We start from the raw sequence: 71,450 nt of genomic DNA, 5'->3' as shown, positions 1-71,450 counted from the left end.
AAAGTGGCTTTTCTCGCATCATTGTAAAATTATATTCGTATATAGTTAAATTATTTGAAGCATCACGGGAAGCTGCCACTACAGCCTGAGACTCCACACACTGCACACCAGGACAGCGGTGCCTCCAGAATCTCCTACTGAAGCATCCTCTGCTCGTCACACCTACCATGGTGTTTTGTTGGGAATTATCCCCGTTGTAAAAACAGTAACTAATTTCGCATCAGGAGATTGTATCCCACCTTTACAGCAGACACTCAGAGAGGCCATGGTGGCTCCCAACCCCCTGTGCACAGCTGACTCTTGGTAAAGATCCAGCTGGTGTCCTTACACTCAGGGAGCAAGTCTCCCCACAGGTGCCACAGAGGATCCCGGAACAGTGGCCTCTGTGCCACCTCTGTCGTCTCCACCAGGACACACACCTGTCGGGCAGCTACAGCGTCTCACCAGCCTTACACACAAGGGACCCTGACCCAGGACATGGTTCAGTGTCCAGTAACTGAGACACCTTCCCCCTGTGCTGTGACCCAGCTGATGGGGGTCCCTGTATGACCCTGTTCAAGCCAAGGTGATTCAAGCATGATGATACTGACCTATGTGTTTATAAGTAAAGAAAGAAGGTAACAGGTAAAAGCTTAGAAAAAATAGTGATGATGAGATCATTAGGAGAAGATTGAACTTCCTGGTAAGAGGATTGTTTTAGTCAGGGTTCTCTAGGGAAACAAAACAAAGGAAATATATACATATAGATAACAAAGAATTTTATGTAAGTAATATATATATATATATACTGAGAGAGAGAGAGATTATTATTGATTATTGAGCACGGAACTCCCAGGAGCCGATGTCTTCAGCCTGAAAGCTGGGAACGCTGGTGATGTAATTCAGTCTGTGTCCAAAGATTTGGGAACCAGGGGAGCCAGTGATGTAAATTCCAGTCTGAGGGCTGGAGAAGTTGAGGTGAAATGTCCCAGCTCTTACAGTGAGAAGAGAACACAGACGTGAAATCCTCCTGCCTTTTCCTTTTGCTCTGCACAGACCCTCAACAGATTGGGCGTTGCCCATCCACACTGGGGAGGACAATGTATTTACGAGTCCCCAGATTCAAATGCTCATCTCATACAGGAACACCTGCCCGGACCCATGCAGAAATGCTGCTTCATCTGAGTCCCCTGTGACCAGTCAAATTGACACATAAACTTAACCATCTCAGCGACGATCCACGCTGATTTGACCCACAATGAGGTCCCAGTCAGGACAGGGCAGTTTCAGTGGTAAAACTGGAAAATTTCTGGCAATCAGGAGACTTGGTCATGGCCCAGTTCTGGTGCTTATGCTTGGGTCCACCCAGATGTTCAAACCAGGAGGTCGATGCTGACGATGCAGTATTATTCGGCCATAAGAAGGAATCAAGTACTCATATGTGCTTCAATGGGAAAGAACATTGAAAACATTTTAAAGAATGAGAGAAGCCAGACACAAAGGGCCACATAGGGTATCATGGCATTTGTGTGAAAAATCTGGAACAGGCAAGAAGTACATTAATGCTTGGAGGGCTGGAGTGACAGGGAAAGGGGATTGCCTGGTGACAGATGAGGTGTTCCTTTTCCGGGGATGAAAATATCCTGGAAGACTGAGTGTTAGTGGATGTTCAAACTTGTGAATACATTAAAAACCACTGGATCAATCACCTTAAAATGATGTATGTTATGGATTGTGAAGCCTATGGTAGAAAGAATATGAAGGCTTGGTTACTGATAGATACAAATTACACTCAAATGACTCAGAAAATGAATGTTTTGTGTTCCTGAGTGTGTGCTGTGTGTGCATATGGATGTGTGTGCGTATAGACATACAAAGGCAGAGAGGGAATGAGAGAAAACGGGATATGAGAAAGGCGAATCTTGCAAAGTATTAAACAATAGTGAATCTGGGGAAAGGTTCTGCAAGACTTCCTTACAGACCTTTAAATTTTTATTTAAGTTTGTAATTACTACAAAATAATAACAAAAACAAATGAAAGCCTCAGTTTAGGAGTGAAGGGCTGAATGAGCTCAGAGGACCTTTTAGTCTCGCTTCCCCATGAACTGGGACCACCGAGCACAGTGCTACTACTTGTATATGAGCTGCAGTAAGAATCAGCCTCGTCCTCAACCTGGAGCCCAGGGATGGTCAGGGAGGCCGTGTTCCCAGACTTGGAGCCACAGAAGCGATCAGGGATCCCTGAGGGCCGTTTATTCACCTCATAAATCAGGGTTCTGGAGGCCGTGCCTGGGAGCAGTTGGTACCAGCCAACAGCGTCATATTTCCCTATGTCACTGCTGGTTCCAGCACAGGAGATGGTGACCGTCTGTCCCGGATTCCCGGACAATGAGGGAGGCTGAGTCAGGCCAGACTGGGCCCAGGACCCTGGAAAGAGGAGAAACACACTCTGGTAAATCCTGTTCTGGAGTCCAGGTCACCTTGAGGACAAAGACGCAAAGGATCAGCCAGATGTCTCTGGGGTCCCTTCCCTGGAGGCCTCACCTGTGCCCTGAGTGAGGAGGGTGACAAAGAGCAGAGCCTAGGCCATGGTGGAGACAACCCACATGCTGCCTTCTGAGCCCCAGCCCTGGGTCTGGGCCCCCAGACCTCTCTTATCCTCTCCCCTCACAGAGGAGGGAGGGGCCTCCATGCAGATCAGCTTCCTGCACCTGATGCTCCTCACCCCCTCTGACCTGGCCCTGGAGACTAGATTTTCTGCATCCCTGGGGGAGAATATAGCTCAGGGATTTAAACATTTTGACACATAGATGACATATATATACAGGAGCATGAATTGTTTGTAGCTGGTTTGCAGGGAGAGAAAGACCAGCTGAAGTCCCTCAGGCAATGAGCTCCTGGACCTTCAGGGTCTCTGCTGGGACAGGACTGTGTCTCTGGGAACCACAGTGCAGGGGACATTCCGCAGCGCCCTCTGCTGGATGCCTATCTCCAAGGTCTCTATGTTTGGGAAAGAGACAGGCCCACCAGGGGAAACACCTGCTGTTTGTTGGGTGGCTGGGTGGAGCCCCAGCTGCAGCCTTGTCCCATCCCCGCCCCCACCTCTTTGTTCTGAAGCATCTGCACATCGAATCCACGAGCAGGTCCTTGACCCCCAGCCCCCCACCCCAGGTCCCAGACTGGCCCTGGACCCTAGAGTCTCTGCATCCCTGTACAGCAGGGCTCTTCTGAGAAGATGAAAACTCTGTGACACATTGTCCTTAGTCAGGACACTGACCATTACAGGGCCCAGGAAATGGGGCCATCCTGGGATGTCCCCGTCATCCACTATTTGAGTCAAGATGTCATTGGCCAATAATTCCGATAATCACTCTTTGGGTTTTGCGGGTAGAAGGTGAGGACAGGGGTCCGAGGGGCTGGGGGGACTTAGAGATTCCATCCCGTCTCCTCCCGGCCCCACAGGAGAGCTGGGGGTGTGCATCCCTCTCCCTCACCTGTCCCCTCAGCAGGATAGGCCCCCTGGCCCCCTGTCTCCTGCCTCTGCAGGGCTCAGAGGAGGAGCCCTGGTACCCCCACCACCACCACTTCTTCCTCCTCCTCCTCCCCCCAGCTCAGCACCAGCCACCCTGTCCCTCCTCGTCCCCTCCATGCCCCTGTCCTTTGTCCTGCAGCCTCATCGGGATGGAATTGTCACCTGCCTCCCCAAGTGACTCAGACCCACCCCTGCAAGGTCTCTAATCTTGTCTCAGCATGACCTTGTCTCAGGGTGAGTGACCTTGAGGAGATCTCAGCTCAGGGCAGGGGAACCTACACAGATAAATGACTCCACCCCCATAGGTACACTGATGTGAAATATGGGCCCATGAGATGAAGCTGAATTCTCAAAAGCATTCCAAAAAAGGAATAATGTAAGGACTTAGAGCACATCAGGATGGAGGGAGCCCTAATGGAAATGAGGGAAGATGCCAGGGTTTCAGGGGCTGGGAGGAGGGGCTGGGTCAGAGTTCACCTCAGGGCCTAGCTGCAGGGACCTCTCCTCAGGCAGGTCTATCTGCCACGTGGTGCAAGTGAGGATTCTCCTCTGTCCTCAGCGGGAGGTCCTCACTCCACAGCTGGTGTCTCGCTGAGGTCAGGCTCCTCTGTCCACAGAGACGCTGGACCCAGTGTGTTTTGTGTGTTTCCTAGACAGAGAATCAGGGCAGACTGACTGGTCTTTCCCAACATTATCACTGTCTCAGTACCTGAAATGTCTAGTTCCTGATTATGAGGAAAGCTGACAACTGGTGTAATTTCCTTTTGCATTCCAGGGTTTATGCTCCTGCCTCTGGGTACAGGGCCCCGCGGGTGATGCAGATGGAGTACCCGGTCCCCATAGAGCAAACCCCGCATCCTTCCCAGGTACAATGGGGCAGGGGGACCCAGGAGTGATGGTGCTGTGTGTGTGTGTGTGTGTGTGTGTGTAACCGAACGAGACCCCTATGGAGCCTTCCAGGGACAGGCCATCCCCAATATCCTCTGCTTTAGCTCTTCTCTCAAGTACCTGGATAATAGTATTTGATGCAAATTTCCTGAGTTGTTTTGCAGATGTGAAATGCCCGCAAGGACCACCAGACGGAAGAACTACTTGGTGACCATGAGCACATAGCCCCAGGCCCCCAGGAGCCTAAGGACTGATAATGTTAAGCCCTGTGACTCCACCGTGCTGCTTCACCGTCAGCCAATCAGAGAACTGTGCACAAGCTGATCATGTACCCTGCGACCACCTCTCTCCTGGCCTTTAAAAATGCTTTGCTAAGGGGCTTCCCTGGTGGCGCAGTGGTTGAGAGTCCGCCTGCCGACGCAGGGCACACGGGTTCGTGCCCTGGTCCGGAAGAATCCCACATGTCACGGAGCGGCTGGGCCCGTGAGCCATGGCCGCTGAGCCTGCGCATCCGGAGCCTGTGCTCCACAACGGGAGAGGCTACAACAGTGAGAGGCCCGCGGCCCGCAAAAAAAAAAAAAAAAAAAAAAAAAAAAAAAAAAAAAATGCTTTGCTAAAACCCTCAAGAGTCTGGAATGTCGGCAGATGCCAGACAGGAGATGCCTAGGAAACCAGCCTCTGGTAAGAGCCTTTTTGGTCTGATGAGTCTCCCTGTGATACAATTCTTCACACACATTGTCACCATTTGACGCTGGGGATGAAGCCCGTCCCTCGGAAAGGCGTCTGGGAAGGTTCTCCTGGTTTCCTCGGACTTGACCTCATCCACCATTGCCCTTTGCTCATTTTCCATTGTCTACTCTCACTGAAGGAAATCACAGCCATGAGCTTGACTCCCTACTGAGTCCTGAGAGTCTTCTCAGTGGGCCCAAAATGGGAGTTTGGGGGAAATTTTTATAATTTGAAAAAATTTTTATAATTTTTTTACTTGACCTAGAATTTTTATTGACCAAGTAGGAATTTAGCAGGCTTCTACATTTTTCAGTTCCAGAAATACCACAAATAACAAGCCAATGACAGAGATCTGCACACGTCAGACTCTTCTCATTGCTGCTTTGACTCCACTGGCCATGACGGTAGCCTTGCCCTTGGTAGGGGACGGCCACCCCTTGGCCCCAGCCACCCAGGATCCAGCTCCTCCCGTTGCGTTTAGGATTTGCAGCTGAGGGGCTGCAGTTCCCACTAGAACTTCTGGCTTGGAGAAGAGTGAGCACAGAGCCATTCAAGGCTTCTCCAATCTCATTACCTTTTGAATCCCTTTGTCTCCAGGCAGGGCTGGCTTCTCTAGTTCACTCACTAGGGGCCATCTTGGATTTTGCTTCCGCCAACCAACCCCCAAACTGCTGAGGCTCTTTCTACCTCCCCAAGCTGCAGGGAACATGAAACGCAGAGTCTCTGTGGACGAGCCCAGATCACAAATCCAGCTGATCCAGCTTGATGTTCCTCCCTCCACTGCCCCCGACCCTCGAATCCCTTCCCAACGTGTTCTGGGGATTTCTGTCTGTGTGAATTAGGAGAACCAAGCAGTTCGTGGAGTGCAGTGCCCCTCTCGAGGCTCACACTCTATTCTCATCCTAGGAAACTGCTGGGACCCGAGTCTAATTGTTGGTCCAGAAGCAAAGAGGGGCAATGGGGGCGGGGGTTCCTGAGGAGAATCAGCACAGCCTCACGTGGCAGCTTCCCCAGGGTGGCCGTGACCTTTTCCTTAGGCAATGCAAGGTCAATCGCCCCAGACAGAGGTGGAAAGACCTGTACCGCTGGGGGTGGGGAGGCGTCTTCCACGGGCAAAGAAGACACATGAGAATTGAGGGGCTCAATGTCCCCAGGTCCCTCAGGTCCTCCCACACATCCCCACCCAACCTGCAGCATCCAGTTCTTTCCCAACCACCTTCTTCACTACAAGGCTGGGACTCAACTTTCCTGGAATTTAGCCAATTGAAGGAGGAGGGTCTGGGTTGGATTTTCAGCTATTTCAGTCCAGGTGCTGCAGGAGATGAGGCTCTCCTCCAGGGCACTCCGGGAAGCTCGCAGGTCACTTGTGCGGCCCTTAGGAGGGGATCTTGAATCGCTAAGCTCATCTTTTTCTCTCCCTACTCTATCCAGCAACATTCCGAGCAGATACCAACGTCACGATATTCTGCAGGATTCCCAAAACGTTCCAAAATATCATATACGGGGTCACTTAGCTCCTCAGTTCTTACAAGCGGTTGCTTAGAAGAATCCAAGGCAGGCGTTTTTCTCACTCCAATGAACAGTTCATGACATACACTAGCTGTGCTCTCTGTACTAACGGAAATAGCCATTAGCACCATTCGGTAGAACCAGATTAGACAGCCAATTCCAGAACCTCAGAATCAATTGAGAAAAATCATCCTTAAAAGTCTATTCTTCTTGAAGCACTCCGGGTACCGAAATCGGGACTAGTCACATGGCTCCAGAGAAACAGGAAAATATGTATATAATTTATTATAGGAATTGATTCACACCATTATGGAAGTTGAAGGTGTCTCACAATCTCTCAGCAAGCTGAGGAACCAGGAAAGCCAGTGATATAATTCAGTCTGAGTCCAGAGGCCTGTGAATCAGGGTCAAGGATGTAAGTCCTGGTCCGAGATTGAAAGCTGAAGAAGCAGCAGTGCCAATGTTCTGGGTCAGGAGAAGGTGAAGCCTCTGATGACGAGGAGAGAGCACACGTCCCCTTCCTCCCCCTTTTTGTTCTATTCAGGCCCTCAACTCAAGGACAGTGCCCACTGCACCACACCAGTGATCTTCTCTACTCAGTCTGTGGACTCAAATGCCAATATCCTCCTCCTGAGACATCCTCACAGACACCAAGAAATAATGTTTTAACCGCTGTATGGGCATCTCTTATCTCAGGCAAATAGACACATAAAATTAACCATCACACTGCTGTGGAAGAGCTGGAAAGAGTGGCACATCACACAGGTTGAGGAAGCGGATACCATCCCAAGACAATAACCCCAAGAGCATATTTCCCACCACCTTCACCGTAGGCAGAGGGAGGAGCTCAGAGACCACTGACCTCTCACGGCCGAGCTGCATGAGGCTGGCACCTCAGGGAGGAGGAGCATCTCTAGAGCAATAGGGAGCCTGTGAGCTCAGGGACGTTTTGGTTTCACTTCCCCATGAACTTGGACCACTGTGCACATTGTTACTACTTGTATCTGAGCTACAGTAATAATCAGCCTCGTCCTCAGCCTGGGGCCCAGAGATGGTCAGGGAGGCCGTGTTGCCAGACTTGGAGCCAGAGAAACGGTCAGGGATCCCTGAGGGCCGTTTATTGACCTCATAAATCAGGGTTTTGGGGCCGTGCCCGGGCGCTGTTGGTACCAGCTGACAACATTATATTTCCCTATGTCACTGCTGGTTCCAGCACAGGAGATGGTGACCGTCTGTCCCGGATTCCCGGACAATGAGGGAGGCTGAGTCAGGCCAGACTGGGCCCAGGACCCTGGAAAGAGGAGAAAGCACTCTGGTCAGTTCCGTGTGGGGCCCAGGTCACCCTGAGGACAAAGGATCAGCCAGATGTCCCTGGGGTCCCTTCCCTGGAGGCCTCACCTGTGCCCTGAGTGAGGAGAGTGACAAGGAGCAGAGCCCAGGCCATGGTGGAGACGCCCCAGACACTGCCTTCTGAGTGCCCAGCCCTGGGCCTGCACCCCCCGACCTCTCTTATCCCCTAAACCCTCAGAGGAGGGAGGGGCCTCCATGCAAATCTGCTTCCTGCACCTGACCCTCCTCACCCCTTCTGCTCACCCCCTCTGACATGGTTTGTTCTAGATTCTTCTGCATCCCTGGACAGCAGAGATTGCTGGAGACTTAACTCCTTCACATGGTGTGTGAGGACAGACGGAGTCCATGACAGGATGTGGGAAAGGAATCCAGCCCGGGATTTCCTGTCTCTCCTGGTGTGAGAGTCATCATGGTTCCTGGGGGAGGAATCCCAGGTCTCCTCTGTGCTCTTGGGACAAAGGAGAGGCCCTGAGCCCAGGTGGCTGAAAGATCCAACTGCCCCGCTTTCCGGGAGTAAGAGGCAGAGCTGGGGACCAGTATCCCCTCAACTCCCTCTTTTTAAAAAACATTTTATTGAAGGGACTTCTATGGCAGTCCAGTGGTCAACACTCTGCACTTCCACTGCAGGGGGTGCAGGTTTGATCCCTGGTCAGGGAACTCCAATCCTGCATGCAGCATAGCGCTGTGAAAAAAGAAAAAAAGAAAAAAGAGAAAGAAAAGAACAAAGAAACTGAAAATTTTTATTGAAGTGTGCTTGATTTACAATGCTGTGTGAATTTCTGCTGTTCAATAAAGTGATTCAGTTATACTCTATATACATTTTTTCATATTCTTTTCCATTATGGTTTATCAGAGGATATTGAATACAGTTCCCTGTGCTATACCATACATAGGTCCTTGATGTTTATCCATCTTATATATAATAGTTTGCATCTGCTGGTCCCAAGCTCCCAACCCATCCCTCCCCCACCCCCCAACTCCTTATCCCTCTCAGTTTGGAGGGTCCTCACGTTCCCCCCAGCCTCTGTCTCTGCATTGCTCTGAGTCTGAGCCCTGGGCCATTTATTAGCACTTTTGAAGATGATTTGTTGGCGTACAAATGCTTTGGGACATAAGAAGTGGTCCGTGGGGAGCCCCTCTTGAAACTTCATACAGGACAGTGTAAGCCTCAAGTACCTTCCCCAAATCCTGGCCCTTGCTGCCCCCTGGTGGCTGCAGACGGTGTCAACCAAGCCCCTGGGAGGCATCTGAGTGGGGGCTGGAAATCCCTCTTGCGTTGCCCTCCCCTCCTCTCTCCTTCCCCAGCAAGTTCAGCACCAGGCCCCCGATCCCTTCCATCCCCCCTAACCTCATTTCCCTTTGTCCATTAACTCCCTCCACGATGGGATGTGTCACCTGCCACACCAGGTGTCCTGGACCCTCACCCCAGGACTATTTAGCCCACCCCACCGCAGCCTTGGTACCAGGTTATGCCTGTGAGGCAGCTCTTCATACCAAGTGACAGACATTTCAGGAGCCCAAGAGAGGTGACTCTATGGCCAATGGTGGGAAAAGCTAAAGGCTTGCCTTGGGGATTGAGGGAAAAGGAGAAAGATGTTTGGGGGAAGCAATCATTTTTGATTCATGACTATTGCTTAAGTGTGTTTTGAACATGTTTGTGCATTTTTATTTTACACACTGGTTAAAATAATAATGTCTGTTATTAAAGATAAGACTAAGTCCCACAGTCTGCAAGTTGCAGACCCAGGAAAGCTGTTGGTGTGATTCAGACCAAGTCCTAAGACCTGATACCGGAGTTGCTGAGGACAGAGGAAGATGAGATGAGATGTCCCAGCTCAACAGCGAGACACGAAAGGGGCAAACTCCTCCTTCCTCTGCTCTTGTTCTATCCAGACCCTCAAAGGACTGGATGCTTCTCAGTTCCTCCTTTGCTCCAAGCCCTGAGGCTTGGCACGCAGGGGAGCGGGCAGATGCCCTGGCCCAGCCAGGAAGGGGCGGGGGGGAAGATGTCTTCTTCCCCAGAAGTTGTTCTGAAGCTGGTTCTGAGGGACATGGAGCACCTGGCCTTCTGATGAGTTCCCTCCCCACACACCTGATCTCCCCCTTCCACCACACACACACACCTGGGGAGGAGCTTCCTGCCCTCTGCATCTGCAAGGCCATTGCCTGCAGGAGGCCTGAGTTTGAGTCTGGGATGGAAGGATGCTGCCCTCTACCTGAAGGCTCCTGCCTTTCCCTCTGAGCTCATTCATAGCTACCCCAAAAGGATTTTCTTTCTCTCTCTTTTTTTTTTTTTTTTTTTTGATGTAGACCATTTTTAAAGTCTTTATTGAATTTGTTGCAATACTGCTTCCGTTTTATGTTTTGGTTTTTTGGCCACGAGGCATGTGGGATCTTAGCTCCCCAACCAGGGATCAAACCCATACCCCCTGCATTGGAAGGCGAAGTCTTAACCACTATACCACCAGGAGAGTCCCCCAAAAGGATTTTCAAAAGTGGTGGTTCCCCCAAATCAGGACATACGGCCTTAGGAACTCAGACCAGCCATCCTGGATTCTCTCCAAGACCTTCCTTGTTAGCTTAATCTTGCAGCAGACTAGATGCAAGATTAGGGGACTAGAGGCTGTGTGGGGTGACTGAATTTCTTCATATCTTCATATGAAGATATGAAGAAATTTCTGCATATTTGAAGAATATTGAAGAATATTCATATTCTTCATATTTCTTCAAATATGAAGAAATTTCTTCAATATTCTTCATATCTCCAAAATAAATCACTGGTCAAAGAAAACATTTATGATGGAAAAGTTTACTCCCAAATATAGAAAAGTTGGGAATTCCATGGCGGTCTAGTGGTTAGAACTCCATGCTTCCACTGCAGGGGCTGTGGTTCGATCCCTGGTTGGCGGGGAACTAAGATCCCATGTGCCGTGCGGCGAGGCCAAAAAACAAAACAAAACAAAAACACAAAAAACAAGCAAAAAAAAAAAAACCCCAAATAAAGAAAATTATTTTACCATGGCCAGTGTTATCATTTTAGTGACCATCTTCTGGACATCTTGACATGCTTATCTACAATGTTCAGGAAAAAGAATTACATGTATTCCAGGAGGTGGGGGGGGGGTCCCTGTAACTTTCACTGCTTCTTCTACTCCAGGCCTAGTCTAGCCCCAGGAACATGGTAAACATTGTGAGCATTGCTTGAAGCAATGAAATGAATGAATGTTACTTTCATGTTTACTTGTACATGAATAGGACTATATCATACAATATAAGCAATCCTGTGACCTTTGCTTTCAAATATCTCCGATGTCATCTTTTCAGTGTGTCAACCTGAAATCAGGCCTTAAATCAGCCATCGAATCATGAAAATAATGATCGGCAATCTTCAAAGGGATCCCCTTTCCATTTCAAGTCCCACCGATGCATCCTTTGCCCTCTCAGAGAATTAGTTACAACCTGCCACTTTAAAACAATGGTCTTCTTGTTTTGGTTTTGTTTTGGTTTTTTTCTGGTTCCACCCTAAAACTTATGAGCACTATCTCCTTGAATGTTGCATCAGCAGCCTCTCAAGGACAAATGTTTGTTGAATGAGTCTGGACAAGAGGAAGGAGGGGGAGGCTGAGTCTCCAGTTCCAAAGTGAAAAAATTGAGTTTTTACCAGCCCTGTTCCAGGTAACAATCCCAGGTCCAGGAAGATCAACACAGTGCCCTCATTTGTATGTACCTATGTATTCATTCATCCATCCATCCATCTATGGGTGTAGCTGGACACCTTAAACTCTGTTAGCTCACAGGCACGGGGGATGTCTGGGGGAATGGCAGGGTTGAGCCACGAAAGATAGCCATCACTACTGCCCTGCCTGTTATTGGTGTTCTTGGCCACCACTACCTTCTGGTGGCCTGTGGTTAAAGATTTAGGGTCACCTGGATGACAAGGACACAGCCTCACAGTCTGAGGAGACCAAGTACTTACTGGGCTTGAGTGAGGAAGCTGAATTCAAAGGACCCAAAGGAGGTCCCCCAGGCCAGCGTGAGTGACAGGGCTGGAGTTCCGCTTTGCTCTTAACCCCTCCAGGCAAGAATCCTCACCTAACTGTCTCTCACCATCTCTCCAGAAGCCCGACTTTCTCCCCTAGAGGGGCTGGGAGGAAGGAGGTGCCAAAACCGTCCTGGATTCCATGTCTCCAGTGCCCCCTGGTGGCCCGGTCGCGACATCCCCAGGGTTGAGGGGCACCGCTTGGGAGCGTCCCGCACACACTTTCCTTTTCCAGGCCCCTTCCTGACTTTGTCCGAAGGGGTCCGTTGGTGAAAAGAGGAGAACCCTGCACTCAGGACCAGCACAAGCTGAGGCCATCGGAGGGGCTGCGGAGGTCAGACGGAGGTGAAGAGACCAGACGCAGCGACTGTTTGGCTTCTGAAAAAAACTGGAAAATCAAATGGGGGGGGTGGCTGGGAAGCACGATCTGGAGAGAGGACGATCAAGTCAAACCCTGGTTGGGGTCTCCGCTGCCCCAGGGGTCACATAAGTGGTAAAGTCGAGAGAGTAGGGGGCACTGGACTGGCCAAGGGCAGGGACATCTTATCTACAAGAGGAAGGTGGGAGTGGGGCGAGAACCCTCGCCCACGGGGCCCCGGAGCCGGCCCTGGCACCCCACGCCCCGCAGAGAGGAAGGGGTTGCAAAAGAACAGGCCCAGAGGTGGAGGTGGGGGGTTCTAAGCCTCGAACCCTCCCTCCGGATCTCAAGGGCCCCTTCACCCCAGCCCACGCCCACCCCTCCCCACACCCCCACCTACCCCCACCCCATCCCCACCTCACCCCGTTCTCCATCCTACCCCATTCCCCCATTCCCATCCCCCATTCCACGATTCCTCCCTCCCCCACCTCACTTCCATTCCATCCCATCTCCTACCCCCACTTCACCCGTCCCCCCATCTCCTCCCCATCCCCCCAACCCTACCTTTCCCCCATCCCACCCCTCACCCACCCCATCCCCACTCTCACCACCCCCCCCCCCGCCATCCAGTAGGCATGGCCACAGACGCCACCCCTCCCCCTCTCCCCACTCCCTCACCGCCTATTAAAATGAACCCCTTCTAGACTCCCTGGGAGACCCCATTCGCGATCCCAGGATCTCGTGAGATTTGCCCCAGGAGGAAACAGAAACCAGGATTGGTCGGGCCGCGTGGTTGCCAGGCGGGGCGCTGCTGAGTTTGCGGTTATTTGTCCGTGGAGTCCAAGCTGGGGACCGTGTGGCGTGGCGCTGCAGCACTAAACGTAAGTTCCCATCCTGGTACCCCCCACGTTCCCGCGGGGTGACCTTGAGCTAATCCCCGGGGCCCCATGCGGGACCCCGCTCCTGTTCTCCACCCGAAAACGAGCCATCACGACCTGGGGCTGGAGCGGAGGCCACATGGGGTGTGGCGGCCGCCTTAGGCCTCCCCGGGCCCCGGGCCCCGTGAAGAGGCCGCAGCGCTGCGTGGGGGACGTCATAATCCAGGGAACCCCGGGTCTGCGGGGATGGCCAGAGCTCATCGGCCGCCAGTTTGTGCTGGAAATGGGGTCCCCTCGGGAGGTGCCAGGGTGTGGGGTCCAGAGAAAGGGGCAGAACTGGGGCTGCAGGACGGCGGTCAGTGCCCTTAGAGGAAGGTCCCTTTGACCCGAGCATCAGGTCTTTCCTTCGATCATCTGCTGCTTCAGCCGATGAGAAATTTCTCGGGTTTGGAGATACGAAGAGATTCTCACTGAAACGGCAGGGTCGGGCCTCCGGTTTTCAGTTCACCCAGCAGAGTTCTCACTGTGGCTTCGTAAATACACGTGTTAACACACCGTGTCCTTGCTTTTTGGAGAATTTGGTTTCTTATTCTCAGACTTGGGTGGAGACGGGTGACTTGAGACGGTAGGAAACCAGGGAGACCAGGTGTCGGAGGACCTCAGGTCACTGTGAGCTGGACCAGCGCGGCGGAAGACATCTTAAGGTAAACTGGTCCCCTGCACCTCCTCATGCCCCAGGAAGTCCTGTTGCCCCCTCAGTGCTGGTAATCGTGGAGCTGCATGCGATCTGCATCCTGAAGCCCTCACAGCGGGAGGAGGATAAGCAGCCTTTATTTTTCCAAGTCATTTTCCCAAGAGAGTTTTCATCCTGCTGCCTTCTTAGAAGAAGCAGCTGCAGTGTGTTGGGGTCCCATTCCCAAAGCCACAGTTACATTCAGAACCTGTGCTTGGGGTGAAGGAGCAGGGCTGGCATCAGCCCCCAGAGACTTGACTCCTTTGTGGTGTTGGGCAGGGGCAGGGTGGGTGAGCCCAGGGAGGTTTTGGTCTCTCTAAGCAGTGGGCTGGGACCCCTGGGCCTAGGGGCGGTCCTGGAAAGAAAGCACCCAGAGGGCACAACGAGTCCTCCAGCTGCAGCCCAAGGAGGCCAGGGAGGCGGACCTGGAGCTGGAGGATGGAGAGAGACCCCAGGGGCGAGGACGAACCCGTGCACTGGGGGTGCTGGGCAGCATATGGGTGCTGTTGATACCAGCACACCGGGCTGTAACCCCCAGTATCACTGCTGCCTCCAGAGCAGGAAATGTGGCCTCTCTGTCCCAGAGCCACAGACACTGAGTGGCTGTGTCAGGACAGACTGGGCTCAGGACCCTGAGAGGAGCAGGATGTGCAAAGGGGAAAGGTCAAGGTCATCACTCCAGAGATGTTCAGGGTGGAGGGAGAAAAGGGGGTAAGCCCTGGGCTGCCAGACGGTCCCCTCCTTAGTGCCTCTCACCTGTGCAGACAGACCATGAGCAGAGCCCAGGCCATGGCGGAGACCCCCCACAAGCTCTTCTCCTGCAGCTATGGCGCCAGGCTGGGCCCCCCACACCTTTCTTAGCCCCTGCCTCACGTGTGGGAGGGGCCTCTGTGCACAGCTGCTTCCCAAATCCTTCAGGTGACACCCTATCAGCGAATCTGCTTACTTCCTCCTGCCGAGGCCAAGCAGTGCTGGGAGGTTTCCTGGAGCCTGAGCTCCCAGGGTACGGCTGCTGAGCCAAGGTACCAGTGAGTGCAGGCCTTTCTGGATTTCTCCCTGATGTATCGCCCCTCCCCCCATCTTCCTGGAAGACCTGGCAGGACCCACAGGCCTGCTGAGTTCCTGGACTGTGGTGGGTGATGTCCCCTGAATGGAGGCTTCTGTCCTCAGCTCTCGTCCCTGACCTTGTCCACTGTCCACGAACAGAGCGGGCTGTTTCCATCCACAGGCGACTTCCCGGGGCACACTCCCACTGGGTTGGCATGGTGATGGCTTAGCGAGCCCTGGACCAGGAGCCAGGGGCCTCGTTCCCGTGTCACCCTCTCGTGGCTGGCTCTGTGACACAGGTGCAAGGGACTCACCCTTTTGAGCCTCAGCCACTGCACAGGGAAAGGAAAAAGCAATCTAAGGCCCCTGCCGACATTTCAGATCTTGAGGGAGAACCCAAGACTAGGAGAGTGAAACGCTTTGGTGATTTAAGCTCTACCAAACACGAGGAATTGTTGACTGACTCGTCATTCGGATTCAGAATCCAGCTTCAGGCTCCCGGTCCCCATCTCCCAGAGAAGCTTCAATGAAGAGCATAGTTGTGACAAAAAAATGAAGATGTCCCAGAGGCAGTGATGCCAGCAAACATCTTCACAGTAAAGGAACTCGGAGATAATGTCAGGCCCTGAAAACACAAAGGGTGAAATGTTGGAAGCAGATCCAGGCTTAGAAAGCAGAGTGACACCGTAATGAGAAGCCCGCGCACCACAACGAAAAGTAGCCCCCACTCGATGCAACTAGAGAAAGCCCGCGTGCAGCAACGAAAACCCAATGCAGCCAAAAATAAATAAATTAATTAATTTAAAAAAATTAGGCAGAGTGACAGGTTGCCCGGGCGTAGGAAGGACGCTCAGCCCCGATTGAAAGTTATGTGATGGGAAGCAGGAAAGCAGTGTTGAGAGGATTCTTGATGGGTTTTTCTCAAAGAAGCAAAACACTTTTTCTCACTGCTTAAAATCACAGTGTACTAAAAAAAATAGCTTTACTATTTTTACTTTCTAAACATTACAATGGATCGTGTTAAGAGGGTTCTTAACGTTTTGAAAAAATATGTAATGGCTGCAGGAAAAGTCATATTTTGCCTTAGATTATGAAGGTTGGCTTTGCGGTTTCAGCATGCATGGTCGCCTTGGTGACCCTGCCCCACTGTGCAGACCAGGTCCGCCTGTCATTATTTTTTTGACTTGCTTGTTTTTCATTTGTCTGCTCCGTCGAATGCAAGGTCCGTGCCTCAGAGACACCCTGAGTGGAAGACCATGACATTTTATTTCTTCCAGTCTTACTGAGATAGAATTGACATACAGCCCTGTACAAGTTTAAAGGGTGCAGCGTCATGAGTTGACTTACATCCATCATGCAGTGATGACCGCAGTAAGTCTAGTGAACATCCATCATCTCATATGGATACAAAATTATATAGAAAACACGTTTTTCCCCTGTGATGAGAACTCTTAAGATTTACTCTCTCAGTGACTTTCATACGTAACCTACAGCAGTGTCAGTTATACTTACCATATTGTACATCATCTCTCTAGTATGTACATCTAACTAGAAGAAGACCATGACGTTTTCACTGGGCTGTCCCTCCCCGTCACCCAGAACAGCAGTGGATGGTCTGCCCCAGGCATTCTGTAAACGTTATGAGTAAATCAAGGGTTGCCGATAGAGGGGGAGTCTGGGTATGGGGGCGAGGGGACCAGCTGGGCGGGAGACCTCCCTGTGAGCGTGTCCCCTCTGCCTGGTGCCTCCTGCCAGCCCTCGGCACAGGGTGGGCTGTCCCCTCAAAGGTGGAGCCAGTGCTCCCCGAGTCCTGAGGCTCACTGACCCTCCTACAGTGGAAAAAAGTCCAGTGCAAAGGGCTGGACAGCCCAACGCACCTGGTGTCACTCTGAGCCGCAGTGACCTTGTGGCTTGGTGTTGGAGATTTGGGGTCAGTTGGATGACAGGGATGCAACACCGGACCCCTCTTCTCTCCTCTTTCCAAAAGCACAGTTCCCATCATCTCAGGCAATAACGAGGTTGACCATGCAAAGTCCTGAGAAGCATCCTCTCCAGGGCCAGATGCCAAGACTGGGGCCTCCCCTTCTCTCTGAACCTCTCTCATCTTTGTGTCTAGGGTCAGTGTTCCCTCTCTGTCCCTTGGAGTTGGCGGTGGGGACAGCCACTGGCACCTCCCCCAGGCCAAGGCAAACAGAGCCAGATCCTGGGGACACTCCCAGTCCCCAAGTGCCCTTAGTGGTCCTAGACATGGCTTCAGCATATAAGGGACACAGCTCTTAAAGCCAGGAAACCAGGCCCCCGGCTCTGCTGCCATTTCCCTCCTCCCCCCTGGTCCTGGGCCATCCCCCACCCAACCAGCCTCGAGTGGGCCCTCAGCCTACTGCACCCCTACTTGCCTCTAGAAGCACCTCCCTCAGGATTAACTGGCTGGACCCGGGTGACCTGGATGTCAGACATGTCCTCACCGGGGAGGAAGAAGTGGGGAGACTTGCTTCTTTCGGTCTAGATGTCATTGGATCTGAAGTGGAACCACATCTTGCCAAGTGCAGGAAGAGGCAGAGAGGGCTGACAGAGACCTTCGATTTTTCAAAAGGCCCAGAGGGCAAAATATTCCAGGGCAAGAAGAGATCTGACTGCAGAGGGAAAGGAGATGTACCAGATCCTGGGTAGGATCTTGTCTGCTCGAGTCTGGGTCAAGAGAGCCGAAGGAGGAGAAGCCACCATCGGCCTGGCACCCAGGGCCTCTGTCAGCCTGGCGCCTCTAAAGACCAGCAAGGTTGGGGTCTTCCTCTGGAAGCCAGGAAGGGTCATCTTCCAGCATTTCTGGTGCTTCTTTGCATCCAGAAAAGTAGCTGGGCTTTTCTTTACCTTCTTCTACACTTGTTATGTCAGAAGAACTGGGGAGAAATCCGTGATTTCTGTTGATGCCAGTGGCAGGATGTCTGGTCCCCCACCCTCCCCGCATCGTGGCCACACCCCAGGCTCTGGGAGAGGTGGGCTGACTTGCCAGGGATGCAGAAAGAGGGGGCTGCCTCGTCAGCACAGGCCAGGAGCAGGAACCTGGGGACACAGATGCATTCTAAAGACCCCAGGAAGGCCCTGGGGGCAGATGCCTTGCGATCCCAGTAGAAATTGTGTGACTGGAGACGGGAAGGGGGACAGGACACCCCCCCACACCAGGAGCTTAGAGGCTGCTCTGGCCTGTGCAGCATGAGAACAGGTGACCAGGACGTGGTAGAAACGTCCCCCGAATTGACTCATGCCTGGGCCTTGGGAGTCGTCCTGGGCCAGTCCTGACACTGGGCAGGAAGGACAGGTCTTCCTGCAGATGTGCCCCTGGTCCTTCTGCCTCCGGACAAACAGGCTCTGCATGGAGGTGGAGGTGGACAGAGGAGTGTCCCCTGCCTCGCTGGGGAAGAATGTTCGGCTTATACTTCCCATTTTTACATCATTCGAAGGCAGTGGTTGCTCCTGCCTCCTTAGATCTCCTGGATGCTGTGTTCCCATGGAAACATCCCAGGCTTGGACGTCTGCCTTTTCCTGTTTCCCCGAGGTCCACGCGAAATCAGTCATCTCTTCCTAACGCTCTGTGGGGCAGATCCATCCACACGCCTCCCTCGAGCGGGTCTTCTGTTTACTCCCTGCGTGGAGCATGGCAGTGTCCACCCCTGGCCAAGTCCCCGGCTCACCAGGCTGAAGAGGAAACAAACTGAATTTCAGCTTTTCTCTGAAGGTTATTTGAGGTGCTAGGTGAAAAGTGCGAGCACCACGCAGTGGTTGCTCCAGAATCAGGAACATTCTGCTTAACTTACTAATCTCGACTTCCTGCAGCTGATCAGTCAAGGTGATGGTCTGGGAGTTGAATGTCCATAGAACACATTCCAGCTTAACCCTGTTTTAGGCAAACTGCTGATAGGGACGGTAGAAATTTGGAGAAAGCAGTCTCTGGGAAATTACCAAACCAGAGAGCATCCTTCAGAGAATGCTGCTGCCTTGCCCACAGAATAGAATTGTCGGGGCGTCACAATGCACGGGGTGGAGAGGTTCCATCAGCCTGTATTCTGAAACCTCAACAGAACCAACGTGTGAGCCAGCCCAGCAGGGTTATCGCCCCCAAACCCTTCAATACCGAACAGAGCTTCACATCCCCTGAGGAGAAGTTCGGTGTTAGCATAGCTATGCTTAACGCAGAGCAAGAGAAAAGCTGAATTTTGTTTGTGGGCCTAATGGTGCTCTCCCATCAGAAGCCCTGTAAGTGAAAGCCTTAGGGGAGGGGTCGGGGGGCTTTTTGAAGCTGCTTTGAATTACTTGTTTCCTAGGATTGAGGAAATGTTAAGTTATCTGCAAACACTGGGAAGGGGCCTTTGAAGGTCATGATGAGGGTTGAAGCTGCTGGACAGAGCCTGGGCTGGGATGTGGAAGAGGATGCCTGAGCCTCAGGGCAAGTCCTCTACTGGTTGCAGCCCTTTGCTGACACCGATATGTGTGCTTGGCCCACGTTTATTTCCCTCCCTGCCTCCAAGAGCCCAAAGAGCCCACAGCCCTGACCCCCTCAGTGGCTTTCAGGCTGAATAAGGTGTGTCCCAGGTTTGGCCACCAGCATGGTTCCGGGCTCTCCCAGCCCACATGCCTACATTTCATCTTCTCAAGCCAATTTGCATATCCCGCTTCTGGGAGGAAACACCCTTTGCCTCCAGGGACAGAGGGAGGAAGATTGAGTCTTGGGTTTGCCTTGGGTTTAAGGGATCCACCAGGTCCCCCCATAGCCACTCCTGCTGGCAATTTCTCAAGCCCATCCTGACAAAAGTCTCTGAATTCCTCCAAACAAAACACACTTTACCTCGTCTTGGGTAATTTCCTTGGTCTCATTACAAACGCCCAGCCCCTCCCTCTTCCCAGCCAGCTCCTAGTTGTAATTTTGACCTGACCTCCTTTGGGGAAGCCTCAACCCTCAAAATCTGGAGGACCCACCATCCCTCAGTGTTACCTCTGTTCCCCCATGAACGGGCACACATTTTGCGGTTTTAGGTTACGTATAAGTGACTGTGTGATTCTCAGGAATTTTGTTATATTTCTTTTTCTTTTGTGGTGACACCACTAGGTCTGCACAAAGCTGTCTTAACTCAGACATTTGGGTAATTTTGATGTGGCCCATACTCCCCCAAAAAGTATACTTTCAGGTTGGTTTTCTTCTTTTATCTTGTGCTTTCATGAGTGGACAGAGGATCCTATCACTTGTGTGTAACGAGAAAGTCAGATCAGCGTTAGCTGGATGGATTTCCAGTAATAAGTTTCCACTTTCTATTGGAAATGGAAATTTCAGCTGGCATCTGAAAAGTGTGACCAGGAAGGCCTATCATGGCTTCTCAGGAGCCAGAGGAGGGACTCAGAGGCCTGAGCATATTGCCCCTTGCACCATACCCGCCCTGGCGTCTGGGGCCTCGGGCCCTGACCACTGCCCCAGCCAGGGTCTCCACAGGACAGGCCATGCAGGCCAAGGTCCTGTAGAGAATTTTTCTTAGCCTTCTGTACACATTTGCAGTAGCAGGCTTTGCTTTTGCTTCTACGTGAAGTTTTGCCTTAATCCCAAACGTTTTGATTTCTGCTCTGGTTTGTGCCACTCTTATAGACAGTTACAGTATTTCTTAACCAAATAGATTTTTTTTCTTTTTTTGATGTAAGACATATAATTAGTTGGAATTTTTGGATGACATTTTACATATTTGTTTTGTGACCAGTAATTATAGTTCATATCATTTATGGTTTTGTGATTTTTACTAGTTTAAAGGGCTTTTTTGGTGTGTTTCCGTTTTAGAAATGAAAAGGTTTTTTTTTAATTCCATGGAATAAAAAAAATTCCATAGAATATTTTAAAGAGTGGAGGCTTTGTTCTAAATGTGAGCCCTTTGCTCCTCTGAACTAAATCGTAATAATAATACTTGTAGGTACATCTTGGAATCAGTTTGTTTTTTTCTTTTCTTAATCTCTAACATCACATGCTATCAGATACTTTCATGCTGCTTTATGGTTTCTGATTTAAAATTTTTTTTTTTTTTTTGCGGTACGTGGGCCTCTCACTGTTGTTGCCTCTCCCGCTGCGGAGCACGGGCTCCGGACACGCAGGCCCAGCAGCCATGGCTCACGGGCCCAGCCGCTCTGCGGCACGTGGGACCTTCCCGGACCGGGGCACGAACCCATGTCCCCTGCGTCGGCAGGCAGACTCTCAACCACTGCGCCACCCAGGAAGCCCTGATTTAAAGATTTTTAAATGGGGTAACAGTACCCACTGTGTGGTGCTCCTCCATCTTTCCCATCTGGATTATTTGTTGGAGTTTAGGAAGAGGCCATGTTGGGCTAAACTCCTTATTCCTGTTGATTTCAGTCCTTGAGTGATAATCAGAAGCTTTTCTCCCGAGAGGGTGGGGTCAGCTGTCAGGCTTCTAGGTACCCACCTGTCAGAGGGGCTGGGATTAAATGCAGCAGTGGGTGGATATGGGATGGGGCGAGAGGTCACCTTGTCCCCTCATTGGGGCCTGGCGCCGGCAGGGCCAGAGCTGTGGCTTTGTGGCCAGAGGGGTGTCTTTGGCCCTGCATTGGGTCCCCTAGAGGGTGGAGGGACGGTAGGGTCGCCGGTCCTTGGCCCGAGAAGGACCCACTCCTTGCTCTCTGGTGTCCCTCCAGTACTCATTCTGGAGAAGACTCTTTAGGATGGACATCCAGTCCCCGCCGAAACTCCTGGAACTGGCCAGCCAGAGCCTGCTGAGGGATGAGGCCTTGGCCATCGCCGCTCTGGAGGAGCTGCCCGCTGAGCTCTTCCCACCCCTGTTCTCCGCGGCCTTTGCTGGGATGCGCAGCCAGGCCCTGAAGGCGATGGTGCAGGCCTGGCCCTTCCCCTGCCTCCCACTGGGGGCCCTGATGAAGGAGCACAAGCCTCACCTGGAGACCTTCAAAGCTGCCATCGATGGCCTGGACGTCCTGCTTGCCCAGGAGGTCCGCCCCAGGTGAGGGCAACCTGGCAGGCGGGTGGGGCCTGGGGGTCTGAGCAAGACGCAGCTGGCATCAGGGGCAGTGCGGGGCCACGGGGAGGCCTTGGGGCCGTGTCTGGGCCACTCTGGGAATAGGCTTTCGGGTGTGCAGGGCTACTTAAGGTGCAGAAGTGACAAAAGGTACATGGGCCCACCCCCTCCTCATGGCACTTAAAAGTGGGGACCAGGAGGGGCCCCGGAAGCTCGGGGAGCAGCTGGTGTCTGGGGTGTAGCACCCTTGCCTGGGTTCTGAGCCGTGCGGTCCTGGTCCCTGTGGGTCTCCGCACAGCTCAGCGTGTCTCCCATTGTTCCACAGGCGGTGGAAGCTGCAGGTGCTGGATTTGCGCCTGAATGCCCACCAGGACTTCTGGACCGTGTGGTCCGGCACCAGGGCTGGTGTGTGCTCGCTGTTGGAGCCTGAGGTGGCCCAGCCCGTGAGGAAGAGGTGCCAGGTGGAAGGTGCAAGGGCGTGGCCGAAGCAGACCTGGGCCCCCGTGGAGGTGCTTATAGACCTGTACCTCAAGGAGGGCACCCCCGACGCGTCCCTCAGCTACCTCCTGAAGAAGGTCGAGCAGAGGAGGGGCTCACTCCTCCTGTGCTGTCAGAAGCTGAGGGTCTTCACCATGTCGATGCAGAACATCAGGAAGATCCTGAAGTTGGTGCAGCTCGACTCTGTCCAGGGCCTGGAGGTGAACTGCACCTGGAAGCTGGCCACCCTGGGCAGGTTCGCGCCGTACCTGGGCCAGATGGTCAACCTACACCGGCTGCTCCTCTCCCACATCCACATGACGCCGCATGCCGCCCCCGACAAGGAGAAGTACTGCGTCAGCCAGCTCAGCGCCCAGTTTCCCAGCCTGCAGCACCTGCAGGAACTCTACCTGGACTCCATCTCCTTCCTTGAGGGCCGCCTGGACCAGGTGCTCAGGTGAGGCGTGGCACTGTCTCTCTGCAGACCAGGGCAGGCCTCTCTCGTTTCGTTACCCGTGGGGTGTCTGTCTACTGTCTGCCTGCCATGGATGGTGCCAGGGTGCACAGGCCACTCAGAGGTCCACACGATGCCACCACTCCATCCCCCAGCATCTTGTCACATACCCTCCCAGGTTAGGATCAGAGGTGTGGCTTCAGTTAGATGCCTGTCAAAGTGGGCTTTTTGCTGGGAATCTGCATCATGGGGGCTTTGGGCCAGGTGAGTGTGCTTTGGGAATTCTTCCTGAAAGAGTGATGTCTAAGCTGAGATGATGGAAAATAACTAAGCAGGAGGACATTAACCAGGGGAAAGCCCATCCAACGTGAGGTTTCAAATCAGAAGCTCTGTGCTGAGCAGCTGGTCCACGTGAGCCTGTCCCTCCCACCTATCCCACTTTCCTGTCTGTCCCTGGTTGCTTTAGGCTCCAGGTGAGGTGTGATGTGGGAAATGGGTTATTCTGGAGATGACAGGGAGGGAGCAGGAGTGAAGAATTGTGGAGTCCATCAGGACATTAAGCAGTTATTGCTCCTAAATAGTCCAAAGAAGAGAAACAAAAAATCAAATGAATATCATTATTGAAGTGGCTCCAATCTCGAGTCCAAATTACAATTATTATTTGCTTCTAAGGCTTCTGATTATATAGGAATTCTTCAAATTATTTCTTCTAGAAATTTGTTCTTCATTCTTAAAATAGAATCATAGCTTTACCTGGAACACAATGATGAAAGATGAGAGAATGCAGCCCGATTTATTTGTGTGAAAGAGTTGGATTGAGTTCCTTTCTGGCAACTGCAAACTCAAAGCACTAGGAATAAACGTGTTCATGCAACAAGGACAACAACAAAAAAAGAGCTGTGGAAAGTGAGGGATGGTTTGTGGCTGATACAGTGACCAGGGTTAGCATGGGGTCAGGCTCCCCGGTGGGCACCTGCCATTGTTACCTTACCTGTGCTCACAACACCTGGCAGGAGTATGTCGTCCCCTACTTGACGGGTGAGCACAGGGAGCACTTGAGGATTCCTTCCCTTGACCCCGTCGCACGGCAGATAAGGGATGGGGAAGGACCCCGCTCAACCTTGGGCTGACCTGACACCTCTCCTTTGACCATGCAGCATCCTCCGGAAGACTGGGATCTGGTGAAATGGGCCTCTCTTCCCTTGAGGCCTGGGCCACCCCACATTCCTCCACCCACCACCTCCATCCTCCCAGGACTGACTGCTCTGTCTCTCTCCAGGTGTCTGAAGAACCCCCTGGAGACCTTGTCGATTACCAACTGCGTGATTTTGGAGGCAGACCTGATGCATCTGTCGCAGTGCCCGAGTGTCAGCCAGCTGAAGTATCTGGACCTTAGCGGGGTCAACCTGACCAGCATAAGCTCCGAGCCCCTTCGGGTCCTGATCGAGAAGGCCTCGGCCACCCTCCAGGACCTGGACCTGGATGAGTGTGGCATCATGGACTCCCAGTTCAGCGCCCTCCTGCCCGCCCTGAGCCACTGCTCCCAGCTCATCACCTTCAGCTTCTGCGGCAACCCCATCTCGATGGCTGTGCTGGAGAGCCTGCTGCGCCACACCGCGGGGCTGAGCAAGCTGAACCACGTGCTGTACCCTGCGCCCTTGGAGAGCTATGAGAACATGCGCGGCACCCCCAACCTGGGCCTCCTGGCGCACCTGCATGCCCGGCTCAAGCAGGTGCTGCAGGAGTTGGAGCGGCCCAATGTGGTCTGGTTCAGCGTCAACCCCTGTCCGCACTGTGGCGACGGGGCCATCTACAACCCAGAGCCCATCCTGTGCCCCTGTTACATGGCCGCCTAGCCCAGTGAACGAGCCGCAGGCTTTGTCCCGGGCACGCGGACACTGCTGCTCAGACGTCAGCGCATCTCGAAGAGACACAAGCTATAGTTTCAGACAGTTGTTCATTGTTAGCGGGAAAAGGAAAGGTGATTCAGAGCGGGCTGGGGGGATGGTGACTTGGGGGGTTGATGGGATCTTCAGGGAGATGCATCTTGTAGAGTTAGAAATGTGAATCTGAATTTCTAGAGGGGGATTCAGGCTTGAGAAGTAGATGGCGTTATCCCTACGTGGATGGTTATAAAGAAATGGTCAGAAATAAAGGGAACCTCAGTGTCAATCACCTGGTGTTCGCTGTGATCTGTGACTGTAATTCTCCCATTTAAACCTCAGTAATCTCCTGTTAGTGATTAAATAAGAAGTCAGCATGTGTGAGGCCCAGGCACCCTAGGTTGGACGAGGTTCGGCCCCAAGAGTTAACAGCACCATTTCTCCCTCCCTTTGGTCTTGTTTCTGGATCATCTGTTAGCTCCTCACTTACTTCTGCGGCTGTTCAGTCTATCATTGCACACAAGGTGCATCCTCAGGGCCTGGAGTGAACTAAGTGTCCAACAGTAAGCACCACTGGAGGGAACATTCTTCCAAGGGACACTCGCTGCCAGCTCCACCCAGGCCCTGGACTCTAGCACCCTCCCCAGTGGATCCAGCAGATACAGAGCCTCCATCCCTGGCCCTGGATGGTGCCAGGATAGGGCTTCAATGTGCAAAGTCAGGCCCTGAGCCCTGGGGGGAAAATCCACCCACAGACCATCTGGAGCCTCTGGGACTCACCAGCCCATACCCGCCTTCCCACTGCATCCAGCCCCTTGAATCCAATTAGTTGTGTCCTGTAAAAACATCTTAATTCCTGCTAGCAAAATACTAGTAAGCTCTCGTAGACAAATAACATTTGTTTACTATTCGTTTCCCACATTGAAAAGAGTTCATCGTTCTGTGCGGAGGTAGGTCACACCAGGGTGAGAATGCCCTTCTTCCGGGAAGACCCCCCCTTCTTCCCTGTCAAGGAGGTGATAAGCCAGCTCTGAGCCAGTGAGATGCCCTGGATTCTGGGTCCCAAGAGAGATCAAACCCACGCCAGGTCTTGGGAGCACTTGGGTAGAGCAGGTGAATGTCAAATTTGGTTTGGGGGTGTGGTGGGGCCACTCCGTGGGACCCCCCAAGACAGCCCATCCAAATGAAAGGGACATGGGCTTCCCTGGGGGCGCAATGGTTAAGAATCCGCCTACCAATGCAGGGGACACGGGTTCGAGCCCTGGTCCGGGAAGATCCTGCATGCCGCAGAGCAACTAAGCCCATGCGCCACAACTACTGAGCCTGCACGCTACAGCTACTGATGCCTGCGTGCCTAGAGCCCATGCCCCGAAACAGAGAAGCCACCGCAGTGAGAAGCCCATACAACACAATGAAGAGCAGCTCCCGCTCGCCGCAACTAGAGAGTCCGCGAGCAGCAACAAAGATCCAACGCAGCCAAAACTAAGTAAATAAATAAATTGACAAAAAAAAAAAAAAAAAAAGGGACATATCATACAGTGGAGTCCGCCCCGTGGCCCTGGGCTACCTTACCTGGCTTCCCACACACGACTTGAGGAGAAGGCCACACACCAAGGCCAGGGCAGGGCTCGTCTGCATGTCCCTGACCGTGAGCCATCCTCCACCGCCTATCTGGTGTGGCCAGCTGTCAGCAATCCCTTATCCTGCCGCACAGCCACTGGCCCTTCTCTATCTTCTTCCCCTAGCAGGCACCCTCTTTTCTTCTGCCCCACCCCTTCCAGCCCCCTACCCTATGCCCCATAAAAAAGAACAAGAAATGGACCCCTCAGCTTGTGGACATGCTTTGCCATTTCTGAAAGAAGAGAGAATGCAGAAATCTGTATAAGTGATGGTGTGCTGGGAAAAAGGGAGCCAGGAAAAGATCTCTCTTACTTTTCCCCAGTGCGCACCCAGTCTCAGCATCCTCAAGCATCCCTAAGTTACAGAGCATATTTTCCGGAACGGGAGCTGGCACCTCTGGGATATGAGGAAAAGTATACAGGACGAGCAGGTTCTCCACGAGGAAGAACAGAGGCAGAGATCGTGTGATCTCAGTGCCAGATTCCTCAGCCGCAAAAGATAATAACACTGGCCTCATGATGTTGCAGTGAGGTCACCCACAGGGCTAACCTATGGAAGGCACTTGCCCCGGTCATGGATGGCCCCATATAGGACAGTGGTGATTATTAGCTGCCCGGTGCAAGTAAAGGAAGAAAAACAAAAGTGAACACTGCCTCTTGCTTCTCAAGCAAGGTGCCCTGCACTTGGGACTTTATTTGGCCCAGAGACCACACTTGAGAAAGAAATCTTACAAGAGTCTTTGTTTAGAATTTAGATTTTGTCATCAACATGTTCAAAGAGGCATAAGGTATCAATGCAGTGAGGTTCTGAAAGTCAAGTTTGGCTGGAGAGGAAGCTCATCCGTAAGGATGGGGCATGGGGAGGTAGTGACTGCTGGGGGCCGTGTGGATGGAGGCCCTGTGTGTGTGTGGGGGGGAGTGGGGTCTCCAGCTGTTGGGAAGCAGGCAGGGAGAGTATGGCACATAGGGTGGGATGATTGGAAGTACCCATTTACCCAGGAGCAGCCCCAGCTGCACAGTCGGACAGGCAGGGGGGTTAGGGCAGCTGAGGGATAGGATGTGAGAGGGCTGAAGCTGAATAGAAAAGAGCCAGAGAGCAATCTAACACAGGGAAATAGCCACGGGCAGAAACAAGACCAAGAGAAGGCCTGACATGGGAGTTCCCTGGCAGTCCAGTGATTAGGACTCGGCGCCCTTGGCCTGGATTCCATCCCTGGTCTGGGAACTAAGATCCTGCAAACTGTGCAGCACGGCCAAAAAAAAAAGGCCACACAAAACATTCTCTGACATAAGTCTCGTACCAATGTTTTCTTAGGTCAGTCTCCCAAAGCAATAGAAATAAAAACAAAAACAAATGGGACCTAATCAAACTTATTGCATAGCAAAACTTTTGCACAGCCAAGGAAACCATAAACAAAATGAAAAGACAGCCTACGGACTGGGAGAAAATATTTGCAAATGATGCGAACAACAAGGGCTTAACTTCCCAAATATACAAACAGCTCCTACGATTCAATAACCAAAAAAAAAAAAACCCAATCGAAAAATGGGCAGAAGACCTAAAGAGACATTTCTCCAAAGAAGACATACAGATGGCCGATAGGTACGTGAAAAGATGCCCAACATCACTAATTATTAGAGAAATGCAAAACAACAATGAGGTACTAATAAGGAGGATTATACAACTTGGTTCTGAGAGAAATAGCCTAGACTCTGCAGCTGACACAAAGTTGGAGGGGAGTTGGAGACGCTGAGTCTGTGTCATGGGAAACTTTGAACTGCAGAAATGCAGGGTGGGTGCCATGTGGACCCAAAAGTGCCAGAGTGGGGCTCGTGTGAGAAGCACAAGTGCCCGGTGGGGCCCAGGGTCCGACCTCTACATACTCCCCACACTCATGGCCCCGTTGGGTACCTGCATGGCTTTGTTCTTGTCCACAGGCTATTCAATATCTTATCTTCCTTTGAGGAGATGGACCCATATTTTCCTCACTTAACTCGTTGGTGAAGATCCAGCTCCACTTGCTTCTTTCTTCCAGCTCAGTTCCCCCAGTGTTTTAGTTGACGGGTAGAGAAGTGCTTCCACGCAATCCCTTAAATGGACCAAAACGGTTCAGGACAGAGATGAAATCTGACTGCCTCCTAAAACCTTTGGCATTACCTAAGTGTTGAGAGTGATCAAGGTGTATTTTGTTATGTTAATGAGGTGACTTCAGGAAAGCGCCTAAGGCTGGGAGGTGGTTGTCAGTGGGGCCAATCCTGTGATTAGAGGGTTGAAACAATCAGTCCCAGCCCACTGACCTCCAGGGAGGAGAGAGCGGCTGGAGGTTGAGTTTACCCCCCATGGCCAATGATGTGGCTACAAAATAAATGATCTCAAAACGTAGGGGCTTAAAACAATAACTGTTTCCTGTTGCACAGTTATTGTGGCTTAGCCGGGTGTTTCTGGCTCAGAGTCTTATGAGGATCGACTCAAAATACTGGCTTAATCGGCTTATTCGTCTGAAGACTTGACAGACTTGACTTGTGCTGGAGAATCCTCCCCCAGGATGGCTGTCTCCCTTGGCTTTTGGCTGGAGGCCTCAGTGCCTCCCACGTGGACTTCCCCAGAGGGCTGCCGGAGTGTTCCCATGACATGGCTGCTGGCTGGCTTCTGCCAGAGCCGGTGATTCAAGAGAGCAAGGCAGAAAGTCCATTGTGATCTCATCTTGGAAATCACACACTAGCATTCCACAGTATCCTGCTGGTGCCCTGCTCCTTGTGAGAGGTCACGATACAAGGGTGTGAAGATAAGGGTGCAGGGATCACCAAGGGCCATCTTGAAGGCTGGGTTTCACAATAGTACAAAATTATTTGCAGGCATTATTTTATTTAATAGTCATAATGATCCAAGGAGGTAATTACCATTTACTTCTGTGCTCCAGAACCTGGCATCATGTCTGGCAGACCCCGGACACTTGAGACTTTATTGAAAGAGAGATGTATGTGAGGGATTAAGAGCTCAGGATCTATAGACCCATTGCCAAGGTCCAGGCCTGGGATGCGATTTATTTTGGGATCATGAACAAGTTTCTTAACATCTCAGATGGCCAAGAGGCACATGAAAAGATTCTCAATATCCCTAATTGTTAGACAAATGCAAATCAAAACTACAATGAGGTATCACCTCACACCAGTCAGAATGGCCATCATCAAAAAATCTGCAAACAATAAATGCTGGAGAGGGTGTGGAGAAAAGGGAACCCTCTTGCACTGTTGGTGGGAATGTAAATTAATACAGCCACTATGGAGAACAGTATGGAGGTCCTTAAAAAACTAAAAATAGAACTACCATATGACCCAGCAATCCCACTACTGGGCATATACCCTGAGAAAACCATAATTTAAAAAGAGTCATGTACCACAATGTTCATTGCAGCTCTATTTACAATAGCCAGGACATGGAAGCAACCTAAGTGTCCACTGACAGATGAATGGATAAAGAAGATGTGGTACATATATACAATGGAATATTACTCAGCCATAAAAAGAAACGAAATCGAGTTATTTGTAGTGAGGTGGATGGAACTAGAGTCTGTCATACAGAGTGAAGTAAGTCAGAAAGAGGAAAACAAATACCGTATGCAAACACATATATATGGAATCTAAAAAAAATGGTTCTGATGAACCTAGGGGCAGGACAGGAATAAAGACACAGACATAGAGAATGGACTTTAGGACACGGGAGGGAGAAGGGTAAGCTGGGACGAAGTGAGAAAGCAGCATTGACATATATACACTACCAAATGTAAAATAGATCGCTAGTGGGAAGCAGCTGCATAGCACAGAGAGATCAGCTCTGTGCTTTGTGACCCCCTAGAGGGGTGGGATAGGGAGGGTGGGAGGGAGGCTCAAGAGGGAGGGGATATGGGGATATATGTATACATATAGCTGATTGACTTTGTTATACAGCAGAAACTAACACAACATTGTAAAGCGATTATACTCCAATAAAGATGCTAAAAAAACCCCAAAAACCTAAAAATAGAGCTACCTTATGATCCAGCAATCCCATTCTTGGGCATATATCCAGTGAAAAACGTGGTTCTAAAGGATACATGCACCCTAATGTTTATTGCAGAGCTGTTTACAATAACCAAGACATGGAAACAACTTAAAAGTCCATCAACAGAGAAGTGGATAAAGAAGATGTAGTACATATATACAATGGAATATTACTCGGCCATTAAAAAGAATAAAATAATGCCATTTGCAGCAACATGGATGGACCTGGAGATTATCATACTAAGTGAAATAAGTCAGAGAGAGAAAGACAAATATCATATGATATCGCTTATATGCAGAATCTAAAAAAAAAAGATACAAATGCACTTATTCACAAAACAGAAAGAGACTCACAGACTTGAAGAACGAGCTTATGGTTACCGGGGGGAAGGATTGGGGGGAGGGATAGATTGGGAGTTTGGAATTGACATGTACACACTGCAGTATTTAAAAGAAAATGCCTTTCCATGAAAAAAAAATCTGTACTATAGTATATCATATTGTAATAATTAGATATAATAATAATATATACATTCCTTCTCATAACTTTCTTTAAAATTAATTAATTAATTAATTTTTGGATTCGTTGCGTCTTCGTTGTTGTGCGCGGGATTTCTCTAGTTGCAGCTACTCTTCAATGCAGTGTGCAGGCTTCTCATTGTGGTGTCTTCTCTTGTTGTGGAGCACGGGCTCTAGGCTTGCGAGCTTAGCACTTGTGGCTTGTGGGCTCTAGAGCGCAGACTCAGTAGTTGTGACACAGCATGTGGGATCTTCCCAGACCAGGGATCGAACCAGTGTCCCCTGCATTGGCAGGCAGATTCTTAACCAATATGCCACCAGGGAAGTCCCATAACTTTGATTAAATGTAATAAAAGACATAGATCTCCAGGAACGGGGCCCGGCTCATCGTCAGTGCTAAATAAACATTAATTGCTGTTATTGGTATTATTATTCCCAACAATATCTCCCGCTTCCGGTGAGGTTTTCAGTGACTCAGTTCTTTTTCAGGGTAAAGATAGGACCTAGTGGCATTTTAAGCCAACATTGGAAAAGGCTTGGGATCTTTTCTAGCAGAAACATACAACCAGAAAACACAGATATGTCCAAAGAGCACTCTCTGACATTTATCTGTAAGTTGCTTCGAACTTTGAATTTGGGGCGCCCATGCCTTTGTGTTCACGAAGCATCTCATGCCTCCCTTCCCTCACATCCTCCACAGAAGATGCATTCTTGTTTGCTTCTGATCATTTGAAATCAAATGAGAATAATCATCCAACTCCCTGATCGATTTCTCCCCATCCAAGTTAAAATTACTCAGTAAAATTGTTAATAAAACACAACTTAAATTTGCGGAGTATGCAAATAATATACACCATTTACATAAAAGCAGGGGAAGAGGGGTGTGTGCTTGTGGATGAGGAAAACATGCAAGGAAGGACACTTGAGAAATTCTCAACAACAGTTTATTTTGGGAACAGAGACAGATACCTGTGGTCTGGGGCAGGAGTGAGACTTGCTGTACAGTGGGTGAATGCTCTTTTGCGTGGTCAGATTTTATTGTTAACTCTGAATAAGTATGATTTTTAATTGAAAAGTAGTTTCTGAGAATTCCCTGGTGGCCCAGTGGTTAGGACTTTGTGTTTCCACTGCAGGGGGCAGGGGTTCAATCCCTGGTTGGGGAACTAAGATCCTTCAAGCCACAGAGCTCGGCCAAAAAAAAAAGGATTTTCTAAGGAACAATACATTATCCCTGGATCCACTGTCTAACTGTGCTTTTATGCCACTAATATCCCCGCAGGTTTTATTTTGTTTTGTTTTTAAATTAATAAAAACTTGTACATGATTTTTATTCAAAGGCTGACCAAAACCCATTCTCAATTGTCAAAAAAAAAAAAAAAGTCACATCTGATTTCAGGATTTCAGCGTTAGATGTAACTTGACATTTTTCTCCTTGGCACGATTCATCTGTAATTTGGAGTTTTTACCTTAATCCATGTGGTAAAGACAGAATTTCCCCCAAATCCTGGTTCTCTGTCAACCTGGCAGAGCTAAGGTTTTAACTAATTCCCCTTGCCCATCAGAGCACTTTTCTGTGAACAAGTCCCCTTCATTAGGGGTACCCTTTAGAGTTGGGGGCTCCCACTAAACCCTTTTTGTGGCTAGCACGGGCCACCGAAATTTTCATCTAGGAATGCCCTGGAAATTAACATCACCTTGCTTTGGGTAAGCAGGTGGTATAAGTCACCACTGATTGAATTTTTTAGTGTCCCGGTCCCTTGCCTTTTGGTCCCTCTCTGCCACACTCGTACATTTAACTCAGAGCTGAGAGCTGAGAGAAGAAGCAGCAGGAAGCCGAAGGCTCTGCCACTGATTATGAAAGCCCTAATCTCTTGAGATAAAGCTCTCCCAGGGAGAGTGGAAGAGGAAAAAGCTTGGAGAACAATGGTAGAGCCAAGCTCTCCCCTGGCGGCGGAGGAAGGGGTAGAGGCTGGCCATCTGGATTAGCGTCCTGAGGAACAGGTGTGCTTCCTGGGCCGCATTGTAAAGTAGAGTCCACTTTTCACACAGTCCTGGTCTGCATGTCAGGAGGCACAGCCTGTGGTCCTGAGGGCCTGATCTCCTACTGGGTACAAAGTTCTAAGATGGTGTGAGATGCCCAGCCCTGTTGGTAGATAATCAGGCTGAGCACATATCACTCCACTATCATGACCACAAGTCCCAGGGAGCTGTCTCCACAGCACTGGGCCTGGGTTGGACTTGGCCATGGGGCTGTCCATGGAAGGAAAGTTTAGAACAGGTCATTTCCTTTTTTTTTTCCTGCCCCGCCATGCGGCATGTGGGATCTTAGGTCCTGGACCAGGGATCGAACTCACGTCCCCTGCTGTGGAAGCACAGAGTCTTATCACTGGACCGCCAGGGACGTCCCAGAGTATTCTGTTATACAGCTGTGGTTTGTTTTTCTTCCTTTTCTTGGCCAAAACAGATACTTCCCCTCACATTCAGGATGGTATGAGAATGGGACTCACTCTGTCCTCAAGGTTCTGTCCATCACAGTCTAGAGAGAGAAGTAAAAGAGTTGGGGCCAGAAAGAGAATTGAGTGGGGCCCCTAGCAGCAGTGGTCTTCAGAAAGTAATCCACAAGAGGAACAGGCTGCTTCCTGGAAAATCAGGGTGGTTGGGCATTTGTTGATGGCCGGCAGTCACCTGGGAGCTGAGCTATCACCTGCACACCCCCTACCTATACCTGAGGTGAGCCCTCTCCATGGGCTCCTGATCTGAAGAGTGTAAGAGTGCTAGGGTGGCCACAACAAATACCACAGACTGGAGGTGAGGGAGAGCTTAAACAACAGGAAATTATTTTCTCCCAGTTCTGGAGGCTAGAAGTCCAAGATCAAGGTGTTGGCAGGGTAGCTTCTCCTGAGGCCTCTCTCTTTGGCGTGCAGATGGAGAGAGTGCTCTTGTTGTGTCCTTGTGTTCCTCTATGTCCAAGCATCCCTGAGGTCTTGTGTGTCCCAATTCCCTTTCTGCCACGCTGTGCGGCTTCTGGGATCTTGGTTCCCCAACCAGGGATTGAACCCAGGCCCTCGGCAGTGAAAGCATGGAGCCCTAACCACTGGACCACCAGGGAATGCCCCTCCCTCTTTTTATACAGAGACCCATCAGATCGGATTAGGAGCCACCCTAATAACCTCGTTTTAACTTAATCACCTCTTTAAAGGTATTATCTCCAAGTACAGTTACATTCTGAAGTGCTGGGGGTTAGGACTTCGACATATGAATTTTGCAGGACACAGTGAAGCCAAAACAGGTGGTGATGGTAGGGGTGATTCACCTGGTGAATGCTGCACAGGTGCTGTCATCATCTGAAGCAGGGGATTTGTATCCCACCTGCTCCTTAGAAAGACCTGGGACCTTTAATAATACAGACTCCCTGTTCCCATTTCTGAAGATACTGATTCTGTTGGTTTGGAGTAAGATGGGCAGAATCAACCAGGACATAAATTCTTTTCAACAGCTCCCTAGTATTTACTGTTTAATATTTGGTCCTTGGCCAAGTGGCCTGGGCATCACCTGGAGCTTGTGAGAAACTCAGGCTCTTAGGCTCTACCCAGAACTGCTGGACCAGAATGTGCATTTTCACAAGACTGCGTAGGTGATTCCTTAGATTCACTGAGGGTTAAGAAATACAATCCAGGTGATTCAAAAGTGCAGCCCGAACTGAATCCTGATCTCTGGGCTTTGCTTACATATCCTAGGTGGGGTCCTAGAATCTCTGAGGGGGGAGGGGGAGGCACCCAGCTCAAGCTCCAGCCTCTGATTGGTTTATTTTTTATTATTTTTTTAATATTCATTCATTCATTCATTCATTCATTCATTTACTTGGCTGCGCCGGGTCTTAGTTGCAGCATGCGGGATGTTTCTTTTTTTTTTTTTTTTTTTAGTTTCGGCATGCGGGATCTAGTTGCCTGACCAGGGATCGAACCTGGGACCCCTGCATTGGGAGTGTGGAGTCTTAACCACTGGACCACCATGGAAGTCCCTGATTGGTTTGTTGAGTCACCAATAACATGCTCACCCCAAGGCAGGTGCTCAGTGTGTCAAATGAAAGAGAAATGAATTCCTGACCCTCAACCCATCCTCAGGCTCCCTTGAAGGAGTGGACTCGTGGGTATTTTAATCATAGGAGAGATCAATGTTTCCCAAAGTATTGGAGGATTTTATACCTTGGGCCACCCTTCACTTCAGAATCAAATGGGGCAAACATTGAACATTCAGATTCCCAGGCCCCTGGTAATTTGAGTTTCCCAGGTGTGAGATGCAGCTCTGGAATCTGTATGTTTCACAATGTCCCAGGTGATTCTCAGATTTGAGCAATCTTTATAAACGTATCAAATAGTCAAAGTTTTCCTTCTTTTCCCCTAAGTTTTTGCAAACATTTTTAAGCTGACATCAAAAATGTTTTCATCATAAGTGTAAACACTGCAAAGGATGTATCTTCTGACGTACAATAAAAATAGGCCCTTTTAGTAAATAAAACTGGTGGCGATTTCACTGCCAAGGGCCCGGGTTCAATCCCTGGTCAGGGAACTAAGATCCTACCAGGAAGCCGTGCAGCGTGGCCAAAAAAAAAGGAAATAAAACCTTTAATATCATGCTTTTAAACATATCCAAAAGAATGTAAATAGCATAGGGTTTTGATACTCACCACCATCCGTTTTAAAAAGTATAAAATGAGCTCTTTCTAATGGTCAGATCATTTATACTTATTTTTCCAGCTTCAGAGAGATATAATTGACATATATGGTGTGGATTTAAGGTGTACAGCATGTTGATTTGATAAGAAAGGTTTTTGTTTGTTTGTTTTGCTGCTCTGCATGACATGTGGGATCTTAGTTCCCTAACCAGGGATCAAACATGCACCCCCTGAAGTGGAAGCGCGAGGTCTTAACCACTGGACCGCCAGGGAAGTCCCAGAAGGGTATTTTTGATGTTATATCAAGTTATGGCACTTTAGTATGCTTTCATTAGTGAACTTCATTTTTGTTCTAATTCAGTGACTCTGTTGCATTAGGAGTGGAAATACAAATAATTCTTGCCAGTGAGGAGTTGTTAGAAGCCCTCCCTATCCCCAAGAATCTGTATGCAGAGGGCTGTAAAGGCAGTGGGAGGGAAAATTTCAGATATAATCTAGGTGGTGAGGAGGGAAGGGAGAGTGAAGGAGGAGGAGGGAGGGAGGAGGGGAGAGGGAGGGAGACCAGGGTATGAGCTGTCACCCCTGGAACTGGTTTAAGAAAGAATGAGCCCCTGCTTAGAAAAAGCTCCTGGGCTTCAGCCTGAAGACCTACAATGAGGACCCCGGGAGTCCCATGGGTGCTGAGTCTTCAAGTGCAGACCACTTGGGAGTGAGCCCTGCCCCTTGGATCCCCCAGGGACAGGAGGAGAGCAGGGTTTTGCTCTCTGCAGATGGAGAATTTTCTGGCATTGGAAAAGGACTTTTGTCCTTTCAGGTTCCTGACCTCAGCCTGGGTTCTGTTGGAATATCTGTGTGGACCACATTCCCCTGCCCCTGCTTTCCCCCAGTAGCTTAAAATGCAGGTAAATTAGAGATGAGGTGGTGAGCCTGTGGACGACAGAGAGGAGTGGGGACTCCTGCCATGAGGACCAGGAAGGCAGCTTCTGGGCCTGGCCCTGAAGCCCCACCCACATTCTTTCCTTTCACTGGCAATTTGGATGAAAGGTTTCTAGCTGAATATCCAATCAGGATAAACTGGTCCAGGAACGTGATTTGGAGCCCTGTTTGGATACTAGGGATTGGATCATAATGGGCTTTAAAAGGCATGGAATCTCCTGATTCAGCGTCACAGAGGAGAGCCAGGTAGGAGTTCCACGGACACAGGACTCAGGAAGTAACGCTGCTGAACTTGAGAGAAATCTCTCCTGGATATGGAGACCAGGACGTTCCAGCTTCACCCTTCGCTGGGGCTCAGAGTGCACTGAATCATCTGGACTTCAGGAGCTGGTGAGCTACGGAGTTTGGTATGCTCCATTTTGTTCTCTGAAGCCATGAGTCTGCAAACTTTCTCTGTAAAGGGCTAGATAGTAACTAGGCATTAAGGGCCATGTGGTCTCTTGCAGTGGCTTGACTCTGCCCTAGTAGTGCAAAACAGCCTCCAGCAACAGCAAGTGATCGTGGCTGTGTTCCAGTAAACTTTATTTGTGGACACTGAAACTTGAATATCGTACAATTTTCACATGTCACAAAATATTCCTTTGTTTTTTTCCCCCAAATTAAAAAAAAAAGTTAAAAAATTAAATATATTCTTAAAAGTTAAAAAAAAAAAACCTTAAAAAACATTCTTAGCTTGGTGGCTGGGCAAAAAAAAAAAAAAAAAAGAAAAAAAAGAAACAGGGGGCAAGCCAATTTGCCAATCCCTGTTTAAACCATTTGCCTATAGAAAGCAGCTAGCATCCCATTAGTGACTTGTGAAGTAAATTTAGTAGGATGGATTCAGCTTATGAAAAGAAATAGAATTTTTCATTGAATCTAAGATGCCATCAGTTGATATATATATATATATATATATATATATATATATATATATATAGGTTGGTATATATATATATATATATACAGTTGGTATATATATATATTTACAGCCAAACAAACTTATGAAGTGCTACTGATGAAATGCAAGATAACAGAAATGGTCAAATGTCAACATTAGAATGTCCCTTAGTGTCAATGAACGTGTTAATGGCATGGAAGCTATCAGCAAATCTATTGTAGGGAGAGAACTACGTTACAAAACTTTTATTTCACTAATCACCCCTCCCCACACCCAACTACATACAGGCTGATTTTCTCCCTTGTATGATGGTGTTAAATCATTAGGATTTGGATTTAATTAAATGCTTGGAAAATCACTTCTCAGGCTTTTGGCTAAGATCAAGTGTAAGTGCTTGGGGAGCCTGGCATTAGTGGGTTCGGGCCTGTTGTACAGGTAAATGATCATATTACTAACAGTTACTTTATATTTATGTAGCAAACATGTAGCATTGACGGTATGCCAGATGTTGCTCTAGAAACAAAGAATACAGCAGTGAACAAAACACAACTCCCTGCCCTCCCTCATGTATGTAGCTCATAGACTAGTGGGTGGAGACAGAAAAGAAGCAAGATGTATTTTATACTTGTGTGTTAGGCAGGTGATAAACGCTATTGAAAAATAGCTTCAGAGGTGAATATAGCATGTGAGTTGGGGGAGGTTGTGATTTTTGAAAACGTGGTCAGGGAAGTCTTGCAGAGAAGCTGTGGACCTGAAGCAGGTCAGGAGCTGGGATGCGGGTACCTGAGAAAGAGCATCCAAGGCAGGGGGAGCAACAGAAGTCCTGAGAAAGTACCGTCCTTCCTCGGTATCCGTGGGAGATTGGATCCAGGACTCCCCACCCCGAAGATACCAAAAGCCATGGATGACCCGAGTCCCTTATATAAAATGGTGTAGTATTTGCATATAAACTGAGTAGATCCTCCCGTATGCTTTAAATCATCTCTGGATTCATTATAATACCTAATACAATGTTGATGCTGTGTAAATAGTTCTAAGTACAGTGTAATGCTATATATATAGTTGCCAGCATGAGACAACTTCAAGTTTTGCTTTTAAGATCTTTCTGGAATTAAAAAAAAATTTTTGATCCGGGGCCTTCCCTGACGGTCCAATGGTTAAGTAAGACTTCCACTGCAGGAGGCGAGTGTTCCATCCCTGGTCGGTGAACTAAGATCCGGCATGCCATGCAGTGCAACCAAAATAAAAAAAATTTTTTTGATCAGTGTACAGGGTCTGGTGCCTTCCAGACTCACAGAGTGGAGGGAGGGAGGGGCACCCCGGGCAATAGCCTAGGGCTCTTTTGGACGTTTCATGTTGGTTGGCATTTCTGAGTGAGATTGGAGATCTATAAGCAAAAGGGTGCATGTCAGCTCTCCATCAGAGTTTAATGGGAGCATTGGGGCCACCCTGGGGAGATAAGGCAAAAGTGGGGGCTGGGGGCCAGAGAGGTAAGTTTAAAATTATCATGTCACATAACTGGGTTTGAGCCTGTTTCCTCACATATAAAATAAGGGTGTTAATAGTTATCTCAATGTTTCAGCTGATGATTAAATAAGGCACCAATTTTGTCTTTTGAAATAAATACAATAGTCCCCCCTTATCCACGATGGGGAGAGGTGATGCATTCCAAGACCCTCAGTGGATGTCTGCTACCATGGATAGTATCAAACCCTATATACACAATGTTTTTTCCTATGCAAACATACCTACGATGCAGTTTAATTTATAAAAGCACAGTAAGAGATTGACAACAGTAATTAAGAACAAAATAGAACAATTATAACAATACACTGTTATAAAAGTTTTGTGAATGTGGTCTCTGTGTCAAAAATATTATTGTACTAATTTAATGTTTCTTCCATCTCAGCTAAGCACTTACCATGCACTGAGGCCATAACTTTTGCAGTTTGAAATGTGACAGCAATACGAACATGGATTTGTTTCCTTCTTCACAATTTCACAGATAGAAGATTCATTCTTACCATAGACCTTAGCAACATCAGCGTACAATTTTTTTTCTTTCTTTTTAATCAAACTGAGAACTTTTGCCTTTTTACCTAAAGGTAGCATTTTATGGATTCTCTCTGTCATATCTGAATTGCCAGCATCACTCTGCTTGTGCTTTGGGGCCATTATTAAGTAAAATAAGGATGACTTGGACACGAGCATTGTGATATCTTGACAATCAATCTGATAACCCAATGTCCCAGGTGGGAGGAAGCAGTACGGTGCGAGACTCCCATCACACTCCTCAGAATGGTGTGCAATTTAAAACTTCCATGAGTTATTTATTTATTTCTGGAATTTTCCATTTAATATTTTCAGTTAACAACCGAGAGTTAACTGAAACCCCAGAGAGCAAAAACTCGGATCTGGGGGGACAACTGTACTGACCGTGTCATGTGGTTGCCTTTAGGTGGGAGTTTGCCAAAAGAAAGCAGTAGAAGGGACCACTTTAAGCAAAAAGCGATTGTAAAATGGCACACGTCTTTCTGTGTGAGGAAGCACAAGCACCAGAACGACCAGAGAAGAAGATGGGAGGGTCCAAACCCAGAGACGAGGACGATGACAGTGCTGAGGTGATCTTTGTTGGAGTGGAGCATGTCAATGAAGATACTGAAACCCTCTTTGTCAGAGTGATTTCAAATTCAAAGCCGGTCATTTCTAACATTTTGAACAGAGTGACCAGGGACTCATCCTCAACAAGAAAGAAGGGTCACGTGAGTCAAGATACCACTTGCACATTGCAGCCTGCAAATTGCAGGACCCCGATGTCAAAGGCAGCAGCCACTTCACCGGCTTTTCAATCTGAATGGGGAGACATAGATAGTCCTATTATTTTTGAGCCTTCGTCTAAACCTGATTATAAAATGAGCTCTCTGCAAGTTGTGCTTCACAATTCCTCAGATTTGCTCTCTCCATGGCCTCATTGTCTACCTGGAGCTGCATTCTCAGTAGGAGGCAAGGATAAAAGTCCTCGTGACTCAAAGCGACGTCCCACTTCAGATATGAATATATACAGTGGGAATCCCAAAAGACCTAAAGTCAGCCATGGAATGGCAGGGGGACAGGACTTAGCTGGTGTCTCTCCAGGTATCCTTCCTACAAAGAACACGAGTATGACCCCGGAAGGTGTCCCGACCTCGTCAAGCCATGTTCACAATGGGGCATCATTTCCATGGGCTCATGTATATAACCAGGCACGTTACAATGTTATGGATCCAGATGGAGCATGTAGCTTGGAAAGGCTGGCAAAAACAGACTTTTCGAGTCTAGCAAGTCAAAACAAGACTGTTGATCCCAAGAAAGGAAATCTGGTCATGTTACTTGATGATTTTTACTACGGACGGCATCCAGGAGACAGGCAGCCAGAATGGAAGACCCACACAGCCTTCAAGTGCCTCAGCTGCTTGAAAGTCCTAAAAAATATCAAGTTTATGACCCACGTGAAGAACCATTTGGAATTTGAGAAGCAGAGGGATGACGGCTGGGAAATCCACACCACCTGCCGGTACTGCCACCGCCAGTTTCCCACCCCCTTCCAGCTGCAGTGTCACATTGAAAGCGTCCACACTTCCCAGGAGCCCTCTGCGGTCTGTAAAATCTGTGAATTGTCCTTCGAAACAGATCAGGTTCTCTTACAGCACATGAAGGTCAATCATAAACCTGGTGAAATGCCCTATGTGTGCCAGGTTTGCAATTACAGATCGTCAGCCTTTGCTGATGTAGAAGCACATTTCAGAACATGGCATGAAAACACGAACAGTTTGCTTTGTCTGTTTTGCCTCAAAATTTTCAAAGTGGCGGCATCCTACGTAAATCATGCTTGGAGGCACTGGAACAAGAGGGTCTTTCAATGTTCCAAGTGCCGGCTACAGTTTTTGACTTTGAAGGAGAAAATGGAGCACCAAACCAAGAATCATCAACCATTTAAAAAGCCAGAGCAACTGGAAGGGTTGCCTCCTGAAACAGAGGTCAAGGTCCGAACTTCAGTTCAACCAGGAGCAAGAGAGGCAGCATCCATGATTGTGACCAACACTGAATCCCGAGTGTCACCTGAAAAAACTACCAAGAGGATGGCTATGAGCATGAGATATTCCAGATGTATTGCAGCAGGGGTTCTGGCTGAAAATTATGTTCTACCCACCTCCAGAGATCCCAAAAAGCTGAATTGAGGCTAGGCCAGCTGTACGTAGTGGCTCTTAGATACCAGCAAGCAGTGCCAGCGCCTGTCTGGCTTTGCAGTGACTGAGATTGTACCTGTTTCATCTCTCCACTGTCAAGTAACTCCGAAGTCTCCATGCTCCTTCCCAGCCACCCTCTCCTTCCCAAAGTAACCACTTTTCTGACTTCAACCACCAGGGATTAGTTTTTCCTGTTTCTAAATTTAAGTAAATAGAATCACACGATAGATTCTTTTTGGTCTGGTCTTTGTTTTCTTTTAAATAAGTGAGATACATTCTTGTGTGTCGCTGTGGCACATTCTTTCTCATTGCCGAGTAGAATTCCCTTGAATGAATATGGCACAGTTTATTTATCCATTTTATTGTTCCTGAACTTTGAGGCTCATAATTTTGCTATTTTGCATAAAGCTGCTATGAGTGTGTGTCTGTCTTTCATAGTAATTTCTTTAGGATATCTATATCTATATGTCTAAATATAGATATGAGAAGTTCTGAAACTGCATAGATTTAGCTTTCTAGTGTGTAGACACGGCCAAACACTTTTTCAAAGTGATTGAAACAATGTGTATTTCCACCAGCAATACTGTGAATTCCATTTCTACAGCTCCAATACTTGGTACTGTCAGTCCTTTTCAGTATATAACTGAGCAGGACCCTGCAGGGCCTTCCCAGGGACAGATCCCCCACCCCCATGTCCCTGCCTCTTATTTGTAGAAAAGCTTTAGGTCCTAGGCCTTCCCCATGTTCCAAAGAGCGAATTTAACTAGAGAAGTGAGAAAATGCAGAAACAAAAGAAAACAATCAAGCAAGCAAGAAAAAATAATAGTTTAGCCATAAAACAAAGTCAAGGATCTTTAATTTCTCCTCAGGGGCTACAGATAATATCCTGAGCCATATCCTTGAGTTGTTTTGCAGAAACTAAAACCCCCAGAAGACAGAAGTTAACTGTATGCTGCCCACCAGCATGTAGACCCCAGACCAGCTGGAACCAGAAGGTTGATGATGTTGACTCCTGAAATACAACCTGGTTACCTCACCACCAACCAATTGTCATAAGAATTGTGCATGAGCCAATCACACACCCTGCCACCCTCTCCCTCATGTTGTATTTAAAAACCCTTCCCTGAAAGCCATCCCAGAGTTTGGGTCTTTTGAGCATGAGCTGCCTCTTCTTGCTTGGTCCCATTTTGGATGGCTTGCAATAAACGCAGTACTTTCCTTCATCACAACATGGTGTCAGTAGATTTGCTTTACTGCGCTCGGGCTAGCAGACTCAAGTTTTGTTCAGTAACAATTAGTGCTATCCTCTTGACTTTGTAGTGGTATCACATTGTAGTTTCATCTGCATTTCCCTGATGAGTAATGATTTTGAGAATTTTTTTTTCACATGCCTATTGGCCACTCGAATATTACCCTCTTTTATTAAGTGCCTATTCAAGTCTTGCTCCTCCTCTTAAAAAACAAAACTATAGACTGTCAACTGGGAAGGGCATTAGGGAACTTCTGGGACCCTGAAAATGTCCCTTATTTTGGCCTCGATGGTGATTTCATGGGTGTACATATGTACAAAGAGTGGTGCTTCATGGAATGTTCTGTTTAAGAAATTGTCTGCCAAGGACATATTCCTCTCATGTTTTCTTCTGGAAATTTTACAGTATAGCTTTTCACAGTTAGGTCTGATCTAGCTCAAATGTATTTTTTTTTATTTATGGTGTGATAAATCAAAGTATCAGCTTTAATTTTTTCATATGTGTATTCAAATCAACCACCATTTACTAAAAAGACCATGCCACTGTATTGCGGTGGAAGCTCTGTGTAAATCAGGTAGATGACTGTATATGTATTTCTGGACTCCATTCCATTTGTCCAGTGCTCTAGTCTTGTGCTAATGCCACAATTATTATAGCTCTTAATTACTGGGGCTCTGCCTAAGTTTGTGTGATGGTTAATTTTTTTTATCGACTTGATTGGGCTAAGGGATGCTCAGATAGCTAGTGAAACATTATTTCTGGGTATATCTGTGAGGGTGTTTTCAGAAGAGATTAGCATTTGAATCAGTAGACTGAGCAAAAATATAAATCCTCAGCAATGTGGGTGGGCATCACCCAAGAGAATGTGGATGATCCCTAAGATGGGATGTGGGTTCATCCCTAAGAGAACAAAGGGGAAGGAAGGGACATCCGTCTCTCCTTTGGACATCAAGGCTCCTGGTTCTTGGGCTTTCAGATTTGGACTGAGTTATATCACTGGCTTTCCTGGTTCTCCAGTTTGCAGGCAGCATATGGTGGGACTTAACATAAGCCAATTCCCATAACATACCTCCTCATATATCCCTTTATATCCTATTGGTTGCATTTCTCTGGAGAACCCTAACACAGATATCTGGGAGTTTAAGTTCTCCAGCTTTGGTGTTGAAAATGATCTTGGCTATTCCAGGTGTTTTGTTGTACTGCAGTGGTTATAGTGAACATTCTTATCTTGTTCTCAAGCTCGTGTTCATCGATTGTGACACGAGTTATAGGGCTTTTTGTAACTATCCACTGATTGCAGGAAAATTGAGCTACAAATCAATAACAGAAAGATATCGGAATTCCTGGCGGTCCAGTGGTTAGGACTTAGTGCTCTCACTGCTGAGGGCTAGGGTTCAATCCCTGGTCAGGGAACTAAGATCCCACAAGTCTTGAGGCATGGCCAAAACCAAAACAAAACAACAAACAAACCAACCAACCAGAAAGATAATTAAGGAAAAAAACCCAAAGTTTTGAAATGAAGCAATATAATGAAGCAAACAGGGCTGGGGCCAGAGTAACGGTTGCCAGGAGCCCAAAGCGCAAACGTGCCATGCCTGTGTTTCACAAGCCTCCTTAATGTTGTGGTCTAGGCTCACCCTAGTCCTGGTTCTGACTCTAAATAACTTGTAGCTCCTGTGAGAAATTACTATGGAAAAAATGAAAATATTTGAACTGAATGATATTGAAAACAGAAAAATTTATGGGACAGAGCTAAAGCAGTTCTTAGAAGAAATTCATATGTTTAAGTGCATTATGTTTTAAAAGAAGAATGATCTAAGTTAGTGCTGTCCACAGAAGTTTCTGCAGTGATGGAATTTTTTTTAATGTTATTGTTACATTTATTTCCTAAAATATAATGTAACATTTATTTCCTAATAAGGATGATCAGCTTTTCACAGGTATAAATGTGTATTTTTCTCTTCTGTGAGGTGACCTCTTCATATGGTTTGCCCATTTTTTGGTTGGAGTATTCATCTTGTAGAATTTTCTTTTTGGCCATGCTGCGAGGCTTGCGGGATCTTAGCTCCATGACCAGGGATCGAATCTGTACTTCCTGCCGTGGAAGTGTGGAGTCCTAACCACTGGAAATTTCAGATGGAAATGTTCTATATCTGCTCTGTCCAATATGACACATGTGACTACGGAGCTGGTGAAATGTAGCTAGTGTGACTGAGATATTAAATTTTTAATCTTATTCAATTTGATTAATTTAAAATTAAAAGGTAAAGCTAGAAGAAACAGATCTTCCTTACAAATGAGTTCCAATTAGTTTGTGTAGTCGATAATTTGTGTATCTCATAGATGTTTCCCCTCAGTGAGATTCCTTGCACCTCCCTAAGTGTAGTTTGGATTTAGTGACTTGTTTCCAAAGAATAGAATATGGCTGGGGGAGAAAAGTAACTTTACAGTGGAGAAACTAGTGGTAAGTCATATCGATAGTATGTAATCCTGATGGGAAGTGATGAGAAGGATACGTCACCTCTGAGGTATAGTTCTAAAAACCTATAAACCTGTGTAACCGGGAGAAACACATAAACTCAAACCGAGAGTCATTTGGCAAAATACCCGACACTTAAGGATTCCTGAAAATTGTCAAAAGTCATGAAAAGCAAGGAAAGTTTAAGAAACTGCCATAGACCAGAGTAAGCTAAGGAGGTGCTATAATTAAATGTGATTCAGTATCCTATATGGAAATCTGGAACAGAAAAAGGACATTTGTGGAAAAACCAGTGAAATTTGAATAAAGCCTGGAGCTTAATTGATGGTAGCTTACTGAAAGGTATTGGAGTAATTGTGAGGCCTAAAGGAGGTCATTTCACATATACACATTGTAGACATTGCAAATATTTTCTCTACATTACATCCTCTTCATTTTGACTATGGTATACTTCACTGAATGGAAATCTTCGAAGGATCAATAATATTTAGACTGTGTGATCTGACCATAGTGCAACAAAATGAGAAACTGATAAAGAAACAGCTTTTAAAATCCCATAGATTTGGAAAATAGGGGGCTTCCATGGTGGCACAGTGGTTGAGAGTCTGCCTGTCAATGCAGGGGACACAGGTTCAAGCCCTGGTCTGGGAAGATCCCACATGCCACAGAGCAACTAGGCCCGTGAGCTACAACTGCTGAGCCTGCGCATCTGGAGCCTGTGCTCCACAGCAAGAGAGGCCGCGATAGTGAGAGGCCCGTGCACCGCGATGAAGAGTGGCCCCCGCTCGCCGCAACTAGAGAAAGCCCTCACACAGAAACAAAGACCCAACACAGCCATAAATAAATAAATAAATAAAAATTTTTTTAAATCTATAATTTTAAAAAATTTAAAAAATAAATAAATACATAAATAAAATAAAATCCCATAGATTTGGAAAATAAATATATTAGTATATAATACATAACCCTTGTTTTAAGAAGAGAATATTAGGATATTAGGATATACATGGAAATCAAGATATACTTGGAAGTGAATGATAATGAACATATTATTAAGCAAAAATTGTGGGACACAGTTAAATCGGTACTTTAGTAAATTAAGGTAAATTTATAGCATTACATACAAGAGAAATCAGAGTTACAAATAAATGAGTTAGGCATTTATCTCAAAAAGTTGTAAAGGAGAGCAACAGAACAAACCTATAGCGATAAGAAGGAAGGAAATAATAAAGAATGGAAAATGAATATAATAGAGAAGAAAATAGCATTATAGATTAAACCAAAAACTTTTTTTTCAAACGATTACTAGGAGATTCCAGCAGAACAGGGCACTTAAAAAAGACTCTGTAGGGGCTTCCCTGGTGGCGCAGTGGTTGAGAATCTGCCTGCCAATGCAGCGGATATGGGTTCGAGCCCTGGTCTGTGAAGATCCCATATGCTGCAGAGCAACTGGGCCCGTGAGCCACAATTACTGAGCCTGCGCGTCTGGAGCCTGTGCTCCGCAACAAGAGACGCCGCGATAGGCCCGCGCACCGCGATGAAGAGTGGCCCCCGCTTGCCACAACTAGAGAAAGCTCTCGCACAGAAACGAAGACCCAACATAGCCATAAATAAATTAATTAATTAATTTTAAAAAAAAGATTCTGTAAAGGACCAAATAATAAATACTTTAGGCTTGCAAATATGATCTCTGGCAATTAATCTACTTTGCAGCCATAGATGATAACTAAAGGAAAAAGCAAGTCCCTGTTCCAACTTTAAGGACTCTGATAATTGAATTTCATATAATTTTCACTTGTCACAAAATAATAATCTTTGTGGTTTTCCCCAGCCATTAAAAAATATAAAGCTCTAAAATAAAAAAAAATTTTTTTTAATTGTAAAGCTCTTTTTTTAGCTCGCTGCAGGCTGTACAAAAACAGGTGGCAGGCTGCACTGGATTGGCCCCAAATGCAAGTCCAAGAGGACGGGCTTCAACACCCAGTTGCATGGTCAAGTTCCTTAAGCAAGGGGCCGGGATAGGGATCACACCTGAGGATTGCAAGGGCTGGACTCCCCTGAGGGACTGCGAGCCCGCTCTTTACCCTGAGCCCTGGCGAACTCCGGCGTCTTGCCAGCCCAAGACCTTTGAGACACAGGTTCAGCCTGACCCCGCCCCCAACGGTTGCCACCGAGGGGGCGCTAGAGAGCGCGCATGCGCCCACCCGGACTCGCTGCCAATCAGACCGCAGCGCCCGACCTCGCGCCGGCACCTGGCAGCCAATCACAGGTGACAGCGGGCGCGCGAGCGGGTGCGTGGGCGGTTGCGGCGGTTGCGGCGGTTGGGCGTCTGCGGCGCCGGAGGCCTGAGGAGGCGTAGTCGCCTCAGGCTTCGCCAGGGGAGCGCCTCGGGGCCGGTGAGCTGCCGGCCGTTCTGGCCACGCCGCCGACGGGGACCGTGGCGCGGCAGGAGCGGTCCCTGAGGGCCGAAGGGAGGGTTTCTCGGGTCCTCAGGAGCGCCGGGCCTGGCACGGCCCCGGCGGCCTGTGTGGGGCCGCGGGCTCTCAGGAGGGAGGGTGAGGCCCAGGCCCTGAGATCCCTTTCACCCTCTCCCTTCCCCAATCTGGGCGGGCGCCGCTCTCCGTCAGCCTCCCTCCCCCAGGGGTGCGCCGAGCCGGCCTCCGGGGAAGGGCCTGTCAAGCCCCCGGCCCCCGCCGAGGTCTCCTCATACATTACAACACAAAACAATGTCAGGGCAGTTCTGTGACCCGGGCCCGGCGGGGTTCTGGAGATCCGTGGGCCCAGGCGCTGTCAGGAGGGCGCAGTTAAAAAAAACACAAAAATCGATCTAGTGGCTTCTCCCCTGCCGCTGCGCCTGGGCTATTTTCTTGTTGACTGGGCCTCGGTCCGCCCCCGCCCCCTGTGGGAGCCTCCCTGGGCGCCCGAGGTCCAGGCTTTTGGTTTGGGCAGGTGGCAGATGAGGTGTTTTTTACTGAGAGAGGGGAGGTTGGAGGAAGAGGCTTGTTCGAGATCCTGTTCTCTGGTTAAGTGTGAGACACCTGGTAAACATGCTCAGGGCAGGACCAGCTAGGGCCTGGGGGATAGAATGTACCCATAACACGTGACTCACCCTGACCCTTCTCTCTGCTGGTCTCTAGGATGCGACCTGCTCCTGCCTGGAAAATCTCAAGCCCCCAGGTTTTCAGTGCGCGCCTGAGGTAAGGTGACAGATGTCTTTCTAATGAGGACCAGAATGGTATCTATCTATCTATCTATCTATCTGTCTATCTATCTATTTATGGCTGTGTTGGGTCTTTGTTGCTGCACGCGGGCTTTCTCTTGTTGTGGCGAGCGGGGGCTACTCTTCGTTGTGGTGCGCGGGTTTCTCATTGCGGTGGCCTCTCGTTGTGGAGCACGGGCTCTAGGGTGCACGGGCTTCAGTAGTTGCAGCACACGGGCTCAGTAACTGTGGCTCTCGGGCTCTAGAGCACAGACTCAGTAGCTGTGGTGCACGGGCTTAGTTGATCCGTGGCATGTGGGATCTTCCTGGACCAGAGCTCGAACCCGTGTCTCCTGCATTGGCAGGCGGATTCTTAACCACTGCACCACCAGAGAACCCCCCAGAGTGGTATGTTTTTTACCCTTAGCGTTTTTCCTGTTCTCTCCTGGACTAACACGTTGCTGCCCAGAGAGCGTTCTCCTGCGTGGGTAGGAACCGACCCAGTATGTGTGTGATGACTTCAGGGCACTCATTGGTTCAGCTCATTCTGGAGCCCTCTAAGTTGCAGCCTTAAAAAGGGGCAGGGGACTGGGGGCCGGCTTTTACCTGCTGTGGAAAAAAGTAAGAACACCATGGATTTTTAAGCTGTGTAAAGCTGACTTCTACCACACAGTGAGGCTAACGTGGGCTGATGCACGTGGCCTCAGGTTTCAGCTAATGTATTAAAATAATAAAGTGATGGGAGTCCCCTGGTGGCCTCCGGGTTAGGATTCTGGACTTTCACTGCAGTAGCCCGGGTTCAGTCCCTGTTCGAGGAACTGGGATCCCACAAGCTACGTGGCACAGCCAAATAAATAAATAAATAAAGTGGTTCATTCAGAGTAAATGTGTTGTGATTTAACATGATTCCATGGGATTAGTTTGTTCATTTCTGTACCCTTTTCCTTAAGGGTTTTATTTCATGAAGTAATTGAATGTGACTGGATGGGCGGGGTATCTGCGTTCACTTCATGTCAGTAAACAAGACTATAGGTAGCTTTTTGCCCAGCAATTTGTGCATACAGTTCTGTTGTATAGTTACTTATCTATCGCCGGTACAACTTTGAGTCCTTGGCTTGACTATACAAGTTTGATATGACTATACAAGCTTCATGGCATGTCAATTTTGCCGTGTTTTGTTTTGTTTTGGCTGCGCCGCGTGGCTTATGGGATTTTAGTTCCCCAACCAGGGATTGAACCTGGGGCGCCAGCAGTCAGAGTGCTAAGTCCTAACCACTGAACTGCCAGAGAATTCCTGTTTTGTTTTCTTCGTTTGCTTGTTTTTTAAATTTTGCTGTATTTGTAGGAGAGCTATTCTGTGTAAGACAGTTCAGAGTTGCAAGTACGACATGTGAATGATATGGTAACTTAAAATGTCTGTGTTGTACACATTATCTCACAACTTAATAGCTTGAAAAAACATATTATCTCATGGTCTAGAATCCAGGAGTGGCTTAGCTGGGTGGTTTTGCCTCAGGGTCTCTCCATGACTTTCGTTGAATCTAACTTCACTCACTTGGCTGTTAGCAAGGGGCCTCAGTTCCTCACTCTCTGGGCCTCTCCATGGGGCTGCTCATGTCATGGCTGCTGGCTTCCCCCAGAGCGAGTGATTCAGGAAAGAATTTGCACCCAAGATGAAGTGCAGAGTCTTTTTCAGAAATTACACACCTTCACTTCTGTCTTTGCTTAGTCTCACAGGTCAACCCTGTGATAGTGTGAGGGAGAGCTACACAGGATTGGGAATACCAGGAGGCGGGATTCATTTGGAGCCATCTTGGAGGCTGGCTACCATACCCATTAATCCACCATGCCAGCCTTTCTTCATATGGTCTCAGGTCTGTTATTATGAGTGAATTATTTGGCTTGTGTACACTTCTTGTGTACTAGATCCAATCAGTTCTTGTTTGTTCAAGGATATTCTAGCAAGTCTCTTCTTCGGATTAAGTTTTCTGTTTCTCTGGATGGTTCTCATCAGCAAACAGGCTGATTATAATGTCATCTCTCATTAAAAAATCCATCTTTTGATGGCACATCCCCCTTCTGCTTGTTTTATTTCATATTTGCTAGTTATAGGAAAACTTCTACAGAGTTGGCCATACTTGTTATCTCCAAGTCTCTCGTTTTCCTTTAAATCCATTCTTGTCAAGGTCACTAATGAATTCCGCAATGTTTAACTCAATGGTCAATTTTTAGTTTTTATTTTATTTGATTTAATGGCAGCATTTATCAAAGTAGTTCATTTCGGGCTTCCCTGGTGGCACAGTGGTTGAGAGTCCGCCTGCCGATACAGGGGACACGGGTTCGTGCCCTGGTCCGGGAAGATCCCACATGCCGCGGAGCGGCTAGGCCCGTGAGCCATGGCTGCTGAGCCTACGCGTCCGGAGACTGTGCTCCGCAACGGGAGAGGCCAAGTAGTTCATTTCCTCCTCCCTGAAAATAATTTTTCATTTAGATTACAGGATGCTTCTCTTTCCTGATTCTCCTCTACATACAATTCTCTCACATACAATATGTGACCTTAGGTGTCTGGCTTTATTCAGTTAGCATGTTTTCAGGTTCATCCATGTCATAGGTACACAGCAGTGCTTTGTTTGTTTTTATGGCTGAATAGTATTCCATTGTAAGCATATACCACAGTTTTGTTTATCCATTCATCTGTTAATGGACATTTGGATTGTGTGCTCTTTGTGGCTATTGTGAGGAATGCTGCTGTTAACATTGTTTTTGCGTGAACTTAATGTTTTCAGTTTTTATGGGTATATACCTAAGAATGAAGTTGCTGGATCATATGGTAACTCTATATTTAATTTTTGAGGTATTGGCAAACTGTTTTCCAAAGTGTTTGTACCACTTTGTAGCAATTGCACCAGCAATATATGAGAATTCCAATTTCTCCACATCCTCTGCAGCACTTGTTATTGTTTCTCTTTTTGATTATAGCCAATCTAGTGGGTGTGAAGGGTATCTCATTGTGATTGATTTACATTTTCCTAATCATGTTAAACAGTATTTCCTGTGCTCATTGGCCATTTGTATAGCATCTTCTTTGGTGAAATGTCTCTTTGAATCCTTTGCCTGTTTAAAAAAAATTTTTTTTATTGTTGTAAAAAACGTATAACATAAATTTTACCATCTTAACCATTTTTTAAAAAATTCATTTATTATATTTATTTTATTTTTGGCTGCGTTGGGTCTTTGTTGCTGGGCACGTGCTTTCTCTAGTTGCGGCTAATGGGGCTACTCTGTTGTGGTGTGTGGGCTTCTCGTTGCAGTGGCTTCTCTTGTTGCGGAGCACGGGCTCTAGGCACGTGGGCTTCAGTAGTTGTGGCTCACGGGCTCTAGAGCGCAGGCTCAGTAGCTGTGGCACACGGGCTTAGTTGCTCCGCAGCATGTGGGATCTTCCCGGATCAGGGCTCGAACCGTGTTTTCTGCATGGTAGGCAGATTCTTAGCCACTGCACCACCAGGGAAGCCCCATCTTAACCATTTTTAAGTGTTAAGTATATTCACATTGGTTTTTTCTTTTTTGTTTTTTTTGTTTTTGCCACGCTGCACGGCTTGCAGGATAGTTCCCGACCAGGGATCGAACCCAGGCTCCCTGCAGTGAAAGCGCCTAACAACTGGACCGCCAGGGAATTCCCCATTTACATTGTTTTGAAACAGATCTCTAGACCTTTTCATCTTGCAAAATTGAAACTACCCATCCCATTAAACAACAAACTTTTCCCTCTCCCGTTAGGCCATAGTATCCACCATTCTACGTTCTGTTTCTTTTCTATTGCTTTGACTACTTTGGATACTTCACATAAGTGGAAGCATATAGTATTTGTCTTTATGACTGGCTTATTTCATTTAGCATGATGTATGATGTCTTCAAGGATCATGCATATTGTAGCATGTGGCAGAATTTCTTTTTTATGGCTAATGTTCCATTGTATGTATATTATCACATTTTAAAAATTCATTCATCAGTTGATGGACATTTAGGTTGCTTCCACCTCTTAGTTATTGTGAATAGTGCTGCTGTGAGCATGGATGTGCAAATATCTCTTAGAGACCCCACTTTCATTTCTTTTGGATCTATATCCAAAAGTGGAATTGCTGGATCATATGGTAATTCTATTTTTAACTTTTTGAAGAGCCTTTATACTGTTTTCCACAGCATTTGCACTATTTACAATCCATCCATAGCACACAAGGATACTGTTTCTGTACATGCTTGCCAACAGTTTCCCTCCCCTCCCCTCCCTTTCTCCTGCCTTCCTTCCCTCCCTCCCTTCCTTCCTTCCTTCCTTCCTTCCTTCCTTCCTTATAGTAGTCATCCTGATGGGTGTTAGGTGATCTTTCACTGTGGTTTACATTCACATTTCTCTGATGATTAGTATGTTGAACATCTTTTCATATACTTGCTAGCCATTTTATATCATCTTTGGAGAATTTTCTATTCAGGTCCTCTGCCGATTTTTTAATTGCGTTGTTTTTTTATTCTTTTGTTATAAAAGATCTTTATATATTCTTTTATCACATATGTTAGTATCTATATGTGTCCCTTATAACATATCAATGTATATGTATCACATGTATATGTGTTCCTAGTCACATATATGATTTACAGATATTTTTCTCCCATTCTGTGGGTTATCTTTTTACTTTCATGACGGTGTCCTTTGAAGTCCAAAAGTTGTCAATTTGATAAAGTCCTGTTATTTTTTCCTTTGTCATTTATTCTTTTGGTGTCTTCTCTAAGAAACCATTTACTCCAATTTTCTTTAAAGAGTTTTTTTAGTTTTAGCTCTACTTTTAGTTTCACAATCCATTTTGAGTTACTTTTTATATATATGGTGTGAGCAGGGGCCCAACTTCATTCATTCTTTCACATATGGATGTCCAGTTGTTCCATCAACATTTGTTGAAAAGATTTATCTGTTCCCCACTGATTATTTTGGTAATCTTGCTGAAAATCATTTCACCATTAATGCATGGGTTTTTTTCTGGACTCTGAATTCTATTCCATTGATCTATTCCGTTGATCTGTTTCTATCCTTATGCCAGTGCCACATTTCTTGATTACTATAGCTTTGTAGTAAGTTTTGAAATCAGAAAGTCTGAATCTTTCAGTTTTTCTTTTTCAAGATTGTTTTGGTTATTCTGAGTTCCTTGAATTTTCATATGAGTTTCAATTCTGTGAGAAGGCTAACCAAGATTTTGATAGATCAGTTGTGGGAGTCTTGCCATTTTAACAATATTAAATCTTCTGATCCATGAATGTGGGATGTCTTTACATTTATTTAGGTCTTTAATTGCTTCAACAATGTATCTAGTATAATTCAGTGTTTTCAGAATAAAAAAGTGCTGCATTTCTATTAAATTTATTCCTAAGTATTCTTTTTTTCAAAAATTTATTTTATTAAAGTATAGTTGATCTACAGTGTTGTGTTAATTTCTGCTGTACAGCAGAGTGATTCAGTTGTACATATACATTCTTTTTCATATTCTTTTCCATTATGGTTTATCACAAGATATTGATTATAGTTCCCTGTGCTATACAGTAGGATCTTGTTGTTTATCCGTTCTATATGTAATAGTTTGCATCTGCTAATCCCAAACTCCCAGTCCATCCCTCCCCACAATCCTTGGCAACCACAAGTCTGTTCTCTGTGTCTGTGAGTCTGATTCTGTTTCATAGATAAGTTCAATTGTGTCTTATTTTAGATTCCACATATAAGTGATATCATAATGATATTTGTCTTTCTCTTTCTGATAAGTATTCTTTGTAATGGTGTAAATGGAAGTGTTTATTTACTTTCATTTTCAGAACATTTATTGCTACTATATAGAAACATAATTGATCTTTTTATATTGATCTTGTATTCTGCAACCTTTTAATTCTAATACTTGTTTTGTGGATTTCTCAGGATTTTGTATATACAAAATCATGTCATCTCCAATATAGTTTTACTTTTTCCTTTTCCATTCTGAATGCTGCTGCTACTTCTTCTTTTTTTTTTTTTTTTTAACTCCTTTTTCTTGCCTGATTGTCCTGGTTATAGAACTTCCGGTATAATATTGAGTCAAAGTGCAGTAGTAGACATCCTTGTCTTGTTCCCAATCTTAGAGGGAAAGCTTTCAGTCTTTCACGACTAAGTATGATGCTAGCTGTGGGTGTTTTACAGGTACCCTTTAATTGAGAAAGTTCTCTTCTGTTCCTAATTGTTGAGGGTTTTTTGTTTGTTTGTTTGTTTGTTTGTTTTTCATCATGAAAAGGTGCTAGATTTAGTCAAATGCTTTTTCTGCAGGCAGGTGTCTTTTTTTTTTCTTTTTTTTGCGGTACGCGGGCCTCTCACTGTTGTGGCCTCTCCCGTTGTGGAGCACAGGCTCCGGACGCGCAGGCTCAGTGGCCATGGCTCACGGGCCCAGCCGCTCCGCAGCATGTGGGATCTTCCCGGACGGGCACGAACCCGTGTCCCCTGCATCGGCAGGCGAACTCTCAACCACTGCGCCACCAGGGAAGCCCCATTTTTTTTTTAAGGTGTCTTTTTTATGGTCCTCCACAACCCCTCTCTTTAAATCATTCTCCACTCACCTGATACTTCCAAACCCTCTCCAAATTCTTAGCCTTAGTGAGAGGAATTGCCTCAGAACTAACAGGCCACTTTTAGGTTGAACTCCTACCCTGCTCATATCTCCTTTGTGGATTCTTCTAAAATGCTGCTCTTGGGAGGAAAGGAAGGAAAAGGGAAAGTGGCTGAATTTCTCTCCTGCCTGCCTGGGTGAAATGTAGTACTCTAACCATACTGTTCTAAGAAAAGCCTTCCCCAAACTGTTGGTCCCCATGATGAGATCTGGCCATAGTCATCCTCCTGAATCCCAGGATTGCAGGGCTCTCACATTTGGTATAACAGTGTACCTCAGTGGCTCCCAGACTTGAAGAAAATTGGTTATATCCCAAGTTTGAACATTTCCTACCTTTTTGCTCACCCTACCTTCTTTTGTTGAATTATTTTTATCCCCTTCTAGATAATTACTTTCTTTTAATTAATATTTGAATGCTTATTGTATGCCAAAACTGCTCTTGGCCCTTGGGAGAAATCAGTGAACAAAACAGACAAAAACAAACTAAAAAACAAAACAGAATTTCTCCTGTGGAAGGAACTAACAGTTCAGTGGAGGAAGAAAGATAGTCAATATAATAAATATATAAATTATCTTGTGAAATAAAAGGTGATGTTATGAAATTAGGAAAAATATAATAGAGTAGGGTCATAGGATTGAATGTTGGGTAGGTAGGAGTGTTGTGATTTTAGATAAGGTGGTCAGAGTAAGTCTCTTGGAATAGGTAGGTTTGGACATGGACTTGAAGGAGGTAGAAGTGTTAGCCATGGGGATATCTGGAAGACAAGAATTTCAGGTGGAGACTTTGAAGGGAGCAGCAAGGAAACCACTGTAGCGGGATTGGAGTGAATGAATGTTAGAGTAGAGAGAGGAGAGGTCAGAGAGGTATCAAGAGTGGAAATGGTGGGACTTTCCTGGTGGCACAATGGTTAAGAATCCACCTGCCGATGCAGGGGACATGGGTTCGAACCCTGGTTCGGGAAGATCCCACATGCTGCGGAGCAACTAAGCCTGTGCGCCACAACTACTGAGCATGTGCTCTAGAGCCCACGAGCCACAACTCCTGAGCCCACGTGCCACAACTACTGAAGCCGGCGCTCCTAGAGCCCATGCTCCGCAACAAGAGAAGCCACCGCAGTGAAAAGCACGTGCACCGCAACGAAGAGTAGCGCCCACTCATGGCAACTAGAGAAAGCCTGTGCGCAGCAATGAAGACCCAACACAGCCATAAATAAATAAATTTTTTAAAAGAGAGAAGCCCTCAGGCGAAGGAAGGGGTTTACGTCAGGGCGACCTCAAAAATAAAATAAAAAAAGAAGAGTGGAAATGGTGGTGAGGGTCTGTAAATCCTTACTTTTTCTCTCAGTCCATTCTATAGAAATAGTCATGTTTTTTGACAATGAACAACCTTGGCTTAATAGTTGTTCTCCTCCTAGACTCCCAGGCTAGATTAGACTTTATTTGTGCATTCCTTTATCATCCTGAGCTTATTTGTGAAAAAATATTTGTTAAAAAATATTTATGAAAAAATTACTTTTGTTTTGCTCACTTGCCCTAGGATAGAATCCAAATGTTTATGGCAGTTTTAAGGATCCTGTGAAACTCCCATTTCCCCCAAGGGTCTGTGTTTAATGGATGTTAAATTCTAAGGCAGCAATTGTGTGGGGTTAATGGAGTAGAGGGAAGAAGGAGTGGTGGAGAAGGGACTTGAGTGCTGTGGTGGGGAGAGAGTGACGGGGTTTGGACAAGAACCTGGAGGAGTAGTAATGGGTGAAAAGAGTCAGGGGCAAGGGAAAATGGTGAGGGTAGGTACCAGAGGAGTCCTAGTGGCGTAATCTTAGGAAGTTACTTAAGAGGGACTGATGCCTGAAAAAATCTGGTGTGTGGCTATAACAAAACCCATTTAAAGGGCCGTTGTTGAAATGCACAGGAATAACCTGGGAGGTGGGTCATCACCCACTATTCTCTCAGCTATTTTTGGAGTGAAATGTCTCGTTGGCTCCTTGCACAGCCCTTGGCAACTTTGTTGGTGGGGGAAATGAAGTGATTTTTGAGGACTCATCCCTTAGATCTAGCATGTCTTGGCATGTCCAACCTCCCTACCCCGAATTCTCAAGATTCTGGTAATTGTAGGAAATAAGGACACTAGAGGAGAAGTGATAAGAAAATTCCCATGGTCTGTTGTTACTCTTGTTCTAAATGAACGCATTCATTAACTTATTTGTTTTATGTATCATTCTTTCTCCACTCTTAATTAACTTTTCATCTCGGATGATTGGTTGGATGAAAAGTTAATCAGTATGGTCAACAGCTAAAAATTCTACTAAGATCAGTTAGGTGAAAGTTCAGCAATGTTATTGGAACACAGTTTATTTTTATTTTTTAAAAACAACAGAAATGTATTCCCACAGTTTTGAAGGCTGGAAAGTCCAAGATCAAGGTGCTGGCTGATTTGGTTCCCCACTGAGGGCTCTCTTTCACCTTCTTCCTGTGTCTTCACATTTGGGGGGGTGTTGGGGGAAATAGAGAGGAAGCAAGCTCTGTGATGTCTCTTCTTGGCACTAATCCAATCATGAGGGCCCTCATGACCTTATCTAAACCTAATTATCCCCCAAAGACCCCATCTTCAAATACCATCACATTGGGGGTTAGGGCTTCAACATGTGAATTTCTGATGCGGACAAAGTTCTCAGAGTAAATTGATAGAAAACATGGAATTAATGGAGCACACTCTGCTCTACAACAAATAAAGGTTCATATTGATGAGAGTTACTATTTATTAATTCATTTAACAAATTCTGTATTTGTTGAGCTCCCATGCTATGCTAGGCAATGTTCTTCGTGCTGGTGATCCAGCAGTCAACAAAAGACAATTCCTGCCCTTTGGAGTTTACATTTTACTGATAGACAATAGAAAATAATCAAGATAAATAATGTTTATAATATATTAGGTGGTGATAACTGCTTATAGGTGGAAGAGAAGGGAAGAAAAATTGGGAATGTGAATTAGAGGTTGGTTGGAGTATTTGAGAACCTCTCTGAGAAGAAGGCTTGGAACAGAGCCCTGAAGGTGGTGAGGGGCCAGCCATGTAGGTATCTGGATGATGGGCATTCATATTAGAGGGACAACAAATATAAGGACTCTAAGTAAGGTAAAGTGTTCAGTTTGTTCAAGAAATGGCAAGGAGGTTAGTGTGGTTAGAGTGAAGTGGATGGGGGAGAGGAGTATGAGATAATTGCAGGGGACAGTATGTAGGGTTGGAAGTGTGGTCTTATAGGCATTGGAAGGACTTGGCCTTTTACTGAGTGAACCAGAAAGGCATTGGAAGGTTTTGAGCTGAGCAGTGATACAGTCTAATTTGTTTAAACATCATTACTTTGCCTGCTATGTGAAGAGACAGGTGGAGTGAGGCACAAAGCACTGTTGGATTTAAGTTTAGTGGGGAAGTCAGGATTAGAGGGAGAAATTTAGGAGACATCAGTGTTGAGTTGGGGTGAGATTATCAAGAGAGTTCATTCCCAGTTTGCTAGGCCTGTGCTAAGTGCTTGACATTGAATTATGCTATTTGTTGACCATACGTAGATACTCTTATTCTATTCTTTGAAGTTGACACTTCTTTTCTATATTAACATATATGAAATCAGTATGTGTGAATCAATTTAGATATGTGCATTTAATATAAATTTTCTTCCAATTCTACTACAAAACAAGATGCCATTGAATATTTGATGCTTTTTCTTTTTTTCAAATAAATTTATTTATTTTATTTTATTTTTTTGGCTACGTTGGGTCTTTGTTGTTACACGGCTTTCTCTAGTTGCGTCGAGGGGGGGCTACTCTTTGTTGCGGTGTGCAGGCTTCTCAATGCGGTAACTTCTCTTGTTGCAGAGCATGGGCTCTAGGCACACAGGCTTCAATAGTTGTGACACGTGGGCTCAGTAGTTGTGGCTCGCAGGCTCTAGAGCACAGGCTCAGTAGTTGTGGCGCACGGGCTTAGTTGCTCTGCGGCATGTGGGATCTTCCCGGACCAGGGCTTGAACTCGTGTCCCCTGCATTGGCAGGCGGATTCTTAACCACTGCGCCACCAGGGAAGTCCTGATGCTTTTTAAAAAGAGCTGTTACTTTAAGTCTAAGAAATAAGGATTTTTGCCTTTAAGATACAGAAACACATTTAAAAGTTATAAATTTTCCAAAAACGATGTAGCTGGTTAGAATTCCAGCTTAATCTTCTTTGACTCCAGACCCCATGTTTCTAAACACTGCACAATGGTGCTTTTGTAAAAATACTCATACTTTGCATGTGATTTCACCTAGTGATTAGTTGTTGGAGTTTTGAGTTTTCTTTTTTTAATAGAAGAGACCAAAATCAGCATAGGGTAAAGCTATGATTCTAGAGTTGTATAGACTTGTAATCATAGGTTTTTAAGCTGTCATTTATCCTCTTTGACTCTCAGTGTCCTTATCTGTAAAATAAGGATGTTTATAAATACCCTAGAGTTTTGGAGAGAAATAAATAATGTATTTTTCTGTACTTAACTGATGTGTAGTATGTTTATACTTAGGTGGCAGTTTATATAAAGAAAGCACTGGAACCTGTGGCCACACCGTTCAAGAATAAAAAAATTTAGAAAATGGAACCACCATGTATGTTATGTGAAGAACAAGAGCCAGAACCACAGAAAAGCATAGAGGAAACCAAACAAGTAGACGATGAAGATGCTGAACTGATCTTTGTTGGAGTGGAACATGTAAATGAAGATGCTGAGCTGATCTTTGTTGGGATGACCTCAAATTCAAAACCAGTCGTTTCAAACATATTGAACAGAGTTACCCCAGGTTCGTGTTCAAGGAGAAAACAGTCTGGTCACTTCAGAAAAGATAATGCTCACAAATTGCGGCCTGTAAGTCATGTGATGCCTACATCAGAAGCAATGACTGTCTTACCAGTTTCTGACTCTGAATCAAGATCAACAGATAGTCCTATTATTATTGAGCCTTTGTCTAAACCTGATTATAAAAATAATTCACCACAAGTCGTGCCTATTAGCTCTTCAGAGTTATGTTCTCCTCCTTTGATTACCTTCACAAGTTCATTGCAGCATCCAGTAGGAGCAGCACTTTCTACAGGAGGTATGAATAAAAGTCCTCGTGTAACAAAACGACTTTCCACTTCTGAAACAAATAGCACAAATCCCCAAAGGCCTAAACTCAGTAATGGAATCATAGGGGGACACTCTTTAGCTCTGGCCCCTTCAGGTATCTTTCATACAATGACAGCTCAGCAAAGCACACCCTCAGACAGTGTTCATACCTCATTAAGCCATGTTCATAATGGAGGACCTTGTCCAACAGCTTTTCCAAAGGACAGTGTTCAATGCAAGCCTATAAGTCCTTTTGGGGAAAATGGACTGGCAAAAACAGACTTTTCGAGTCTAGCAAGTCAAAACAAGACTGTTGATCCCACGAAAGGAAATCTGATCGTGTTACTTCGTGACTTTTACTATGGACAGCATGCAGGAGATGGGAAGCCAGAACAGAAGACTCACACAGCCTTTAAATGCCTCAGCTGCTTGAAAGTTCTAAAAAATGTCAAGTTTATGAATCACATGAAGCACCATTTGGAACTTGAAAGGCAGAGGGGTGACAGCTGGAAAAACCATACTACCTGCCAGCACTGCCACCGCCAGTTTCCCACTCCCTTCCAGCTGCAGTGTCACATTGAAAGTGTCCATACTTTCCAGGAGCCCTCTGCAGTCTGTAAAATCTGTGAGTTGTCTTTTGAAACAGATCAGGTTCTCTTACAGCACATGAAGGACAATCATAAGCCTGGCGAAATGCCCTATGTGTGCCAGGTCTGCAATTACAGATCGTCAGCCTTTGCTGATGTAGAAACACATTTCAGAACATACCACGAAAACACTAAGAATTTGCTTTGCCCATTTTGTCTCAAAATTTTCAAAACTGCAACACCATACATGTGTCATTATAGAGGACACTGGGAAAAGACTGTTCACCAGTGTTCCAAATGCCGGCTACAGTTTTTAACTTTCAAGGAGAAAATGGAGCACAAGACCCAGCGTCATCAAATGTTTAAGAAGCCTAAGCAGCTAGAAGGATTGCCTCCTGAAACAAAAGTTGTTATCCAGGTGTCACTAGGACCTCTTGAACCAGGATCAGTGGAATTAGCATCCATTACTGTGAACACATCTGATTCCGAACCTTCACCCCCCAGGTCTAAAAGTAGAATTTCAAAAAAAACCCATTAATTCTACTTTCAGTAAATCTGAAGCAAATACTTCATTCAAAGTTAAAAACCCCACTAAAAACAAAAATCCAAATCATAACATTATTCAATAACATCAAATATAGTGAAACCAATGGATCATTTATGAGGTTTTTCTAAAAACTCATGAAGTACAATATTGTTTGATCTGAATTTTGAGATATTATTTAAAAATATATTACCTGATTTTCATATAACTATCTGGCTTAACACATAAAAGGTGTGTGTGTGTGTGTGTGTGTGTGAATGGGGGTGGGAAGAGAGAGAAAGAGAAAAGTGAAAACCTATATTATTTTGGTATTTCGTGTTATTTGTAAGTTTGAAAGCTCTGCTATACATATAACCTGTAGAATTTTTTTAACAACTTAATTTTATTTTCAACTTTTTCCATGCCTTGAAGATTTCAATATTAACTATAGCCAGACTGAAATGGCTTTGTTATGGCATGGTCCCGTTTGCTGCTGAACTCTCAGAAGTGCCTCTGTTGTGCTGATCTAAAATAACCTGGCTCTGAAAGCCTTCGTGTGGAGAAGTTGACGGAGACCCTGTGGTGTGAATGGGGACCAGAAACAGGGAATTCAGTCAGTTGAGAGCAGTGGCTCCTTGTCCCAGTTGAGGAAGGGGCACACATTCACTCCAGGCTTGGAGCCAAGGCAGAAGGAACACTGTCTCAGACTGTCTTTACCTAGCCCAAGGACATCCAAGGAAGCCAAACCATTAAAATAAAATGCCTGTGTTTGGTGAGGGGCCCCTGCAGGCATCAAGCAGTACTGTGTATTGTCGGCTTCAGATGGGGAAATAGAGATAATTAATAGAATGGGACCTGGTGCCAGGGGACCTCCTTTTGACTGATCAAAAGGGGAATTTGATTTGTTCTCTCACCTCTCCCATCTGGCTGGCCTTTAGTCAGAATGGACTAGCCATATCTCTCTCAGTCACAGCAGTAAAGCAAGTTAAGGTTCCCAAGGAAAAAAATCCCTGACATCCATAGTTTGATCTGTACTGGACCCATAGTTTTAACTGAAAAGGGCCAAACACATGGAATCTGTCCAGTTTATGAATTGGGCTAAGTTTAGTTCTCTTACCCTTAAGCTGGAATGGGCTTGTCCAAGAAAAGTAGGAATAGTGGATAAAAATAGTTAAGAGTGATTAAACTCATTATAGGACTTTTCCTAACACATTTCCAATTACATGTATCTTACCCTACTTGAACATGTGAAGTTTGCAATTTTGTATCTTGCCTTGGACATGAATGTATTACAGTTAACAGTTAATTCTTTGTGTGTATAATTTCCCATTTTTTCAAACTAATACTGGTTTGGGTCTTACTTGACGCACTCCAATGTGCCAGAAATGTCTCATTTATTTCAGTAATTATCAGGTTATAGGGTTATTATCCTTCATTTGATCTATCAACTGTCTAATCTGTGAATATACTTGCCGGAACCTTTTTCCTTGCCATCTCCAAGGGCTCTTTCACAGAACTGGGGTACCCTCTAAGTATTGGTTCCTGAACATCAGCAGCCTTGGTTGCCTCTGTGGGCTCCTGGAGTTGAGTCTCCCTAGGCATGTTTTAGTGCCATCCCTTCTCGCTCCATCTCCAGCCCAGGTACCTAGCAGCCTCTGTGCACCACTCAAGGAATCTGGGATCCTGGCTGTAGACCTGTGCCAGGAGAAATCTCTCCCTTTTTCTGTTGCTTTCTCCTCCTCTTTAAAGGTACTTTATCTCTCCCCACTCCTTTTTCCCTCTCCTCAATCTAGTTAAATTTTCTAAGCTTTCACAAAATGCTGGAAAGGTATAATCATCAAGGGGTTAGCATCCCTCTTAGAATTGAGGAGGAAGGACTACAGATAACAAAGTTGTTGTGAGTATATCATCCATATTTTAGATAATTTCCTGAGTGTAGATTCTGTTGTATTTATTTGCTCAATGCTTGATTGCTTGATTTGCACTTTGAATATTTTACTAGGCCTTTCCAGTTAGTTTGCTTGGGCCAAAGCACTTTGGTAAAATTTCAGCTTGAACCCCTTTCTTTAGGTGTAGAAAGAGTGTGTGTGTGTGTGTGTGTTCTGATCTCAGGTGGAAACTTCTATATATAAATAGATGTGCAGACTTTTGCATACTTATCTCCCTTATTCTGTTTCTATGGTAAAAATATGAAGTGTTTTAGTTCTTTGTGGTTGCTTAGTGTTATCAACCCTGTTACTGTTGTTTGCTCTGAAGTATGCTCCTAAGGAGTACAAGTTGTTATTTATTGCCAACTAAAGTTCCAGTGATATGGCCCCTGACTACCTCCTCTCTTCCATTCTCTGTCGTGCTACTCTGCCATTTTCCCCACTGGTGCACTATTTTTGACACACTGGCCTTGCTTTTCCTCAAGCAAATTCCATTTCTTCCCAATCCAAAGACTTTGTAACTGCTGTTCTCCCTTGGAATGCTCTTCCCCTAGGCCTGCATGGCTTGCTACCTCGTTTAATTGTTTGACACTTCCTTTGGTATATTGAGCTTCACCAGTGTTGTTAAAATCACACAGTGAAATCTCCAACCCACCCCCCTTTTTTTCCTCCTCCTAAATGCACTTTAAGTCTCCACACTCTTCTTCCCTATCAGTCTAAATTTCCTAGGTTTTCACAAAAAGTTGGGAAGAGATAATTATCAAGGGCTTTGCTTCTCTCTTAGAATTGAGTTTGCTTGAGTCAGTTTCTGTGCCTGCAAATAGAAGACAATAGTGAGTTGAGTTCTTTCAAGAGCTTTCTCTGTTTTTCTATTGATACCTCTATATTTTTTTAAGGCAATGTCACTTTGTTTTGTTTACAAATATATTGACTATCTGTCAAGATTACTATTTTGTTATTGCCCTTTGTGAATTTCCTTGTCTATTTTGCTTGTTCTTTCAGATAAAATTTATTATTTTATTAATGTTGCCAAAAATTTTAAGTAAAATTAGCAATTATAGAAATAAAATGTTTTTTTGAAAAAGTGTTTTCACTATGTTGTCTTTTCACCAATAACATGGCATATTTTTAGTTTTATTTGTAATCTTATTGCATTGGCCAGGACTTCTAAATGATGTGTAAATGGGCTTTCTTATTCTTGGTTTAATTAGGAATGCTTTACCATCAGAGGTAATGAGTATATGGCTTAATGAATTTCTATTTCTATCTTTAAAATTTAAAGAGAATTGTTTTATTGGATAGTTTACAACATCCATTGAGACAGTCATTTTCCTTCCTTCCTTCCTTCCTTCCTTCCCTCCCCTCCCCTCCCCTCCCCTCCCCTTCCCTTCTTTTCCTTCCCTTCCCTTCCTTTCCTTTCTTTCCTTCCCTTTCTTTCACTAACCCAAGGTTTTGCTTGGCTGGATTCACAACTTTTCTATTAGAAACCTTCTTTTCGTGAAACAAAAATAATTCCACTTGGGGTTGAATATTATCCTCTCAGAATCTCATTCCATTTCTCATTTCTAGTATTGGAATTAATTTCCTCTTCCCCTTACTAGATTTGCCACAGTTTTATCAATGTTTCTGATTTACTTTTTCCAAGAAGCAACCCTTGCTTTATTATTCCAACAAGTTTTATCTATAATCTATTTTTGTCTCAATTCATTATATACCTTCTACTTTCTTTATGATTGTTCTTTTTTATAACCTTGTATTTTAAAAGCTTTCTTTTTTTCTTTTTAAAAATTTTTATGAAAATAGACTTGATTTACAATGTTGTGTTAGTTCCAGGTGTACATCACAGTGATTCAGTTATGCATATATATCCTTTTTTAGTTTTCCATTATAGGTTATTACAAGATATTGAGTATTTTTTATTTAATAAAGGATTAGGACTTTACCTACCTTTATTTAAATGACAGTTTTGTCTGAATCCCAAATATTTTGATGCGTATATATTTTTTTTAATTTTCGTTCTCTACATTTTTTGTAAGTTAATTCCAAAGATTTCAGAATTTGCAGGCTGAATGTTTTAGTCTTAATTTATAGTTTACTGAGAATTAAGTTTTCCTTGGAGCTCTGAGAGTTTGTGTGTATGTACACTGACATGTCTATATACACATCCTTTTCAGATTACTACATGGGTTATTTTTTTAAAAGATATTTTCTGTTTGTATGGTAAAAACATGAAATGTTTTAATTCTAGAAATCTATTCCCCCTAAGTGAATATAGTATAAAAGGTAAAGGTATGAAAATAATTCATTTGAGAGTAATTCCTAGTAAGAAAACTTGGAAATGTTAAAAATTATTCATAACACCTATTAAAGGTGGTAAGAAAACCTTTATTCAAGGGAAGACTACTACAGTGGGGTTTTGTAATAGGGGAGAGAGATTGAGCTTAACTGACTCCAGCAAGGACAAAGTTGGGATTTGTAGCCAAGGATCAGGGTGGGTGTCAGTGCATGGAAACTTACTGAGAGGAAGCATCAGGGGTAAGGGTGGATTCTAGCTAAACCTACTGATGGGATCATTGCTGAGGCCAGGCCAGGGTGATGAGATATTGAGGTGAGGGGAGAGGAATTTGATCTGATATCAAGGGTGGTCAGATCAAGGGTGGGGGATTTTTCCTGGACTAACTCAGCAGGATTCTTGCTAAAATTGGACTAAACGGGCAGAGCCCCTGGATTAAGACATAGCCCAAAGTTGGCAGTGTATTAATTAACTATTGGTGCATAACAGATTACCACAAAACTAACAGCTTAAAAAATATTATCTCACACTGGTTCTGAGAGTTGGGAATCCAGGAGCAATTCAGCTGGGTGGTTCTGACTCAGGGTTTCATGAAGTTGCAGTCATCTGAAGGCTTGACAGGGGCTGGTGGATTTCCCTCCAAGATGGCTTACGTACATAGCTGTTGAAACTCCAGTTTCCTTGCTGGCTGTTGGGCCTCTCTACTGGGCTACCTGAGTGTTCTCAAGATATGAGTAAGCTGGCTTCTAGAGAGAGTGAGCAAGGAGGCTGCAATGCCTTTTATGACCTAGTCTCAGGCATTTCACTGTCATTTCGACAATATTCTATTCATTAGAAGTGAGCCACTAAATCCAGCCCACCCTTGAAGGAAGGAATTTGTGGACATAATTTAAAACCACCAGGGTACACACTTAGCCACAAATTGTTTACATACCTCCTATGTGCAAAATGCATTTTCCCCCCAAAGACTCCAACTTGAAGTCCAAAATCTTATCTAAATCAGGTCCAGATATGGATCAGGGTCCAGTTGTGCAGCATCTCAAGTATAGTTCCTTTAGATCTGAAGACCTGTGAACAAAAGAGATGAGTTAATCTGTCCACTTCCACAGCCAACATACAGTGGTGGGATGGCATAACCTTCATAGACACTCCTGTTCCAAAAGGGGAGGGGAGATGGAAGTCAATAGTCAGTAGCAATTCTGAAATCCCACCAGGTACATGTTGGCAGTTCATTGACTAGGATTCAAGACCTGGAAACTTTCTGGGCTTCAACCTCTGGATTCTTGATTCTGCCCTCTGACATGCTTCCATTTTATGAAAGGTAGGTAATACATGGTTACAGTGAAATAGTCTTTGCCTAGCCTGGTTCCTGCTTGTAGAAGGCAGAAGTCCAAAGCTCTCTATTTTGTACTATTTCTGGTCCTTTCAGTCCAAGCTAGAGGCATTTCTTAAATATATTCTCTTAAAAACTTGGTGTTTCTCCTGTTAATCTTATTGGTGTTCATGCCAAAGAACTCCACTCCAAAGCCACAACCACACATCTCTTCAAGATAAGGCCTACTCTATCTTAGTTTTCTGCTGAGATAGCTGAGGGATAACACCCTTAAGCTTTGTAGAAGTCCTATTGTGTGATCAAGATGACCGCTGAGTCACACCCCTAACTCTTTGGAGGGCCTTGGCCTGACTAAATGATGCTGTGAAGCATCACCTTCAACCTTTCTGAGGCTTAACAAAGAATTTTAGAATCCACCTTCTCCCTTGAACCTCTGTTCCAGCCATCTGCTTCTCCTTCCATTCCTCCAAGAAGGCCAGGCTCCCTTTCCTCTGGTTAAAAGCTATTTTGGGGCTTCCCTGGTGGTGCAGTGGTTAAGAAACCTCCTGTCAATGCAGGGGACACGGGTTCAATCCCTGGTCCTGGAAAATCTCACATGCTGCTGAGCAACTAAGCCCATGGGCCACAACTACTGAGCCTACGCCCTAGAGCCCATGCGCCGCAACTACTGAAGCCCACGTGCCGCAACTACTGAAGCCTGCACACCTAGAGCCTGTGCTCTGCAACAAGAGAAGCCACCGCAATGAGAAGCCCGTGCACTGCAACGAAGAGTAGCCCCCGATCACAACTAGAGAAAGCCTGTGTGCAGCAACGAAGACCTAAAACAACACAAATGTGAGCAGTGGGAAGTGAAGCCAGTGGGAGCCTGGATACCCAGGTTCCAAGTCTGCCTCTAGCTCAGGGCAGGTCAGTCCCTTCTCAGAGCATCAGTTTCTCCATCTGCCAAGTAGGAGCCAAAATAAATAAATTTTAAAAAAATTTTTACAGTCACACTCATCTTTAGGCCACCTTTTTTTTAATTTTTAAATTTAAAAAATTTGAAGTATAGTTGATGTACAATATTATATTTAGACCACCTTTCTTCAGGGCCCTGGATATGATCTTTGCTTGGTAGCCATTAATTTTAGCATCTTTTGCCATCTTAAAAGACTGGAACATTTCAAAATCAGCAAGTTCTGTCTCCTTTTTTGTTTAATAGTCTTTCCCTTAGCTTTTTTATTTCCCTTCATATTATACTATAGTCAGCAAGAAACCAGGCAGCACTTTCAGCCGTTTGGCTGGAAATCTCCTTAGCTAGATGACTCAGTTAATTAGGTACAATTTCTCCTTTCAGCCCAGTAGGTACATTTTCTACTTGTCATAGAACTGCATGTGTAGTGTTACTAAACTTTCTGCTGCTATATACCCCCTTTCTCAGTTTTCTAGTAACATGTCCCTCACTTCCTTTTAACCCATGCCTTCTCAAAATCCAGGGTTTTTTGTTTGGTTTTTGTTTTTTTGTTTTGTTTCTTTACTGAGGCTTGCACTAACACTCTCCTCAAAGTCCTTCCAGCTTTTGTCCACTGCCCAGTTTCAAAGCCACTCTCATATTTTAGGTATTTGTTACAGCAGTGCTCCCCTTCCAAGTGTAAGTAACCTATTGCTGTATAAAATTTTACCCCAAACTTATCAGTTTAAAACAACAAACATTTGTTATCTTATGGTTTCCAAGAGTCAGGAATTTGGAATTAGCTTAGTTGAGTGGTTCTGGCTCAGCTTCTTTCATAAGGTCACAATTAAGATGCTAAAATGGAGCTCCAGTCATCTGAAGGCTTGACTGGGGCTGAGGATCAGTGCTGTGGTCTGAGTGTTTTGTCCCCCCAGACTCATGTTGAAATCCTATCTCCCAGAAGTGATAGTATTGAGTAGGTGGGGGCTTTGAGAGGTGATTAGGTTGTGAGGGGGGAGCCCTCATGAGAGGGATTAATGCTCTTATAAAAGAGTTCCTACAGAGTTCCCTAGCTCCTTCCACCATGTAAGGATACAACAAGAAGTCTGTGACCTGGGAGAAGGCCCTCACCTGCCCATGCTGGCACCCTGATCTTGGACTTCTAACCTCCAGAGCAATAAGTTTCTGTTGTTAACAAGCTACCAAGTCTGTGGTGTTTTGTTATAATAGCTTGAACAGAATAAGACAATCAACTTCTAAATTTACATGGCTGTTGGCAGGAGGCCTCAGTTCCTTGTCTCATGCTCCTCATGACATGTCAGCTGGCTGTGGCAGAGTGACTAATCCAAGAGAGAGCATGGGAGAAGCTGTAATCTCGCCTTAGAGGTGAAATACCACCACTTCTGTTGTTTACTGTCAGTGACACAGACCAACCTTGATATAATATGGAAGTTGACCATATATGGGCCGGAATGCCAGAGGGTGGGGAATCCTTGCAGGCCATCTTGAGGCTACCACAGGGAGAATGGAACATAGGAATATATATGACATGGAATCTACAAGGAATGCAGATAAAAATGAGTTAATGGTCATGCTGTTACTTTCCCACTCTCCAGTTTGCCATTGTGGCTGACACTGGTCAATCTGAGATGAGATTTCTTTTTTAGAAGTAAGTACATTATTTTTAAAACTTGGAATACATAATATATTCACATTGTTCAAACATCAAAAACTATAACTACCATTCTCAGGTTCTTTTTTAGCCTTCTATATAATTTCTAGTGTTTTTCTCTCTTTTTTTTTTTTTTTTTTTGCGGTACACGGGCCTCTCACCGTTGTGGCCTCTCCCGTTGCGGAGCACAGGCTCCGGATGCGCAGGCTCAGCGGCCATGGCTCACGGGCCCAGCCGCTCCGCGGCATGTGGGATCTTCCCAGACTGGGGCATGAACCCATGTCCCCTGCATCGGCAGGCAGACTCTCAACCACTGCGCCACCAGGGAAGCCCTCTCTCTCTTTTTAATATAAATGATTTATATTACAAGTTTTCTGCACCGTCATTCTGTCCCATCTCCGTACCCTTCCGTGTTCCTGCTGGGGTGGCTGACTAAGTCAGTGATAACCAACTTTATCAAATGTTTGCTCAGCTACACCCTTAGTGTTCTCTGGAGTATGCTTTCTCATTTTTTGCAACATAGATAGACTGAGAATTCTCCAAATCTTTAAGTTCTGGTTCCTTTTTGCTTAACAATTCTTTGTTCAATTATTTCTCTTTTCAGGGCTTCCCTGGTGGTCCAGTGGTTAAGACACTGCAGGGTGTGCGGGTTTGATCTCTGGTCACGGAACTAAGATCCTACATGCCGCGTGGTGTGGCCAAAAAAAAAGAAATTCTCTTTTCTCTCATTTTACTTTAAGTAGTCAGGAGGAACCAAGCCACTTCTTCAATACTCTGCTTGGAAATCTCCTCAGCTAAATATCCAATTTCATCATTTGCAAGTTTTATCTTCCACAAAATACTGGCACACAAACACAATACAGCCAAGTTTTCTGGCACTTGATAACAAGGATTATCTTTTCTCCATTGTCCACTAACATGTTCCTCATTTCCCCCTGAGACCACATCAGAATGACCTTTACTGTCATATTTCTACCAACATTCTGTATATGGCTATTTATGTATTTTCTAAGAAGATGGAAGCCTCCTCTATAGCTGCTCTATTTTTTTTTTCTGAGCCCTCACTAAAATCACTTTTAACAGTCCCTTCATGTCAATATTTGTTTCATCTAGCCTTCATTTAAAAACTCTTCCAGCCTCTACTCATAACCTAGTTCCAAAGCTACTTACACATTTTTAGGTCTTTGTTAGAGCAGCACCCACTTCTTGGTACCAATTTCTGTCTTAACTTGGGCTGCTTATAACAGATTACCATAGAATGAGTGATTTAAACAACAGACATTTATTTCTCACAGTTGTGGTGGTTAGGAATTCCAAGATCAAGGTGCCAGCAGATTTGGTTCTTGGTGAGGGCCCTCTTCCTTGCTTATAGATGGCTGCCTGCCTCACATGGCTGGATCCTCTCACAGACAGAGGGAGCGAGAGAGAGCACTTGCTCTAGTCACTTTCTCTTCTTATAAGGACACTAATCCCATCATAGGGATTCTACCCTCATCTAAACCTAATTATTTACCGAAGACCCCATCTCCAAATACCACCACATTAGGGGTTAGGGTTCAACATAGGAGTTTTTGGAGAGATACATTCTATAACCATCACACAGTCTCTCTGCTGGAGATTCCCTTACTCTTGACATTCACC

At 46.1% G+C, this 71,450-nt stretch overlaps 3 protein-coding genes across 3 annotated transcripts; all 3 read left to right on the top strand.

Moving 5' to 3' along the window:
• Window positions 1–21,750: 21,750 nt before the first annotated feature.
• On the top strand, window positions 21,751–24,845 carry PRAME (PRAME nuclear receptor transcriptional regulator; the record flags this gene model as incomplete). Its single annotated transcript, XM_082640791.1, has 3 exons — window positions 21,751–22,043; window positions 22,384–22,992; window positions 24,269–24,845. 3 exons carry the CDS (start codon window positions 21,751–21,753, stop codon window positions 24,843–24,845), a joined length of 1,479 nt encoding a protein of 492 aa, XP_082496917.1.
• A 12,138-nt stretch (window positions 24,846–36,983) lies between these two features.
• Window positions 36,984–41,816, top strand: ZNF280A (zinc finger protein 280A; the record flags this gene model as incomplete). Its single annotated transcript, XM_082641337.1, has 2 exons — window positions 36,984–37,052; window positions 40,058–41,816. The coding sequence occupies exon 2, from the start codon at window positions 40,119–40,121 to the stop codon at window positions 41,814–41,816; it is 1,698 nt and encodes a 565-aa protein (XP_082497463.1). The 5' UTR covers window positions 36,984–37,052; window positions 40,058–40,118.
• Window positions 41,817–47,881: 6,065 nt separating this feature from the next.
• On the top strand, window positions 47,882–61,753 carry LOC309814431 (zinc finger protein 280B-like). Its single transcript, XM_082640285.1, has 3 exons — window positions 47,882–47,950; window positions 48,692–48,751; window positions 59,967–61,753. The coding sequence occupies exon 3, from the start codon at window positions 60,036–60,038 to the stop codon at window positions 61,668–61,670; it is 1,635 nt and encodes a 544-aa protein (XP_082496411.1). The 5' UTR covers window positions 47,882–47,950; window positions 48,692–48,751; window positions 59,967–60,035; the 3' UTR covers window positions 61,671–61,753.
• The last annotated feature ends 9,697 nt before the right edge of the window (window positions 61,754–71,450 follow it).

The sequence above is a fragment of the Mesoplodon mirus genome, assembly GCF_964341445.2.
Source record: "Mesoplodon mirus genome assembly, chromosome: 13".
In the NCBI taxonomy this organism is placed as follows: Eukaryota; Metazoa; Chordata; class Mammalia; order Artiodactyla; family Ziphiidae; genus Mesoplodon; species Mesoplodon mirus.
Note: the sequence above shows the minus strand (reverse complement) of the source record. Positions and strands in the feature narration are given on the sequence as shown.

What these genes read in the sequence shown, in the direction of transcription:
- LOC309814431 (XM_082640285.1), top strand. Translation starts at nt 60,036, where the DNA reads ATGGAACCACCATGTATGTTATGTGAAGAACAAGAGCCAGAACCACAG.